Here is a 72,089-nt window from a genome sequence, read left to right as displayed (position 1 = left end):
CTGGCTGCCTTGCCCTTTTCTAAGGCTTGTGCTCATCTATGATAAGATAATAAATTTGTGTTATTGTAGTTTTAAAAAGTCAGTTGCTGGTTCTCCATTATATCTTTTCCTATAAGACTGGGTTATTTAGATGCTATAGCTATATAGCTCTTCCCAGATTCTGTGAGGACTAGAAAATGATGACCAGAAGCTGTCTACTAAAAAAAATAGTAATATCATTATTAGTGGAGAATAGCATTTTTCTAAAGGCTATCCAACTAATGCTTAATAATCTCTGTAGAGATTATGCCAATCCATAAATGAGAATCTCAGGAATATTACCTCCCACAAAACTATTTCTTGGATGTATTGGTTGAACATAGTTTTTGGAAGAAAGTGGGCAAAAATCAGTAAATCTATATTCCATAAATGTAAATTATGTCTCAGTTAGCTCTGTTATCCTATCAAATGATAGAAAAGTGTTGAAATGTAAAAAAAGGGGTAAAATATCTTTTACTGGAGGGCCATGGATGCCATCTAGGCTTGCCAATATACATGATTTTGGTTCCCTGTCATGAGACATATGTCAGATGCATTTAAAATTAATTGTACACAGACACAGATACAAATAGAAATAATGACTCGGGGTCACACAAAGTGTCATGAACAATGAATTACAATATGATTACCTTAGGTATACAAAAAAGCTATTATAAGCACAGGTACTAAAGTTACTGGTACATTTCCAGGTGTGCAAATCCCAAAGACTATACCATATTTTTAAACAGAACTGTAAATAAAAACTAAACAGTAATGATATGATGAAAGATTTTTAAGTTCATAAATCAAAAACATATTCAATTATGTGAAATATTTTACTATCCTGTGTAATAAAAGGCTAATATGCAAATCGACCGAAGGGCGGAATGACCGGTTGCTATGACGTGCACTGACCACCAGAGGGCAGACACTCAATGCAGAAGCTGCTCCCTGGTGGTCAGTGTGCTCCCATAGGGGGAGCGCCGCTCAGCCAGAAGCCCTGAGACAGGCTCATGGCTGGCAAGTGCAGCGGTGGTGGTGGGAGCCTCTCCCACCTCTGTGGCAGTTGGACATCCCCCAAGGGCTCCCAGACTGTGAGAGGGCACAGGTCGGGCTGAGGGACCCCCCAACTGCATCGATTTCATGCACTGGGCCTCTAGTTTTTATTATAATAGCAATGTCTGACATTTGCTGAACATGAAATAAGTGGTAGGCACCATTTTCAATACCTTAATATGTATTATCCCAATTAATTGTCAGGCAACCCTCAGAGCTAAGTGTTATTTATGCCCATTTTATGGGAGTTAACTTCCCATAATCATACATCTGGGCATCTACAAACCAAAAATTTATTGTTTCAGGAATGATCCTTGTTTCAGGCCTTTCTTTTCTTTTGCAACTAACCTGTGCTGATTTTTCTAGCAAGACTCAAAGATATTGATAACAGACAGATAGTTACTGTTAAAGTGATCACAGAGGTTAGAGACTTGATGTGTAGTCCTTTTCAATAATATTTGTATTTTAACAGGGTCCTTTATTGTTTGATGCAACTGTTATAGAAATAGTTCTTATTCAAATCCATTGAGGTTTTTGAGAACATAACTTCTATAACTATCCCCCAAATGAATAAATGTATTGCCCAGGACTCTGATTACAAGGGACAAAATCAACATTTAAACCTCACAATTTCCTTGAAGAGAGAAAACTGACTAAATAACTTTCTAAACAGATCTTTAAAAGCTCTGGTTGGCAAGTGGTCACCCAGGAGCCCACAGCTGGATAATAGGACTGTGACCAGGAAGAGGATTGAGACAAAGCTGACAGCCCCTATTCATCCTCTACAGCAAGCATGTCAAACTCAAAGGCTAACACGGGCCAAATAAAGAAGGTTGAAGTTTATGTGGGCCGCAAAAAAACAAAAGCTTCAATTTTCATAGAAACGTAGGTTTATTTCGATGGAGACATGCTGAATACAAAAGGCTGAAATAAACGAGTCATCGTTAACATAAAGTAATAGAACATTTTAATAAAAATTAATATTTTTTCTTGAACATTAACTTACCAGACACTGAATAGCTGCACAAAATAATAAGCGTAACACAAATTAACCTATTTTTCTTGTTCTCCAAAAGTGAAATATTTCCTGTTGTGCACAGCAAACAAGTAAGACCAAGACTAACGACATGGCAATCGGCTGCTAAAATATTCTCTGCTTGTATTAGTGGAGAGAAATGGTGCGCCGGTGCATAAGGCACGGAAGGGAAATGAATGCAACGTGATTATAGTAATCAGTCATTAGCGAACGTTGTAGTTTGTTATTAATAATTATGTTTAACAGGATATTGTAAAAAGTAAGTTACAATATTTTTATTAAAGCGTTTCTTACATACCGTTATATTGGCTGGGCTGCAAACATATTCGTTGTGGGCCGCAAGCAGCCTGTGGGCCATGGGTTTCACATGCTTGCTCTAAAGGATGCTCCTTACATTATTTCTCACTCGCATTAACATGGCTTAAGGTGGCTGCAATGTTTGCATGTGTGGGTGAGCAAAACTTCTTAAAAATTTGCATAAATTTTATCTCAAATGTCTTCCAGTCCTAAGTTATGATCCCAACACAAGATGAAGCTTTTTAACTTTAAGATATTTAAAATGGCCACTCTGACGTCGGGATAGGGATAGAGTGCAGTTCCTCAAACATGGATGCAATGTTCAATTCTAACGTTCCCTATAACCATGACAAGTTGGGTAAGCAGCAATGTCTCCAACCAGAGAGGCTATTTTGAGGTTCAGAAGAACTTAGGCACTTATTAAGTTCCATTTCTCCTTCCTTCACAGAGCAAAACAAACAAAATGAATTAGATTCACACACACACACACACACACACACACACACACACACACACACCTTCTCCAACTAGCTTAGAGCAGTCAATGCAGCCCTTTAAGGGTGGACTTCTTCCTTGCTGTGGCTGAGATATTGCTGAAAACTGTGATGCATTTGACAAGGCCAAGGTCACCGGGGGTGATACAGAAAAAAGATTACTTCTTTCCTATTCTACTCCTTCAAATTCAGCCCAAAGTTCCTTTTCCCTCTTGATACTTCTCTACTGCCTTCCAAATTCAGACTCTTATTCACAGGCTCCTTCTTTTATTCATGAACATTAAAACCAAGCCATTGTTACCCTAAAACCTATCTGAGTATTCTCTAAGGGCATTCTCTAAGAGTATTCTCTGAGCAATGATGCAGGGAGGGGCAGTGAGCAATTGCCTACAACTCCTTTTGTCTATTATCTGCGGCACCTTCTTCAGCAGAACAACCCTCTCAGACTCTTCTTTTGTGGCAGTTTCAGTAAAGGAAGGATGACAAAGCAGCTTGCTTTGTAAAGAGAAGAAAGAGAGGGTGTGGTTCATTCCTGTTAGAAATCTCATTTCAAGAGCAGACTGGGTTATCCTGGTTAGAGATCAGGATTCCATCACTGGAGAGCCAGCACCAACTAACCTCACAGATGCTTCTTGACGTTAAAGGCCTTTTGTGCTGTCACCGAAATGCTGACCCCTGGTTGTACTCCAAAGCACGGCACACAATGCTGTCTGCAAACCAAACAGGATCAGCCTATGTCTTCAGCCCTTTGGAAAACATCTGCAAAGCTGCTGCAACACAAATTAACTTCTTTGAAATTTAAGTAATTGGTCAATAAAGTTTATTCTGGATAAATATTGATTTGCCATCCAGTTTCGTCAATCTTCACACTGCAGTTTTTCAGCCAGCTTTCTAGTTCTCAGATCTGAGTAAAATTACTATTTATCCAGAGCTTTCATAATGACATTTGCAGACTCTTTCTGTTCTTGGCTTTGTTCCTCTCCTTGGGTGGCCATATCCAAAACTGAAAGGGTAAGCGGAAAAAGTGTAGCAGGGAAAACACTGGAAATCTCTTAGAGGGGTTAAATTTTAATTCCAGTCTCACCTATTTCTAGCCATTTTATACAGGGTGGGGCAAACATAGGTTTACAGTTGTTTGTATGGAAAATAATACAATAGTTAATAAAAAATAACACAAGAATATGCTCTGTGTTTTACATACTCACAACTGTAAGCCTACTTTTGCCAACCCTGAAATGCAGGGTTGTCTTTCTGTCCTGGAAAATGGTCAGAGTACTTGTCTTGTGTACTTCACAGTTTTATAGAGAAAATGTATGGTTTAAACAGAAATGCCAGTCATCCTTAATAAAATGTGTTTCCTGGAAACAAAAAATCACACACACACACACACACACACACACACACACACACGGATGCAGCATAAGAAATGTATTTAAATGTATTATACCATGTGCATTATATTATATGGTCTATATATAATTTTTATTTAAAAATCAGGATTTATTTTTTAAAAAGCCATAGGTATAAAACTAGACCACCTTCTTACACCATCCACAAGAATAAACTCAAAGTGAATTAAAGACTGAAACGTTAGACTCAAAACCATAACAGTCCTAGAAAATAACATAGGCAATAAAACTGCAGACATTTCTCATAGCAATATTTTTTCTGATATATCTCCTCAGGCAAGGGAGACAAAAGAAGAAATAAACAAATGGGACTACATCGAACTAAAAAGTTTTTGCACAGCAAAGAAAGCCATTAACAAAATGAAAAAAAAAACCCACACTAAATAGAAGACCATATTCACCAATGATACATCCAAAATTTCTAAGAACCTATACAACTCAACACCACCACCCAAACAATCCAATTTAAAAATGAGCTAAAGATTTGAATAGACACTTCTCAAAAGAGGACATACGAACGGCCAATAGACATATGAAAAGATGCTCAACATCACTAATCATCAGAGAAATGCAAATAAAAACTACAATGAGGTATCCCCTCGCACTTGCCAGAACGGCTGCTATCAATAAATCAACAAACAAGTACCGGTGAGACTGTGGAGCAAAGGGAACCCTTATGCGCTTTTGGTGAGAAAGCAGATTAGAACAGCCACTGTGGAAAACGTTATAGAGTTACCTCAAAAAATTAAAAAAGGAACTGCCTTATGAGCCAACTATTCCACTTCTGAGAATATATACAAAAAGACCTGAAACACTGATTCAGAAGAATATATTCACCCCTTTGTTCCTTGCAGCATTAGTTATAGTAGCCAATATTTGGAAGCAGCCCAAGTGCCCATCAGTAGATGAGTGCATAAAAAAATAAGTTGTGCATTTACACAATGGAATACTACTCAGATGTAAAAAGAAGGAAATCTTACCCTTTGAGACAGCACAGATAGACCTGAGAGCATTATGCTAAGTGAAATAAGTCAGTCAGAGAAAGACAAGCAACATATAATTTCACTTACATGTGGGCTCTAATATATATATATATACACACACACATATATATATGCAAATAGACTGAACAGCCGAACAACCAAACAACCGAACAACCGATTGCTATGATGTGCTCTGACCACCAGGGGGTGGATGCGGAACATGGTGGGCATTGGCTGCAGCCGAATGGTGGAGCAGGTGAGCAAGGGTGCCAGACCAAGGCAAGGTGATGGTGTTGTCATCGGGGCAAGCCTTTGGTGGTTACTGAAAATTCTTTGCTGCCATGAGCCGCAATCCTGCCTGGTGCTTGTACCTGCTGCCGGCGCCAGCCCCACTCACACCTGCTGCCGGCTTCAGAGCTGCCGCTCCCAACCACTGCTGGTGCCAGCCCCACTCACACCCACAGCTGGTACCAGAGCCACTGTTTGCACCCATTGCTGGCACCAGCCCCACTCACACCCACAGCTGGTACCAGAGCCACCGTTTGCACCCACTGCTGGTACCAGCCCCACTCACACCCACAGCTGGTACCAGAACCACCGCTTGTACCCATTGCTGGTGCCAGCCCCACTCACACCCACAACTGGTGCTGGAGCCGCCACCACACCCACTGCTGGTGATGGTCCTGCTCACACCCACTGCCGGCACCTGGCACCAGTCCCAATCGTTCGGCGTCGTCAGCAGGTGCAAGTGGTGGCTGCCGGCCCTGATCACCCCAGAGGGATTCTCCAACTCCCCCTGCTCCTGAGGGGCGATCGAGGCAGCAGCAGCCTCTCGCACCCACTGATGGTGCCAGCCCCACTCCACACCTGCTGCTGGCGCTGGCCCCAATCACTCCGCACAGTCAGTGGGTACGAGCAGGGCCAGCACAGTCAGTGCATGGGAGCAGTGGCAGCGGGAGTAGGGCTGCCAGCAGAGAGGGAATGGTGGGGGTGCGGTGGGAGGGGGCAGGCAGAGGCACAGAGGATGGGCCGAGATGGCCCCTGTGCGTGCCACAGCCTCACGGCCCACAGTTCCTTTCCAGGTGCACAAATTCATGCTAATGAGACCAGACAGCCGAATGTCCTTCCTGACATCCTTCTGGAAAAAGTCATGGTGGCTGAGAGGGCTGAGGGCAGATCACCATGGCAGCCAGCAGCAGCAGCAGTGGCAGGGTGATGGGGGCGGCACCTTTCCCTGATTGCCTGGTTGCCTTCCACAGAGGAAGGCCAGACTGTGGCTTAGGTCCTCTGCACCAGGCCTCTAGTCTATAATAATAAAAGTGTAATATGCTAATTAGACAGGACAGCCAAACGACCTTCCAGATGAAGCCAGGCCTGCAAGGGCCAAGGCAAACTACCATGGCTGCAAGGGCCAGGGCAAGCTGCCACAGCTGCGAGGGCCAAGCCCCTTGAACGAATTTCATGCATTGGGCCTCTAGTGAATAAAATAAACAAAAATAACAAAATAGAAACAGACACTTAGATACAGAGAATAGACCAAAAGCTGTCAGAGGGGAGAGGGCTTGCAGGGCTGGGTGAAATAGGTGATGGAATTAAGCAAACACAAAAAAACTCAGACACAGAAAACAGGGGACCTGGGGCCACGACAGGAGGGGCCAAGAAGGGGTGCAGGGGATGGGCTGAGACTTGCCCCTGTGCCCACCACAGCCTCATGGCCCACACTTCCTTTCAAGGTGCATGGATTCATGCACTTGGTCCCTAGTTTTTTAGTGTCCAAATATTCCTCAATTTTATTTTATTGTTTATTGGTTTCAGAGAGGAAGGGAGAGGGAGAGAAAGATAGAAATATCAGTGATGAGAGAGAATCATGGATCGGCTGCCTTCTGCATGCTCCACGCTGGGGATTGAGCCCGAAACCTGGGCATTTGCCCTGACCGGTAATTGAATCATTACCTCCTGGTTCATAGATCAATACTCAATCAATAAACCACTAAGGCCAGGCAAATATTCCTCATGTTTAAAAAGCAATGTGTAGGAGAGAGAAACTAAGATGGCGGCATAGATAAACACCAGGAAATTGCCGCCTCCCACAACAATTGAAAAATACCGCAAAGGACAGAGTGGACATCATCCAGAACAACAGGAAGGCTGGCTGAGTGTAAATTCTACAACTAGAAGGAAAGAAAAGCACACTGAGAGCCAGAGGAGCTGGGGAGGTGAAGTGCAGAGGTACGGCGGCTTGTGCGCGCGGAAAGGGGGTGGTACCTGAGGATGTGGCTGTTTTTTTGAATCACAAGCTCCTGACTGCTCTGAACTCAGGTTCCGGGAAGTCTCTGGGGACCCAGGACTCATACGGGAGAAGCTGGACTGTCGGGCAGCGGGCGAACTTGAGGGCGGCTTTCCCTCAGAGGTGCTTGCAGCAATTATCAGGTCACTGAGACGCGCGACTCCTTAGGGCTGGGCGGAGAATCAGCCATAGCTGCTTGCCCCGCCCTTTGATTCCCTGAGACCCCGCCCCACCCAGGCTGCGGCAGAGGCTTTTGCATGTGAATGTACCTAACTGCAGCCGAGCCAGGCAGACCCGGAACTTCCAAGAGAAGGCCCAAGGCCCCGCAGCGGCTTGCATTGCTTCACAGCTGAGCCTCTTCATGGCTCCTGCTGTGTGGCCTCAGGCAGAGGCTGAATTAGCACCTCCTTAGATCCAGGAGCCATTGTACCCAGTGGTCAGAGGGGGACCATCCAGATTGCAACTTCTCAGATCCATAAGGGACACACTCAGGGAGCAGACTCAGTGAGCACCCAAGCCCCACTGAAGCAAGTCTTGCCCCAGAAGGGTGTCTTCAGCACAGAAGTTCTCCCACTTCAGACACAGCTGATTCTCACAGCCAATTGGCCTGGAGGTCAATTCCTCCCAGTGATCCTACAACAACCAAGGCACCAAGAGTGCACCAAGAGTGTCCACTCAGGTAACTGGGGAGGCTGAGCCACTGGGCCCTACAGGACACCTGGCGTGCAGGGCCACTCTATCAACACAGGGAAGCAGCCAAAATGCGGAGACAAAGAAACAGGTCACAAATGGCAGAAATGGAGGAAAGCAAACGACTGGATATAGAGTTCAAGGCCACGTTTATAAGGTTTTTCAAGAATTTTATGGAAACCGCCGATAAATTTAATGAATCCCTCAATAAGTATAGTGAGACCATGGAGGACATGAAAAAGGACCAACTAGAAATTAAGCACACACTGACTGAAATAAAGAATAATATACAGAGATCCAACAGCAGACAAGAGGATCCCAAGAATCAAGTCAAAGATTTGAAATACAAAGAAACAAAAAATACCCAACCGAAAAAGAAAAAAGAAAAGAGATTCCAAAAAATATGAAGATAGTGTAAGGAACCTCTGGGACAACTTCAAGCGTACCAACATCAGAATTATAGGGGTACCAGAAGGAGAGAGAGGGCAAGATATTGAAAACCTTTTTGAAGAAATAATGACAGAAAACTTCCCCTACCTGGTGAAAGAAATGGACTTACAAGTCCAGGAAGCGCAGAGAACCCCAAACAAAAGGAATCCAAAGAGGACCACACCAAGACACATCATAATTAAAATGCCAAGAGCAAAAGATAAAGAGAGAATCTTAAAAGCAGCAAGAGAAAGACAGTCAGTTACCTACAAGGGAGTACCCGTACGACTGTCAGCTGATTTCCCAACACTAACCATGCAGGCCAGAAGAGAGTGGCAAAAAATATTCAAAGTGATGAATAGCAAGAACCTGCAACCAAGATTACTTTATCCAGCAAAGCTATCATTCAGAATAGAAGGTCAGATAAAGAGCTTCACAGATAAGAAAAAGCTAAAGGAGTTCATCACCACCAAACCAGCATTATATGAAATGCTGAAAGGTATTCTTTAAGAAGAGGAAGAAGAAAAAGGAACTCTTACCATTTGCCACAGCATGGATGGAACTGGAGAGCGGATAAATACCACAGGATCTCACTCATTTGTGGAATATAATGAACAACATAAACTGATGAACAAGGACTGATCCAGAGACGGAGAGGCATTGATTGGACTGTCGGGCCTTGGAGGGAAGGTAGGGGAGGGTAGGGGTAAGGGGGAAAGATCAACCAAAGGACTTATATGCAAGCATATAGGCCTAACCAATGGACACGGACAACGGGGGGGTGAGGGCATGAGCGGGGGGGGGGGGGGTAGAGGGTAACATGGGGACAAGGACACATATGTAATATCTTAATCAATAAAAAATATATTAAAAAAATAAATAAAAAGCAATGTGTAAAATAACAAAGGACAGCACACACAAGATGCACGTGCCCATAAACATGCCCCTCAGCAAGCAGTAGAGTTGGATGCACTGAAACCCTAGCCAGGCCCTATGGCCAGACAAAGAATTAGAAATTCCTTTTATGGGTCCCAAAGAAACCTGACTGAGCATCACATCCCAAAATTTTAATATGGGGGGGAAAGAAACAGAAAGTCCGTGTATGTGACTCACCATTTCAAAGTCTGGTCCCCAGAAACGCTCAATGCTGACCAAGGTAAAAGAAAATGCTGGGTATGAAAGTGCTTAGTAAACTGTAGAGTCTGGCATAAATGTGACATATTATTCCCAAGTGGAGCCAGACACTTCAGAGAACACCAGCCTTGGTTTAAAGTTTGGTAGTGAGGAGGTGATAATAATGGGCAGTTCAGCAGTTTCTAAATTGACTGCAGATTTTAATTATTAAATTGACTGCAGATTTTAATTATTATTAAATAGAGGCCCAGTGCATGAATTCATGCACCAGTGGGGTCCCTTGGCCTGGCCTGCAGGATCAGGCTGAAATCGACTCTCCAACATCCCCCGAGGGGTCCCAGATTGCGAGAGGGTGCAATCAGGGTCAGGGAGAGATGCAGGAAGTTGGCCAGCCGGGGAGGGCTCCAGGGCGTGTCCAGCCTATCTCACTCAGTCCTGATCCCCCAGCAGCAAGCTAACCAACCTACCTGTCAGAGCGTCTTCCCCCTGGTGGTCAGTGCATGTCATAGCGACTGGTTGGCGGGTCAACTATCTGCCCCCTCGTGGTCAGTGCACATCATAGAGAGCAGTTGAGTGGCCTTAGCATGTTATTAGCATATTACGCTTTGATTGGTTGAAGGACAACCGGATGACTGGACACTTAGCATATTAGGCTTTTATTATATAGGATTTCCAAATGATCTGTTCCCTCTTTGTGTTCAGTGTGAATAATAAAATTGCAGCAACCAGAATACAACACAAAAAAGCTCAAGTAAAATGAAACAGAAAGACATGTTCCATGGATAAATAAATATGGTAATTTATAAAGTGGAATAAACTCACCATTGAAAAAGAAAGAATTATGATGCAAATCAAACAACATGGATGAATCTTTAAAACATTATAAGAAACTGAAAAAGCCAGACACAAGAGAGAACATACTGTATGATTCCATTTATATGAAGATCAAGAACAGTCACAACTAATCTATAGTGACAGAAATTACCAGAGTTGTAGGGAATAGGGGACAGATTAGACTGGAGGTAGAGAGAAGAAACTTGTCAGAAGTGAAGAGAATATCACCATCTTTACTGGATAGTGTGTAAACATGTATATACACATGTTAAACCTCATCCAATTCTACAATTGAGATCTGTCTTCCCTAAGCCTGAGATTCTCAGAGGTTCGCCCTAGGGGAGGGGTTGATTGGGCAGGAGGCCTTGGAGAGGGTCAGGTGAAGGAGAACAGGACTCTTTTCCAGCTCTGCTACAAACTACTCAGGGAACACTGAAACATGTTTTTTTCTTGATTCATCTAATCAAATTGAATAATTATCTGGAAACACATTTTTTAACCTGACTTTATTATCCCAGAGGAAACTTATCTTGGCAACTTCCTAAACTATCCAGGGAACCCACTTGCAGAATATTCATGGCCAGATAAGTTATTCCCAAAGTCACCTCACCAATAATGTAAATTACTGCACAGAAGTGCTTAACAGCCTGAAATCTAAACTCTAGTCAGTGGGCAGGCCTTCAATAGCCACAGTGTTATATAACATCCCCCATTGAAGTGGTTGGATCTTAGGCCAACATAAAAGTCAAAGATGAAACAAATTGAATTATTCCTGAATAATATATCATAATTGGACTTACAGAAACACCATTTCCTTTCCTTTTGGTCACTGCACTAAGATTCCCATTTATCTGTTCCTCTAGACCCATGGTCGGCAAACCACGGCTCGTGAGCCACATGTGGCTCTTTGGCCCCTTGAGTGTGAGTCTTCCACAAAATATCACCACACTCAAGGGGCCAAAGAGCTGCATGTGGCTCGTGAGCTGTGGTTTGCCAAGCCGCAAGTTTGCCGACCACTGCTCTAGACAAAAACAGTGGAACAGTTGACAGTGGTTACATCTGGGGAGAGGAACACAGGAAGCCATCTCTTTCTTACCCACCTCTGTGTTTGTTTTTAAAATTAGTATGTTGTTTTTATAACCACAATAAAAGGACCAAGGATATAATAAATACTTCTAGGATGAGGCAGAGATGACTAGATAATTATTACAGTCAACACCCATTTTGTTGTCTATATTTTGTAAAAAACATAAACCTGGACAGATTTGTCCAAAGATAATGTTATAAAAACCATTTAGAACAACAGCAACAAACAACATTGACAGCAGTTTCTTTTCTTCTCAATTAATTTCTGAGACAAGTTGTTATGTGAGTAGTATGAAATTTAAGGTTTTTATAGAAAAAAAATCAACCGATGTCCATAGGATTTTCTTGCTATTTTGACATTCTAGTTATATAATGTAGCAGATAGCATCAGGCAGTTGAATTGCCAGGCTTGTTCACTATTCCTACAAAGATCAACAACATAACAATGAGTGAATCCTTTAAGCCTTTACTTTAAAATATAATATTGAAATAAAAAAGATTCAATTTTGAGTAAGACTCAATTGAGAAGGTGCCTCCCTGAAACCCAGCAGAAGTTTTGGTACTTGGGCTTTTACTAGTATAGCTTTGAACTTTCCACCAAATTAGGAGCACAGACTCCAATGTATTAATGAGTAAATTTAGCATCACAGTATGCCAAGATCTCTGTGCATGTTGAACTTCAAAATGCAACATGAGCAAAAGCTAAAAATAATCACAAATAACTCAGATCACATCATATATGTCAGACTAGAAAGAAAGATATTTTATCTTGAATGAGAAAGAGTACTTAACACAAAAGGTTGTTATATGGGATCGAGCCAAACAAAAGCATTTTAGAACACATGCCCTGTACTCAGGCATCTGAGATTGCTTCTTTAATAATGTCAAATTATATAATACTAGACGCCCGGTGCACAAAATTCCTGCACTTTGCAGGGTGGGGGGGTGTTCCTCAGCCCAGACTGTGCCCTCTTGTAGTCTGGGAGCCCTTGGGGGATGTCCGATGGGGAGCGGGCCTACGCTGGCAGTCGGACATTCTTAGCACACCAGGGGGCAGCTCCTGCATTGAATATCTGCCCCCTGTGGTCAGTGTGTGTTATAGCAACCAGTAGTTCCACCGTTAGGTCAATTTGCATATTGACCTTTTATTATATAGGCTTAATAAATGTTCCTTCCTCACCACCACTTGTTACTTCCAGAGAAGTAACATTGAGTTATGTGGGCAAACAGCTCTCCATGGACTGCCTGCTATGGGTCAGCACTCTGTGATACGCAGAAGATACAAGGCACAACTACAGATCTCTAGTGCTTGAGTAAAGAATGCTACAACAGAAAAACATTAGAGAACCCAGGACAGTGCGGAATTCTGTAACGCAGAGCACAAGAACTCTTGGAGCTGTATAACTGCCTGTGACATAGGCTTCCAGGGAACAAAGGGAGCACTCATTTCTTCGTTCCCACTTTTTTCTGCTCAATCTAGAGGCTGAGGGGAGGGGTTGGCAGGGGAAGTGGAACAGGAATAAGGAGGTCCTAAAGACATTCTAGGAACCATATCATAAATACAGGGGTTTGGAAATGAATGCTTTTGTAAAGGTACTTGACAAGGAATTCAAGGGCAACACACAGCAGTCAAATTTATTTTGGGCGCAGGTAACTTTGGAGGTTAAGTGAGAATGAATTAGAATTAGAGGAGACTGTGACTGGCAGCTGTGAGCCCAACTGGGAGAAAGACAATGGCTGATGGTCGTAGAGCTGGGGCGAAAGGAATTGATTCCAAGAGCGAGTTGCAGGCCTTGGCCTTCCTTGTATGTGCGGAATGGGGGGAGGGATGGAGTCATCTGTGAGTGAAGAATGGCATGGTGCGTTAGAGCAGAGGCTCTGGTTTTCCCATTGTTAGTGTGTGGCCCTCACCAAACTTCTCAAACCTCTGTTCCTTGGTTTATTCATTTCTAGTGTAAATAATGACAAGGCCCGCCTTATAGAGAGCTTATGAAGATTCAAGGTGATAATGCACATAAGCAACTCAACTATTACCTGGTGTTCATTAGTCACTAGGACATAGGCTCACTTGCTGCAACAGGAGCCTTAAACTAAGGTGGCTTCAGTAAGGTAGAGTGCATGTTTCTGATACCCAGGTGTAAGCAGTCCTTGCAAGGCAAGCTAGATGGCCGAGGACCCTTTGATCTCGTTGTTCTACCATCATTAAGATGACACACTTATCCTAATGGCCCAAGATATCTCCATCCCAGCCATTGGGAACAAGGAAAAGAAAGATAGGAAGGAATGGCATGTATAGCTAACATGCAGGAGTTGTGTCATTATACTAGTAGAAAAGGGGAGAACGCATACCAGGAGGAGAGTTGGCAGCTAGCAATATTCAATGTATGTCAATGTTATTTAAGACATAGAACAACTGCTTGAAGGAGAAAAGAAAAGTAGGAAGAAAGCATTTCTTGTGGGTGAGACTTGGTGAACTTAAGACCAAATATTTCCAATGTTTTATTGAAGGAGAAGGATTCAGACAAAACTGTATTACATAAGAATAATGAGAACCCAAAGGGTTTGATCTCCATGTAATTGGATATTGCAAAAATTAAAGTAGTTAAAACAAAGCTACAGGAACCCCCAAATATTATTCATAAACCATTTTCAAAGAGAGGGGGGAATATATCCTAATATTGAAAAAAAAAAAAGTGAGTAAGGGAGTTTCTATAGATACTCCTCTTATGATGCAATGCATGATAACATCAGGGAAATATTAATGATTTTATTCTTCTCATGAAATGTTTTCAAAAAGTCATGAACATTTATGCCAGTGTATGAACGCTTGACTTGTTTTTAGGTAACTCATGACATATGTGATATCTCATCTGAGTCACAGATTCTAAGCAAGTGTGCCGGCCATTGCATGGTTACAAAGGTTTGCTGCCCCCCTGTGGCTGTCACCTATGACTGCAGGGACCATTGGTCATCCAATACCTTATACATGCCTTCAAACCCCAAACTTTGATCCAATCTTTATCTCTCATCCAATATAGTGGACTAACAGTTAGCTTTCTGTGTTTATGGTTATTATTGCTTTTAAACCTGGCCCTAATTTAAGTCTATAGAAAGTTTCTTTTTCATATCCCTGAGTAACGGAATCAAGTTTCTATCTCAAAATGTAACTTACTTTCATCCCTGCAGACTGTATGGGTTATTTTTACCTCTTTATGGTTTAGCCAAAAGCAAAATCAACAATCCTCACTGCCTGCTGTTTCACAAGAGGGGAGAGATGATTTTCTGGACAGAGCACTTCCCCAAGCAAGAATGTCCTGTAGGTGAGCCCAGATAAGCAACAGCAGCTGCATAGGCCCTTAAGTAGGTCTCCCAGGTACACCCGCTCCGACCCCTGCAGAGCAGTTGACACAAGTTCAGCATCCAGTCTCCTGATGCAGGACAGATAACCCAGGGCTGATCCTCAGGTGGGTCATTATACCTACTTTCTAACTTCAAATCAGTCCTTTTGTTATAAAGAACCATAGACTACAAGTCCAAATGGCCCCTGGCTGCGTTTTTTGTTATCAGTACAAGCGCGTAATACAATTGCTTTTCCAATTTCCAGTGAGGTGGGAGTGCATTGAGAAGTCCTCCACCACTCCCTGCCTACTGCACATCCATCCAGTCAGGTGGTCAGTGGAGCTTTCTGGGGCTCAGAGAGCAGCAACTTGGCCATTTCCTATTCATAGATAGATTAATGTGGTGAAGGTTTTAATGTAAACTTGAACAATGGAACAAAGATATTATTAGCAAAATAATGTAAGGGTTATTATTCTACAGGAAATAGAATCCAAATCCTATTAATGGGCAGAACGGAAATCAATCTCATGGTCGCACGGTGTGTTTATTCCTCAATACTTTAGGAAAAAACAACCACCACCCACAGGATCAGAGCTCCTCCCCCCCCCCCCCGCCCCCCTCAATTACTCACACACAGAGGTTTGTTTTTTTCCAGAAGACAAAGCCATTGACTTTTAGTGGGTGCCTTGAGGCTTTGGAACTAAACAAACACACAAGCCCAGCTGGTGTGGCTCAGCATTTGAGCATGGACCCAGGAACCAAGAGGGCACCGGTTTGATTCCTGGTCAGGGCACATGCCAGGGCTGTGGGCTCAATCCACAGTGGGGGTGCATGCAGGAGGCAGCCTGTTGATGATGTTCCTCTCTCATCTCATGGATGTTTCTATCTCTCTATCCATTTCCCTTCCTCTCTCTCTAAAAATCAGTAAAAACATATAAAAATAAATAAAAATTAAAACACACACACAAACTAGTAAAGTTTTTTCATTAATCCATAAAGAAGTGAGGGCATTAGGAGAGAGAAGCACATATTACTTTTTTTTATTTTTAAGTTATATTTCTTTAGAGTTTCTACCAATTCTTGAATCAAAATTGTTGGTTTTCTGGTTTTGTTTTGTTTTGGTTTGGTTTTGGTTGTGTGTGTGTGTCTGTGTGTGTGTGTGTATGTGTGTGTGTTTTCAGAAAAGTTAATTCATCGTAGCTATCTTTTCAAATGTGTTGGTATAAATACAGGGTGTCCCGAAAAAATGTATACATATTTTAACAACTGATTTTCTGTTACATTTTGAAAATTTCAAACTACTAAAAAGTAAGAAGTGAAAAGTGGTTTTTTTACTATCTCTACTACATTGTTTTCATTTGCCTTTCTAACCTAAGTTTTTATGAGTTTCTTTTTAAAAATGACTTCTTTGTGGTTATTTTACTGTCTTCCTTTGTTCTCTGCTTTTAGCACCTTTTAGTGACTGATTTCTTGCTCGGTGCTTTGTAGGTTCAGGATGTCTACTTCAGGGGATGTATTGATATTTTTCTTTTGGCCTAATATGTAATCAATATGTGTGTGTTAATCCTTCATAGTCAACTTACTTTTAACTGGAGCCAATTTTTAGCAAACTTATATATTTACAATTCAAAAGAAAGTAGAAAAATAGATACACATTTTCAAAGCAATATCAAGAAAAATAGAGCCTGAACTTCAAAAAAAGATGTTGATGGATCATTAAATTATGGAGTTCAGTGGGTTCCAAACCTGAGCCTTCATCATTCTTCCACCTTCATTCCTAAGTCACTGTTATGGGCTGAATTGTATCCTCCAAAAATTTGTCAATTGAAGTTTCAACACCCAGTACCTTAGAATGTAACCCTATTTGGACATAAGGTCCTTAAAGTGGTGATTCATTACAGTGTGGGTTCCAAATCCAATAGAATGGATGTCCCTTTAAGGAGAGGAAGAGACACCACCGTGCATGCACAGGGAAAAAGGCCATGAGAGGACACAGTGAGAAGACGATGGTCATCTGCAAGACGAGGGGAGGGTCCTCAGGAGAAACCACACATGCTGGAGCCTTGATCTTAGACTTCCAGCCTGCAGAGCTGGGAGAAAGGGGTTTCTGTTGTGCCACCCAGTTGCAATGTGGCAGCCCTAGCTAATTAGGTCAATCACTCACAGACCACAGTTCCCACCACGCCCTTCACTGTGGGCCAACGGCATTTACATTTACTATTTATCAGCCACACTTGCACTGTCGCTTTCCTTAGGGCAAAGAAGTATTTCTTAGGATCCTTGCTTTAATCTTATGTAAAAAAATGCCCCAGTTAGATCACTTCACTCATTATGGGACTTGTCTGTTCCCAAAAGACATTAACTCATTCCTGTAATGTGTTCATTCTCTTCTCTCTGCTGGAAGTTTACCACACCCACAGCTGAACAAACAGGGCAGGAGCGCGTCCAAGGCCACGCATTCAGCTCTCCTGACTACTGTTTCAATGTCCTTTTCCACTCACTACACTACCCAGTTCCCAACTTCAAGGGTTTGTGTAGGGAACTTACTCTTCTCTTCGTCCCTACAAATAGAATCGGATGATAGTCCAAGGACTACTTTGTGAAAATAAACATCCTGAAGCCCATCACAAGGTCTGATACCTTTTCATCTAGAAGGATTCAGCGTTACTTTATAGTAAATAATACAATGTAGGAAGAGGATATTCTGCATTTCTGAAAATACAATGGTGTCTACAGGTCATTCCTTTTCTGGTAAAAAAAAAAAAAGAATTTTTTAGTTCTGGCATATTTAAAGATGTTGCTAAGACAGAGAGAATATTGAAAGTTTAAAACTGAAATTCACTTGCTATGGAAACTGCTTGAGGCTTGTACTATCTTTAAATGTCTTTGACTGAAAGTCATTATATAGTTATGTAATAAGTCATTGCATTATAAATCAATGGAACTCGTAGCTTTCCTTTGAAGGGATTGAAATGAGAATGGGATTGATAGTGAACGGGAGAAAGTATTTGATTTTTTCTGTTTAAAAAAACACTTTTGTTATTTTTTCCATCTTCCAGGTTCATTAAAGATAATGTAAATACGTTTTAAAAAAAGAAAGAAAATGCCCATCTACATGTCGCCACACCCAGCAATGACCAATATTGCTAATTTGGTGTATATACTTTTAATCATTTTTGTATAGATATAAATATTATTTTTTAATGAGAATTATTTTTAAATTAGTGTTTTAGGTTTGTTTTTTTAGAAGAAAGCCTTAAGACAAGGATTTGAGTGTACATAATAAACTTCAGTGGTGATGCCAGGAAACACAGGTAGGAGAGGAGAGATGTGAGAGAGGGAAGGAAAGCTGCCAATAAGAGGGTAAACCCCTGGGGAGTTACTCCTGTGAGTAACTGACGCTGATCTCAATGAGGAACTCTGGGAGTCAGTATGGAACATGGGTCTCAACCTTATTTCAACCAAGGGGTGAATGACCTAGGTCCTTTGTACGCGAGCTCCATCAATTACTGGGCAAGGGGCATCATTCTTCATCACTTCTGGCCTGGTAAGCACATGGACGAAGCTCAGGCAAACAGAAGTAGATGCTAGTAATTGAAAGTACAGCAAGCATACGCTGCAATAGTGAGGGTGAAGGCATTTGGCTGTGGCACACACAGCATCCACCACAACTGGAATGCTGTTTGATAACCTGCCTCACTCATTTATGTGCAGAAAGCAGCCCATTGTCTTCACTAGCAGAGAAGGGCAAACAAGGATCCCAGAATGCTGGTGAACCTTGAACCCATGGCAAGGGCCAGAGTTTTGCACCGATTGTCTAGTCCTGGAAATGGGGGCTCAAGCTATTTCCTGATCAAATAGTCTCAGAGTAAATCCTTCTAATATTTACTGACCTTTAAGATAGTCTGTCTGTTACCGCAATTACCTAATAGCTAGATGTGTATCCAAAATTGAATAAAAGGCAGGCGAGGCCTGGAAGTCCTTCCCCTTGATTTGGGCTTACCCGCCTGGCTCCCCAGTATTTCCAAATTATCTCTTGTCTCATCACTTTCATTTGTGTGTGGCCCCTCCTCCAGATCCTGAACCCTGAACCACGCAGGAGGTACACATTTATGTACTTTGAATTTTTTTCAAGATATGAAGTGGTCTCAGTATAATACTAATTGTCACTTCTTTTGGTTGCAAACTAATCTATTGAATGACTACATCAATCTCTATTTATGGGCACTTTGGGTTTCCATTTTTTCATTATAATATAAAAATTGTGATAAACATTGTATTGAAATATTTTGTGCAACTATAGCAATATCATTATTATAAATAATTCAAATGTGAATTACTGCATCAAAGAATATGCAGAATTTTATGGCTTTTGATTTGCATCGCAAAGCTGCTCTCTGGAAAGATTGTACTAATTTACACAATTAACAATGTATGTTATTTCTATTGTTTCCTGCCCAATATTGAGCCAAAGGAACATGGTTGCCCCAAAGAGCCATGAGGGTGATGCTGCCTTCTCAGGGAGCTTGGATGTCAGAGCATCAAACCAAAGGCGATTATTCTTGAGACTTATGATCTAATGAAATTTGCCTTGTCTGGTTTAGACTTACTTGGATCTGTAACCCTTTTTTCCTTCTTCTTTCTCCCTTTTTGAATAGGAATGTTTACCTGATGCCTGTCCACTATTGTATTTTGAAAGCACATAACTTGTCTGGTTTCACATGGGTAGAGTTGTGAACTGTGCTCAGCATGGCCAGGTTCAGTGAGCCTGAGGAGGGGCGGTGAAGGATTAAAGACAGACAAGAGAATACAGCTGGGGCTATGTGTATCTCTTGTGCCTGGATGAGGACACAGAGCCAAAGCTTTATTTTATAGTCAGAGCACACAAAGCAAAACAAGGGAAGTGGTCAACATGTTTACAATGTTCTTTCAAGTTTCACCTTGTTTTGGCAGCACTTGCTGCACCTCCCACAGCCCATTTGCTACCTAGGAACAAGGGAGGACTATAAGGTCAAGCTTAATTATGCTAGGAGGGCTCTGCCCTCCAAGCTGGGACTTGTTTGTGGCCCTGCCACAGGTCAGTCTGAGGCTTGACCCCATGGCTGCTCCCTCAAAGTTGGAGAAGAATTTTGCCTCAAGATGAATCATATCTTGAATCTCATTCACATCTGATTTAAATGACATTTAGGTGAGACTTTGGGCTTTACACTTCGGAGTTGATACTAGAATGAGTTAAAACGTTGGGGTCCATTAGAATGGAATGGATGTATTTTGCATGAGAGAAGAACATGAACTTGGGGAAAGGGGGGCATTGGTCAATGCTATAGACTGAATTGTGTCCCTCTAAAATTTATATGATGAAGCTTTAACCACCAATGTGATGATAATTAGAGATGGAGTTTTGGGAGGTAATTAGGTTTAGATGAGGTCATGAGTTGGAAGAGACACAAGAGGTATCTTCTCTGCTCTCTTCTTTATTTTCTCTTTTCTTCTTCTTCTTCTTCTTCTTCTTCTTCTTCTTCTTCTTCTTCTTCTTCTTCTTCTTCTTCTTCTTCTTCTTTTCTTCTTCTTCTTCTTCTTCTTCTTCTCCTTCTTCTTCTTCTTCTTCTTCTTCTTCTTTCTCTCTCTCTCTCTCTCTCTCTCTCTCTCTCTCTCTCTCTCTCTCTCTCTCTCTCTCTCTCCATGCCCTACAATGTAAGGACACAGCAAGAAGACAGTCATCTGCAATCTTGGAAGGTAGCTCTCACCAGGACTCTAACATGCTGGCACCCTGGCCTTGGACTTCCCAGCCTACAGAACAATGAGAAATAACGTTCTGTTGTTTAAGCCACCCAGTCTACAGACTGTGGTGTTCTACCATGGCAGCCTGAGCAGACTAATACACCTGGTTTAATTCCAGGCTTGAGATCTGATGCCTCCTAACCATGTACTGGCTAGTGCAGGTAGACCAGATGAGAACTACATTAGAGAAACAGGGTAGTGGAACTGGTAGTAATACAGGGAGTTAGTTTATTGACTAATGCAAAGCAGGAGACAGCACAGAGCGAGGAAAATATATTTCTCCCTTTCAATTCTCTTCCATAGACTAAGGTGTGATCTCCCCTTACGATCCTCTGGGAAGTTAAGAATACCAAGGAAACATGCCCTTTGAACAACCTGCTGGGTCTGTTTCCAGCTCACTGTGTTTCCTATCTGTTTTGCCTCACTGCTCTTTTATCCTCTATCTTACCACACATGTGTCTGTACCTCTTTAGGCAGCAACACCTAATTGTTGCCTCAGGTGCTGTTTTCTAAGGGACCCAGAATAAGAAACATATATTTATAAAGACACTATATTTTATTATGATAAGAATAAAGTCCAATAAACTTCTAGAAAGCAAAAATAATATGTGTAAAAATTATTGAATTGGGTTATTTTATGTTTGAGATGGCTATCCAGATACCTTTAAACTATAAGCACTTAAGTTTCCAATTATACCCTTGTATAAAAGCATGATCTGAATAATAACATGCTCAATTAGATTCATGACTTTTAGAGAAGTATACCCAAATAATATGAATTAATAACAAAGTATAAATTTAGTGGGAGACCTCAAGTATAGAGTCTTAAACAGATTTAATATTTTTACTGACATAGATTTATTTAAAAAACTAAATTGAATGTGAAAATAATAGAACATTAAGAAAAATAAATAATATTGTAAACAATAAATTGAAATTCCAAAAGATCTCATTCTATAATGTAAAGTATCTCCATCTTACAGTGAATACTGAAATATGTTACCAACATTAATTATAACAAAGATAAATCTGAAGCCCTGAATTTTGGTTCAGAAAATTAAAGGTATAAGAACCGTGTAGAAAAAAACTGTTTTTACCAAAGGTTAATACTAGGGATTTTAGTTGATCACAAAATTCATGTGAACACCTTTAAAAATACAACCCAATCTTATGCTGTATTAAGGTGCACTTCATTCCAATAACCCAAAAGGAATGCTTCATTATTTCCTATTTTGTAAGGCTTCTTAGGAATATTATATGCAGCTTTGGGAGCCAATGTGATTTGGAACACTGTTAAAATAGTCAACATATTTAGGGAAATAAAGTCTGAAAAATTAAGAATCTGATAAACGTCACAAAAAGTAAATCATTGAAAGGAGTAGGATTACTTAATCTAAAGAACCAAAGACACCTGGGTTATTTTATAGGAATATTTATCTTCCAATAGTTGAAGGACTATTATTTGTCTTCAAATAGTTGAAGGACTATTATTTATCTTCAAATAGTTGAAGGACTCTTATTAGAAAAAAATATATAGACTTGCAGATTTCAAATAATTCTAAGAGAAATTTCCAATGGCGATACCCAAACTTAAGTAGTGATGACCTCCCCATAATTAGAAGTTTCCAAATAGAGGCTGGATGACCATTTGGTGAGATGTTACTACCATGCATTGTGGGTGGAATGGTGGCACAATGCCCTCTATGATCCTCTTCAACCCTGTTACCTGCTGGAAGATCCTCAAAACATCCTTCTTTAATGGTGTAATTTTGAACATTTTAGGTCATAGAAACAACCTGTAAAATATCATTTAAAACACATTACCATTGAAACTCACCTCAGAAAATTAGTTTTTAAGTAATAAAAAGCTGCACTCATCTTCAAAGCCTAAGGCAACTAGACACCTATATTACACTATGAACAAAATGTATTCTTGTGTTAAATGTAATGGGCAACTAAGAAGCTTTAATATCCAGGAAAAGAAGATGCAGGGTGCTGATATAACTAGAACTGAAATATGATTCAGGGGGAAAGATATGGCTGGGGGTTTTATTATTGTTTGTTTGTTTGTTTGTTTGTTTGTTTGTTTGTTTTTATCAAAGCTGGGGCTGTTACAGTGAGGGTGGGAATTCCTAGGGGCAAAAGGGTAGCACAAGGATCTCTCACCCCAAACCGCTGAGAATGACAAAGCAAAGGAGTACCCAAAGTCTTTAAAGAAAACCTGTCAGCAAAGCCAGGAGTTGACTCAGAAGAATTATGCAATAAAAAGACAACACGAACAGGTATGAGAAATGAGGTGTGGAGCCAAGAATCTGGCCAGGGAGATAAAAACAGGGTCTGGTAACAGCAGAGAATTGTGTTCCCTTGATACCCATTTAGATGAAGTTTTCTGGACATGAGGATGGACATTCATAGCATGAAAAACAAAAAGTAAATATAAAAGAAAAGAAAGAAAGAATTTGTTTTATAACCTGTTACCAGAGACTTCTTCTGAATGAGATTATAATATTTTTTTTTTCTTTTTTGGAGGTGGGTAGGCAGTGATGTTTATATATCCTTTATTTTATAGGAAATTATAATTGAAAATAATTTTGTTGTGTTTAATGCTCTCACTGGCAATAGGAAGTACTAACAAATCTGGGCCAACCTCTTCAATCGTTTTCCTTTTCATTTCACCAGTCTGTGAAATTTTAAAATCTGGAAACAACTGGCTCAGAAAATCCATTTATGTTTGCAATTTAATTTTGTGAGGTAGTCAAGGTACTATGTTAAGTTTGGACTTAAAAAAGGTTTAAGAGTCAATTCATCTGGCAAACGCAGCCAATAACGGTACAAATTATTTTCTTCATGCCTTACAATTTTATTCATGTTGAAATATTCAAAAATTTAAAATAACATTAAAATATTATAAAAACTACTTAGGGTTTTTTAAAATTTTGTTTTACTGTGTTTATTAACTGCTTTGATAAATGCTAGGTAACTAGCTGTTTTTTTTCTTTCTGTGAGTAGTACATATTCGTTTATAAAATGCAAGTAAGGAAGAAAAAAATAAGTTAATAATTTTTAATATTTAAATTTAGCAGACTTCAAATATTAAGCATCATTACTCAGAAATATTTCTAAGTGCATACAAGAACTTCTTAATATTTCAACCTCAAATAAAATAAGCCTTAGAATAAAATTATAGTTGAATTATGCAACTATGACTGAGTCCTGCTGGGTACTTATTCCAGCCATTATATCAGTTCTTTTGAGGATTAAAATAAATCATAAATATGAACTCTATACATATTTACACTTGCAAAATTTAAGAGGCAATGTGTTAGCCATTAGGCCACAGACAAACATTATTTTTCTGAGCCTGAATCCAAATAGCATTATGAGGAAAATGATACAATGTATGATAACTGTGAGTTATTTTTATCATTTAAAATTATATCAGTCATGTCACAATACTAAAATGAAATCAAGCATAATTTAATTTAATAATATTCCTAAGCAAATAATTCAAATGCCTATCAAAATCTTCTAGTGTTTTACATCATCTTCAATTTTCACTGTGTGCAAATATGCTATAAAACATTGCCAGTTGATAAAATACTAGTTAATATATTGCCTACTCTCCTGTCTATCTACCCACCAATATTATATATGTACATATCAAACATGAAGAAATCAAACATGACATGCAACATTCACATAGAACATAGAAATGCCATTTCTGCAAGAACTAATTAGAAGCTCCAAAATAATGTGTCATTTTCTTACACTAACATGTTTCAAATTGAGAAAGCAGCATATGAACTGTAACTCTTAATTTGTGAACTGCCTTTGGGAATTAAATAAATTCTGGGTGACATAGGTGTTTTAAAATAACTTTGCATTTATTATTTTAAGTAATATTGAAGAAAATCTTCACACTCACTCACCACTGTACTTTCAGCCTGATAAGGCAAGTGTCACCCAATAAGTGCTCGTTTATTATATAACATTTACATTAAATCATTCTGTTTTTCACATAATTTTTCCCTAGTCTGCTGCCTAAATCTGAGAAAAAAAAATGGAACTTTCTCCCTGCATTATTTCCTTTGGCAGGCAGCCATTGCCAACAGCAGTGGGTTAAAAACATGCTCTGTGACTCTTAGAGCATTACTGGTGTTAGGCAGCCCAAATAGAATAAACATAAAGAAAATCACCTGAAGGCTTATTATAATCAAACTGGAGGCCTGGTGCATGCAATTTGTGCACAGGGTCCGGGGGTGGGTCCCTTAGCCTGGCCTGCATCCTCTGGCAATCTGGGACCCCTCGGAGGATGTCCGGCCACCAGCAGTCAGACATCCCTCTCACAATCCAGGACGCTGCATGCACCAGTGATCATACTTTTCATACAGATGAAAGGCATCTTGCTGTTGTATGGGCAGCTACATTTTTTTTTGTCCTGATTATAAAAAGTATTGCATGACATGATCGTCCTGAGGCAGTAGTACCATTTTCCCCATCTTATGGGTGGAAAAACTGAAGCAGAGAGAAGTTAAGTAATTGGCTTTGTCACACAGTTATAAGTGTCAGAATCAGGGCTGACCACAAAAGGTGCAAGCCAGAGTCCATGCATGTCATTGTGCATCATGCTGTTTTTTCAGTGTTCGAGTAGCCTTGCCAGGTTTTAATTTTTAAACCTCAGAGACTGTTCCAAGTATCTAAGAATGCATGTTCATCCCCATGTAGAAAAAACAAGATGTGGACAGTTTGGAGATTCTTCTGATGAATTAGGATTAAGCAGCCACAGATCTCTTTTTCAAATACTGCAGAAGCCACCTTCCTTGTTTAACTGTGTGTGGGATGTAGAAGTTTATAAGCTATGGCATAGTCACTTGCAATTCGGGACCCCGTAGGGGATGTTCGATTGCTGGTTCAGGCCAGATCCCCATGGAGTCTGCCTCCTGATGGTCAGTGCACATCATATTGACTGGTCGACCAGTCATTCCGGTCATTGCATCATAATGGTCGCTTAGTCTTTTATATATATAGATTGCTAAATCTAGTGACAAAGAGGAAAAAACTTTAAAGGAGCCAGAATAAGAAATAAATTATTTCAGTGTAACAAAGAATAACTGCTGGTTTGTATCAGACACTGTGCAAGATAAAAGAAAATCAAATGGCAATCTTTAAAGAGATTAAGGGGTGAGAGAAGTACTCAATCTATAATTCTATATGCAGTCAAACATCTTTCGAAAATGAAGGCAAACAGAAAACTATAACAGACCTGCACTATAAGTGATGTTGAAGGAAGATCTTTATGCAAAAGAATGACACTAAGAAAAACAAACATATCTACAAAAGAGACAGCGTCGCACGATAAGCGATGTTGAAAGTGGTAAATATTTGGGAAAATATAAAAATATATAGATTTTATTCATTATTAAACTCTTTAAAACACGCAGCACACCTTCTTTATTGTTCCTACATGGCTACACTATGTACTTTACACGTGTTCACTTGTGTGTATGTGAGCATAATGCTTATTCTCTTGGTCTCTTGCAGTAACCTCCATGGCTCCCAATGTTCCTTGCTGCCAATGTCTCAGAAGTCCCTGTTATGGCATCTTTTGGAAGCTCAAGGGGTGCCCTGTAGAGAGAATTGTGGTTGCTGCTGATCAGGGTTCACTTTGTGTAAAAGAATGTGAAGCTTGTGACTGAGCATCCAATGACTTATCTGAATTAATTAATAGGGAATCCATGCAATGAGAAATATATATATGCTTGTTCAAAGTAAAAACAGTAACAATAGCAATGTATTGTAGAGTTTATAATCTATGCAAATTTAAATATATGGCCACATTGTTAAAAATTGGATGGATATTAAAGTATAATGCTGTAAGATTCATAGTTAGAATATGAAGTTATATAATATTATTTGAAGGTAGACTATGAAAGTTAAAAGTTTCATATTATAAACCCTAGAGTAATCACTAAAAAAATAAAACAAGGAAATGTAGATAATATACCTATCTACACTAGTAGTGGAGATAAATGTAATCATAAAAAACACCCATTTCAAAAGAAGGTAGGAAATAAAGGAAAAGAGACAAAAACAAATGGGGCAAATAGAAACTACCCAGTAACATGAGCGCTTCAATTCTACCTTACAGGTAATCACCTTAATTTTGAACGTTCAGAAAACACTAACTAAAAGGCAGAGGACATCGGACTGGATGAAAAGGCTGGACTCAAGTGTATGCTATCTACTAGAGATTCGCCTTCAATGTGAGACATCGGTTGAAGACAAGGGGAAAAGTTATGTAATGCAAACATTAATTATAAGAAATTTGGAGCTGCTGTTCATATGATAAAAGGTAGATTTCATAACAAGAAGTACTACAATGAATAGAGAAAGAAATCTCATAATGTTAGAGGGGTCAAATCACAAAGAAGGGATAAAAATGCTAAATATGTGCATGACCTAGTTCCAAAACAAATAAAGTAAACAGTGAAAGAATTATAGAAGAAATACACAAAATAATAAAATTTTGTTAAAGCCATAACTATGTTTGGAAATGGCAATATGTTGGTGGAACAAGAAGGCAGAGAAATCCATGGAAATATATGAGATGTGAAAAATAGCAAGAACCAAATTGGCCTAATTTACATGAACACTCTGCCCAATAACTGCAGAATATTTTTTTTTCCAAATTCGCCAACATACATCATATATTGATCCATAAAACAAATCCCAATAAATTTAAAAGGAACAAAATCATACCAAGTATGTTCTATAACCATGTGTAATTAAATTAAGTAATAAAATGGAACATTATCTGGAAATTCCCCACACATTTGGAATTAAACAATACTTTTCTAAATAAGAAATCACAAGTATACAAAAAATTTTAAATGAATGAAAATAAAAACTCAGCACAATTTAATTTGAAGTTATAGCTATTGACTAAAAGCAATAATCTAAGTGTGACATGAAGAAGATGCTAAAAAAAAAAAGAGCAAATTAAACCCAAGGTAATTAGAAGGGGGGAAAAATAAGAAAATAAACCAGTAAAATATTTATCAGAAAAATTATAGATAAAATCAATCCAAATGAAGGTTAAAACCTTTAGCTAGGCTAATCAAGAAAAAGGAGAAAGAGAGAGAGAGAGAGAGAGAGAGAGAGAGAGAGAGAGAGAGAGAGAGAGAGAGAGAAGAAGAAGAAGAAGAAGAAGAAGAAGAAGGAGAAGGAGAAGGAGAAGGAGAAGGAGAAGGAGAAGGAGAAGGAGAAGGAGAAGGAGAAGGAGAAGGAGAAGGAGAAGGAGAAGGAGAAGGAGAAGGAGAAGGAGAAGGAGAAGGAGAAGGAGAAGGAGAAGGAGAAGGAGAAGGAGAAGGAGAAGGAGAAGGAGAAGGAGAAGGAGAAGGAGAGGAGAAGAAGTAGAAGAGAGAAGAGAAGGGAAGGGAAGGGAAGGGAAGGGAAGGGAAGGGAAGGGAAGGGAAGGGAAGGGAAGGGAAGGGAAGGGAAGGGAAAGGAAGGGAAGGGAAGGAAAGAGAAGAGATGATGATGATAGATAGATAGATAGATAGATAGATAGATAGATAGATAGATAGAGACAGAAGCATAAAGAAAGAACACAAATTACCAATATCAAGGATGAAATGAGAAGACATCATTAGATTTCCTACAGACATTAAAAGGTTGTCAAGTGAATGCTATATACAAATTTATAACCATTAATATAATAACGTAGATGGAATGGCATGTGCCCATCCTTTACCAACCACCTTAAGATTATGTATGTCTTGATTGGCCCAACTTTTCTTATATGACTACTTCTGTCATTGGAGGTTTAGTTCTCTAAAACCCTATGGATTATTAATACAAAGGTGATACTAAATAGGAAAAGAAAATATATGTCTACTCTACCACATGGTCCATGTTTAACCTTACTATTTCATATTTGACATTTGTATCATTGGTTAGTCCCTCTCTACAAATCAGTTTCTCTATATTTAAAAGCTATATCCTTCCTACCTAGGAAGAAAATTAGCCAATGAAATGCCTTGCCTAGGTCAAGCTCCATGATCTTTCCAGTGTCCTTTAAAATTTTCCAGTTCTTGACACAAACTCATAAGTGATGAAAGTTAAAAAAAACTGCAAATCTAGCTCCATCAAATTCTAGAGTCAGTTTTGAATTTGGCCACTGGAAAGTTAAGAAATTTAAAACTTTTAGCATGAAGTCTCCACACCTGATTTTTGCTTTTGGATCTTGGGTCCAGGTACATCTTTCCTGGGTATTTTCTTTGTCCCTGCCATCATGACCTGACACTGCACTCAGGTCATTGTAGGCTAGGATAATGGCTCTGCCCAATATTTCCAGTACAACTCAACCCTGGGCTCTATCATTGAGCCCTATCAGCTGAGACTTGACTCCTCTTAAGTGGCTCATTCGCTCAATTACTGAGCCTTATTCTCCTGAGATAGTCTGGGATTTTTTTACTTTTCCTCAAAGTACAGTTATTATATATCACCAAGAAATAGCTGAAGGCTCTTCCTAAAAGAGCTTAGAATTATTAAATGACCTACCTCCCTGAAAACATTATTTTTGAAAATAAGTTGGGTTAGGATATAAGAAATATGAAGTATCTTTTATACACAGTAAAATCCACACGTTTAATGCCATTTTTTAAAACGACCTAAAAATGTCTTACAGCAGATAATTATCACCATATTAATACATGAATATGCCTGGCTTTGGCTGTGTGAGCAGTTGAAAGCACTATTTTATTTAATCTTTATACAACTCTGCGAAGTAAATACTAAAACTTTCTTTTCATAAATGTGGAAATTAAGTAACTTGCACAAATACATAGCTTGCTGAAACTCAAACTCTGTGGCATCATTAAACTTGTGGATTCAGTAGTTATTTTTAAAACTATTACATAAATATAAGCAACAAACAAACAAACAAGAAAGAGTCTACCATAAATTTGAATTCTGTTTACCAAATGAAGAGCATTACTACATGCTATGGACTGAATGTAACCCCGAAATTTCTATGTTGAAACCCTAATCCCCAAGTTGGTGGTATTAGGCGATGGAGCTTTGGGCGGTGATTAGGTTGTGAGGGCAGAACCCTCATGGGTATCAGTGCCCTTATAAACGGGACTCCACAGAGACCACCTTGCTCTTATGGCATGTGAGGACAGAGGGAAAGACAGCCACGTATGAATCAGAAAAGCAGTCCTCAGACACTAAACTTTGAACTTCCCAGACACCGGAACTCTGAGAAATAAATTTCTGTTGTTCATAAGCCACCCAGGGTATGGTATTTTGCTATAGCAGTCCAAATGGTCTAAGGCAGTGATGGCGGACCTATGACATGCGTGTCAGAGGTGACACGAGAACTCATTTTTTTGGTTGATTTTTCTTTGTTAAATGGCATTTAAATATATAAAATAAATATCAAAAATATAAATCTTTGTTTTACTATGGTTACAAATATTAAAAAATTTCTATATGTGACACGGCACCAGAGTTAAGTTAGGGTTTTTCAAAATGCTGACACGCGGAGTTCAGAAGGTTCGCCAACACTGGTCTACGACATCTAATCTCATGGATTCATTAGCTATGTGTCAACCCTTACCACATTACATAATGCTATGTGAATGCAAAGGTCTTATGGAATCACGGCAGTATATAGATTCTGCCCAATAAGGTGCAGACGGTGCTGCTTGCAAATGTTAATTGGGTCTGCTCCAATTCAAACACATATCATTGAAGATACCTAAAAATCTCTATGAATGCAGGACATTACAGGAAATTAAAAAATCCATTAATAGAAGTTCAACACTTTATGGCCTATAACATACAATGTACTCACAAATTAAGCATAAATTTGTACAGTACACAATTAATAAATAGTGACAATTATATTGAGCTTTTCTTTTCTTTTTTTTAAATATATTTTATTGGTTTTTTACAGAGAGGAAGGGAGAGAGATAGAGAGTTAGAAACATCGATGAGAGAGAATCATCAATCAGCTGCCTCCTGCACATCTCCTACTGGGGATATGCCCGCAACCCAGGTACATGCCCTTGACCGGAATCGAACCTGGGACCTCTCAGTCCGCAGGCCGACGCTCTATCCACTGAGCCAAACCGGTTTCGGCATGAGCTTTTCATTTTAGACCAGTTCTTGGCATAGAGTAGGCATTCAATAAATCTGATGAAGGATGAAAACATTGAATGTATGGCAAAGTAATGTACTGTGGCATTAAAAACCAGCTCCATATTACAAGATACTGTTGTAGTTTGTAGACAAAAGTGGAGGGTTGTGCCTGTCTTCAGGCTCTGCCCCACAGTCCTTTCTGCTGACTCTAGTTGTGGGTTGTGTCCTTTAACCTATTTGTCTGTTTCAGTTTTTCACATTGCACTTAATCAGGGGTGGGGAACATCCAGCCCATGGGCCACAGGAGGCCCATAAAATCATTTGGTCTGTCCCTGCCAGGGCATTAGGGGGGAGTTAATTAAATGTTTGATCAGCCCTAACCAGTTTGGCTCAGTGGATAGGGCGTTGGCCTGCGGACTGAAAGGTCCCAGGTTCGATTCCGGTCAAGGGAATGTACCTTGGTTGCGGGCACAACTCCAGTAGGAGGTGTGCAGGAGGCAGCTGATCAATATTTCTCTCTCATCGATGTTTCTAACTCTCTATCCCTCTCCCTTTCTTTCTGTAAAAAATCAATAAAATATATTTAAAAAAATAAATGTTTGATCAAATAGAGCAGGCTAATTTTTAAGTTGATAATTTTTTATGACCTGCCAATCCTATCTAATAAAAGACAAATAGGCTAATTAACCGTACCTCCGACACGCTTCCCATTGGCTAGTCAGGGTGCTATGCAAATTAACTGCCAACCAAGATGGCGGCCGGCAGCCACGCAGCTGAAGTGAACATGAGGCTTGCTTGCTCCAGTGACAGAGGAAGTCAAGGTTCCCCGCCTGCGCAGCCGGGCTCTGAGCTGCACTCTAAGCAACAATGTTGCAATTATAGAAGCTAAACAAAGCCAGAAACCTGCTTTCAGCAGCGGAGGCCTCAGAGCTGGAGCTGGCTCTCAGTTCCAGTGACAGCTATAGAAGGTAAATAAATCCCAGAATAAAAAAAAAAGAAAGGGGAGAGGTTGGGAGCTTCAGTCGCCCGCCAGCCTGAAAACGGTCCTCAGCCCCTCACCCAGACTGGCCAGGCACCCCAGTGGGGACCCCCCACCCTGAAGAGGGTGCAACCAGCTGCAGACAGCCATCAGCCCCTCACCCAGGCTGGCCAGGCACCCAAGCGGGACCCTCATCCTGATCCAGGACACCCTTCAGGGCAAACCAGTGGCCCCCTCCTGTGCACAAGGCCTCTATCCTATACAGTAAAAGGGTAATATGCAAACTGACCCTAACAGCAGAAAGACTGGGAATGACTGGTCACTATGACACACAATGACCACCAGGGGGCAGACGCTCAATGCAGGAGCTGTCCCCTGGTGGTCAGTGTGCTCCCACAGGGGGAGCTCTGCTCAGCCACAAGCCAGGCTGATGGCTGCCAGTACAGCGGTGGTGGTGGGAGCTGCTCCTGCCTCCTCAGCAGCACTAAGGATGTCCAACTGCAGCTTAGGTCTGCTCCCCGCTGGCAAGTGGACATCCCCCAAGGGCTGCCAGGCTGCCAGAAGGATGTCTGATTGCCATCTTAGGCCCAATCCCTCGGGGAGCAGGCCTAAGCCAGCAAGTGGTCATCTCCCAAGGGGTCCCAGACTGCAAGAGGGCACAGGCCGGGCTGAGGGACACCCCCCCCCCAAGTACACAAATTTTTGTGCACCAGGCCTCTAGTCCTATATAATAAAAGGCTAATATGCAAATTGACTGAACAGTGGAACAACCGGTTGCTATGACGTTCACTGACCACCCAGGAGCAGACTCTCAACACAGGGGCTGCCCCCTGGTGGTCAGTGCACTCCCACGGGGGAGCGCTGCTCAGCCAGAAGCCGGGCTCATGGCTGGCGAGTGCAGTGGTGGTGGCAGGAGCCTCTCTTGCCTCCAAGGCAGCACTAAGGACCCCTCAGGGGATGTCTGCCTCCCGGCTTAGACTCACTCCCAGCTGGTAGGCGGACATCCCCCAAGGGGTCCCAGACTGCAAGAGTGTGCAGACCGGGCTGAGGGACCTCCCCCCGCCCTTCCCAGTGCACAAATGTCCTGTCCTGGGCCTCTGGTGATGTTATAAATATCCAATGGCCCTTGGCAGAGAAAAGGTTCCCCACCCCTGCTCTAAATGGAACATTGTGTCATCAGTTTTTATGTGATCAGTTCGGAGAGCTTTCTCTGATATTGCTTAAATGTCAGTTTATACATTAGGCTCCCTACTTCATCACCTGGATTCAAAACTGAATCATCCACATCAGAGTGATCTTGAAAGTTGAACATCACTGTGGTGACAAACAATCTCTTCTTGGCCAAACTCTAGCAAGTCTGCTATCAGCTGAAGGCTATGCCCCCAGGATGTCAAGTTCAGCCCCTTTAAAATGCCTGCTTGAGGAATCTCAATGCTACCAAAAGAATTTGCGGTCTGTTCAAGCTAAACCTGACTATGGACTTCTGACCTCTTTTTCCTCCATTTATTTTAGAAAATTTGCAGTTGTAAATCATTTCTATATCCTTTTAAGGTATATCTCCTACAACTCAGGACTGTCTTTCTCAAAGACCTGGGGGCCATCCGCCTGAAAGGTCATCATAAAGATCAAGATGGATAGGGCCCCTGTCCCTCAATCTTTGTGCCAAGGTTGGAGCCTAACTTTGATAATTATCAGTTAGCAAACACAGCTGCCCTCACCACAAATGTCTTCAGGACTTTTCCTTTAGCACATCCCAACATTTAAAAGCTCCCCACCTTTTGACTCAGTAGAAATGAGCTCAGTTTGTACTGAAGTCTCTATTGCAGTAGCCTGAATAGAATCTGTGTTGTCATCTTTAATAAACATCTCGCTTCACTCTTACAGTGGCCAGATCTCTCTCTCTCATATATAACCTTGCTGTGTTGCCAGAACATTCATCTATGATGATACTTTTTACCTGAAAAGTGCTTTTTAAAATCTTCTCAACAATAGACATTACTCACACTTTATACCTAAATGAGCAAAACCAAATTCCAGAGAAGGAATTCAAAGTCACATAGTAAAAAACAGTATGATTTTAATTTCTATTTCCCAATCTAAGGTCATTATTCTTCCCACTATGCAATGATTTCAGTTCTCCTACTCAATAGAAATAAGAGACTACATTTTTTTAGAGTGGAAAAGAAAAAAAAACACTTTACTGAAAACTAAGATTTATGAAAATATATAGTTTGGTGTTCTCACTCATGTTCAGAATATAACAATGAACATCAAAATTGAAAGAGCTATTAGGACAGTCACAGAGTCAACGTTTTAATGACCAATCCTCTACATTTACCCAAGCTTTAACATATTAAAAAAAAATCTTTCCCAAATGGTCCAGTAATTTTTGCTACCCAGCTTATGCCAAAGTCTGCAGGTAAGAAGCAGCAATCCTCTGCATAAAGCTTGGTGTCATAACATCACCATGGCAACAATATCCCTGCAGAAAGGAGATGCAAATTTTGTCCTGAAAATTAATCAGCTACAGAGACAACTCATTTACTATCTCTGGCAGGTAGTGCAAATCCACATAAGATCCCTGACAATTTTCCAGCACTCGTTTCCACTAAATAAGAGCACAGATATTCTTAAGAAAACATTTTTTTCCTAACCCAAATCACAAACCTTCTACTTTTAGGGCATTTCATGGGAAGCACTAGTTTATCACATATACTAAAAACTTTTTAAAACTGCATATAGGAGTCAAAGTAAAACATAAAGTGTGAGCAATAAGGGATGAAAGCGAGTGAAGCTATATTTTATTAGACAACATAATCTATAAAACAAAAGGATTCTTAGTGATAAAAAAAATTATCACTAGATAATATAGTGACCCAATTCTAAAATTAATTGAGATGTATTATAGAATTGAAAAAATAAATCAATGTGATGATTTGGGGAGCCAGGTTTCTGACAATGGAAGAACACACACATGCCACACAAAAATATATGTATACACATTTATACTTGCCCATATAGACATGCATATACACACTTTATGCATAATTTAGAAATTATTAGGGAAAAGAGAAGCACAAATATAAAGTACTTGGGGTCAAAAAGGGTTATAGCAAAGATACAATCATGTTTAGGAGATAATAAGAGAATATAATATTTTGAATTACTATGCCAATGACTTTAAAAACCTGGACAAATTTTAAGTTTTCTGGAAAATTACTTATCAAACATAACTTAATAAATTAAAAATAGGGATTTACTTGAAACCAGAAATTTAATTAATAATTAAGTTTAGGGCCGACTTGCAATTTATTCCAAATGTTCAAATGTTTCTACAAACTTTTCCAGAGAACAAAAAATGAGCAAATTGTCACTAAATTGTTTTATGAGAATAGCAAATCTTGACCTAAAATCAGTCAAGAACAGTATGAGAATTAAAATTTTAAGTAATCCCTCTCATAAAACAATGCATATATCCTAAATAAAATGTCAAGACAAATTTAAATATATAAAAACATAGTTCATAATAATCAAGTCAAATGTATATTAAAAATGTTAGAATGGTTTAATGTTAGAAAATCAATTAGTATAATTTTCTACATTAAGTTAGAAGAAGAAAACCATACAGATATCTCAACAAATGAGTTAAAGCAGTCAATAAAATTTAACATCTATTCATGGTAAAATGTAAATCTAGAAGGAAACTTAACCTGATAAAAACAAATCTATACAAACCTATAGTAAACATTGCAGACTATATATATATAAAAGCCTAATATGCTAATTGCCCCTCCGGCTGTTCGACCAATCACAATGACATGCACTGACCACCAGGGGGCAAAGGTTCTGACTGGTAGGTTAGCTTGCTGCTGTGGTCTGGCTGATCAAGACTGGGCAAGACAGGCCAGACACGCCCTGGAGCCCGTGGTCCCTCCCCAGCCCCAATCGTGCACCCCATGGTGGGGTCCCTCAGCCTAGCCTGCACCCTATCTCAAATCCAGGACCCCTCGGGGGATGTCAGAGAGCCGTTTTTGGCCCAATCCCCTCCGGCCAGGCCAAGGGATCCCACCGGTGCACAAATCCGTGCACCGGGCCTCTAGTCAATGATAAAAACAAAAATCCATAGTTCTTTAAAATTGAGAATGATATAAGTATGCTGGCAAATTTGCTGGTTTCAAAAATAGGTGAATTGATACCATGAATGGCAAACCTGGACTCTCTCATTGCTGGTTCTTGTCCTATGAAGTTTGAAGAATAAAATTTTCAGACTACAAGATTTTAAGAAGAAGTGTGGAAGTTTATTGCAAGTGTATACAAATTCCCTCCGGGGAGAGGCCCCCAAAGGGGAACCTTCTCAGGAGGGGACCCCAAATTGGGAAAAACCTGCTCTCTCCTCCAAAATTTGAAAAGAAACCTAGTCTAGTGAGTCTCTTTGTGTACAGGTTTATAAATGCTGGCTGCTTTCTTGTCTGTTCATCCCACTTTCTAATTGAATCCTTCCTTATTTTACTTCCCCAGTGCTTTTCCTAATTGGCCACTTTCCCCCTTTTCCCTGCATGGTATCAGTTTCAAAGCTCAGCCAGTACCCCCTCTTCTTCTTCTCCCTCTTATCTTGTAAACAATCTGGCGGCTTGGCGCTGTCTCTGCCCATCACATGGCTTTCCTCTCCCGTGGCCCCCACTTTTCCTACCCGCCTCTCCTGTATTTAAAATCCTTTCAGAATGAACAAATAATGGAATGGTATAACATACATGTGATATTTTTATGGAGAAAATGATAAAAAATTTTTGAAACTATTAAAGACAAATAGTGGATAATTATATCATGCTTATAGATAGAAAGATAATAGTTAAAGATACTGATCCTTATCAAATTGCTTTATAAACGTGATTCCAAAAAAAATTCTAACAAGACTTTTTCATGGAAAATTATAAGCTAATTTAAAAATGTATTCAGAACAGCGAAAAATATTCCCCCCAAAATGATCTCTAACAAAGTGGCATGGAAAATCAGTGCAGAAAGGGTGGGCTACTCAATGAATGGTGCTGGGGAGGAATCCGTATTTAAAAAGTGAAATTGTATCCCTACCTCATACTATACACAAAAGCCAATTCCAATTATATTAATACAGAAATACAAGATTAAACTTTCAGAAAAGACTACTACCTCCCACTCCTGCTGTCCCCTAATGCTGGCTGCATTCTACTTTGGGTGCTGCCTGACACCTTTTTTCTAACAAGGCAGCGGAAACCCATCAGCATTCACCTTGGCCAATGAAAAACCTGTGAATGGAGTCAGGACTAAGAAGGAGGATCAAGTTAACTCAAGGCGGCAGGGCAGGTGCTGTTTAAGATTAAGATGCTTATACCACTTAGCAAACTAAGGAAAACACTGTGATTCAGAGCTTCGCAAAGAGGCAGACCAGCTTCTGATTTGGTGGGCAGCCAGGCAATAACACAGACACACCAGCCGACCTGGAAATGGAGAAAGCAGATGCTGCCGTGTGCTCCAGCAGCCGGCTGGGGGGCTGCTTTTCTCCAGAACTGTGCTCCGGTGCAGGGCAATGTATTCTAAATCACAAAACTGTGATTTGGCTTCAACACTCACGGACAGCTACGGTAGCTTTCCTTTAGTCTTTTATTTTCCTCTCATTCATTCATTTTAATTGTACATAAAATTACTGATGTATACAGAGATGCTCTGCATTTTATTTTCCAAAGAAATGATGATATGCAAAGTTGGGCATGAAAGGAGTAACTCAGCTCTTAGAAATTCTGATATCACCATTTGTTAATTAGTTCCTCACATATAAACCCTCTTTAGATTATCCTAATTTGAGTGTGACATCTGTTTTCTTGAATTCTGATTCATACATCTATTTTTCCCAGGCGTGGGCACCAAATCACAATGTTTGGTGGCAAAATCAATGATAGTCCACTGGTCAGTGCAATTTGTCTTGGCTGAGGTGTGGAATTCCGAACCATCGGAGAAACGACCAGAATTAGGTAGCTGCCAGCCTCACAGCCCAGGCAATATAAGCCCTTAGGGGTATTACCTCTTTTGGTAGAAATTAGGATGACAGGTAATGAAGTGAGGTCTGGGGAACCACAGTTCTACACACAGAATATGTTTGCATAAAACTTACCTGTGACCCACATATAGCAGAATGGAAGCAAGCAAATTAAGCACCTATTTATTCCACAGTCAGATTTATTATCGTCTTGCATAAACTTGAAAGATTATACAAATAAACTTTCTAATCTGTTGATGTATACACTATTAATGAGAAATTTATTCATGATGTAAAATTACAAAATATTTATATATTCTAAAATGAATATGTGAAAACTAGCCAAAACTTTAAAGAATAAGATGCTATATTTCTCTGGTCTAAAGGTCCCTTTACCTTCAGACATTAAGATGTGAGTAGCTCCGTGATTATAAGGTCAGGCGCAAGGACACCAGACCATGGAGGTTTTAGTTCCCTAGATCCTTCAGCTTTTCCAAGTTTAATATCCTTGAGCAGCTCAAGATCCTTAAGCATGCTAATCACAGCTGAAAGGATTTGTTTTGCTCTGTGCTGCTTTTCTGTGCTGTCAGATAATTAGCGGTATTTAAATTCTATTGTTTTAAAGCTCTCTGCTCTAATCCAGCCTGTGTTTATTTAAATTTGTTTATAATATTAATGACAGAAAACATTTCACAACTCAGCTCCCACCACCTTCCCAATGTTATCTCCTAGTTTCCCCCACCTAACAGCCTTTTCCCAGCATCTCTCTGTTTCTGGTACAGCCATACATTGATACACCTGTGGCAGGCGATATTTTGCTCACCTTTCTTAAGTATGCAGCTCATGTCTCCTTGTCTGGAATCTCCTTCTTTCTCACTGAACCCTTTTTAGCAGCTGCCCCTTGATATTTTCATTGCCCTCTTTTTCACACTGAATTGCCTTATGGCTTTGGCATATATCCAGGAACCAGAAGTCTCTTCCTTCTTCCCCACATTTTCCTGAGCAAGTGTCTGTCCTTCCCTGAAATATTATATTAGCTTTTAAGCCAACTTGCTTGGTATGTTGTGAGCAACTGTTGTGTGTAGATACCCAGGTGAGCTCCAGCACTACAAAGATTGACAGGGTGACGGAGTAAAGAGGGTGGTAGACTGTGGGAAACTGATATAGGGTTAAGCCTCGGACTGACCTGTTGGCAAAGTCACAAGTCCCAGCTTAGAGGGCACAGTCCTCTTAGCATAATTAGGCTTGACCTTATAACACTCCCTAGATCTTATCTGGGAAGCTAAGGGGCTGAGGAAGTGCAGGAAGTATAACCATGGTGTAAACAAGTGAAACTCACAAGAACAAAAACAAGTGAAACTCACAAGAACAGTGTAACTTTGGTAACCACTACCTTGTTTACCTCTCACTATAAAAAGCTTGGTGAGGCCTGAGCACAGTAGAAGTCCTTCCTCTTGAGTTGGACTCACCCGCCTGGTCCCCCAATATTCCCAAATTATCTCCTGTCTTTTCTTTTTCATTTGTTGTGCGGCTCCTCTTCCAGACCCAAACCCTGAACCACGCAGGACGTGGAGGGAAACACGACAGTAGACAACAGACATTTGGGCGAAGAGTCCAGTCCCAAGGTCCATCCTGGAGACACGTGTAAAAGGCACAGCGGGCCCAGGAGAGATAAGGATGTTTCCTGCTGGTCCCAGTCTGCATTGTTTCACTGCAAAGCCCCATACGTAGAGTTTCTGTTTATTTGGGAAAAAAAGATTTAACAAAGGACCTCAGGGAAAATCATGTGTTTTCTGGGGCAATCTCCATGCAGGCCTCTCATCTTGAGCAGAGTCGTAAGATCCATAGCCCCTTTGCGAACGTAAGAGCCCCTCTGCACCACATCACATCCCCTGTGACAGGCCTCACTGAACCAGGCCTCTCTCCCTCCTGGCACGTGGATGTTTTAAAATTGTGAATGTTTTAAAACACGACTGCTTGATGGTTTTCTATAATGCTGGACTGTAGAAGCCACAAGGCCAGGGCTGTGCTTATTTTTCCTGTCTTTGGCACTTAACCGGATGCTTGCCACATTAAAATGCTCAGAATATATGTCTAAAACATGAGCCAATAAATAACAACACTATTACCAGCTAAATAGCTACATACATGTGGATACACTGCCTTGTTTAATCCTTATCAAATACTCTGTTTTCCATATGAGATAACGGAGCCTTTGGGAGCTGGGAAATGGAAGTTTTAAGATTAGAAACCTGTTCTGTCTGGCCTTGCTACAGGCATACCCTCACCTATACCATCCTATATAATAAAAGGGTAATATGCAAATTGACCCTAACGGCGGAACAACCAGGAACGACCAATCACTATGATGCACACTGACCACCAGGGGGCAGATACTCAATGCAGGAATTGCCCCCTGGTGATCAGTGAGCTCCCAAAGGGAGAGCTCTGCTCAGCCACAAGCTGAGCTGACAGCTGCGAGCACAGCGGCGGTGGCGGGAGCCTCTCCCACCTCCTCAGCAGTGCTAAGGATGTCCGACTGACTGCTTAGGCCTACTCCCCAGAAGGAATTAGGTAGCTGGCAGCCTCAGGGAGTGGGCCTAAGCAGTCTGTTGGACATCCCCTAAGGGGTCCCGGACTGTGAGAGAATGCAGGCCAGACTAAGGGACCCCCCCCCTCGCCCCAGTGCACAAATTTTTGTGCACCGGGGAGCTGCCCTCTGGTGGTCAGTGTGCTCCCACAGCCAACCTCCCATGGCTGGCCAACCTCCCATGGTCCCTCCCCTCAGCTGGCCAGCCCCATCAGCCCCTATTGGGGCAGTCGGCCAACCTCCCATGGCCCCGATGGGTCCTGATCGCTGGCCAGAACAAGGGACCCCACCCATGCACAAATTCATGCACTGGGCCTCTAGCCTTATAATAATATCCATGCTCTTCACAGAAAACTGCGAGATGGTTGATACTTTCCAGAAACAGCAGGGGATGGAAGCAGGAGAATCATTTTTAGCAAGTCCCTCTGACACCAAATGTTGAATTTTTGCTATTTTTTATCTATCATGACATATCGGAAACCACTTAAATATAAAAATAAGAACAGTCTTAAGTCAATTATGGCATATCTGTAGATACAATACTATTGATCTAGTCATAAATGTCATGTTTCATAAGAATATAAAAAAATGTTCAAGGCACATCATTAAGTATAAAAGACAAATTATAAAATAGGTCATATATATAACTCAACTTTGTTAAAATATATATTGCTACATGTTTTAACAAATGCTTCACACAGGCACACACACACACATTTTAGAAGGATTGCACCAAAATGTTAATGGTGGTGCTATGAGTAGTAAAATTATGGTTGATTTTAATTTTATTTCTATTTTTAATTTTATTACTTTCTATAATTATCATACACTACTTTTAAATTCTTTCAAATATAGTTTATGGTAAATATATGGATAAAAAACTAAATCAAAATATTAATAGTGATTTTTCTCTGTATGGTAAATTAATGGTTTTATTTATTTATTAATAGTATTTCCGGGTTTTTTTTAAATTAAAGAAGCAATAAAGATTTATGAAACTGAAATCAATTAAAGTTCTCCTTCAATATGATTTGACAGCACTCAAGTTCTAAGTAGAATTCTCTTCCATTCTCTCCCACTCCTCCATGTAACTCTGCTACCCAAATTGATGTTTTTAGCAGCTACTTACAACATATGTTCTCAGTTGTATTAATTTTAAGGTTCCAGTAATTTGTCTAACATATGGACCAAAAAATGAACCCTAAAATAAACGAAGGTTTGCCTCCATAATGCTGCTAACATCCCCGATTCCCTGAGGAAGCGCTAGGTTTATTTTCACAGCCAATTTTTGCCTTTTGGCTGCCCTGGGTTCTGGCTTCAGTCCCAGATTAGGTTTTGGCTCCTGCTAGGAGTCAATCAACTGCTGAAAATGCAGATACTTAGAAGCCAAAAGACTGGAAAAGAAGAGCTTGAAGAATGAGCTGGTGGCTCAGCTAGCCAATAAGCTGCCTCTGGTGAAGGAAAGCAGACCAGAGACGCCTGCCAGCCATCAAAAGGATTTCAGGGTGGACCACAGAGCATCTGTGACAAGCTGCAGGGATTTCAGGGGTGGACCTGTTTCAACCGACTAGTAAACCCTGACGATAACCTAGCTACAATTTTTCTCATTTGATTACGTTCCATGAGGGTCTTATTTTTATCCCCTATCTCATAGTGCTTTCCCTTTTCACACCTTTCCATAATAATTCTCACTATTAGCAAGGAATAAATTTCTCTCTGCCTTTTTTACTGCCCCAGCAGAACACAAGCTAACCTACTTACCCTAAAAGTCTATAGCCAGGGTAGAGTATAAACCTGAGTTTATACATCCTAAAAAGATGAGCAGGATGGTCCACAACCCTCCTACAAGCTCTATGGGAATCAAAGCTCCTAGGAAGCCTAAGAGCTTTACTAAAATATGAGGGTTGTCTCAGGTCAGCTTTCCTATGTGCATAGACGCAAAGTATTGGGCAATAGAAACAAAAGGAGCGTTGAGTAAACAATATATAAATGTGGAGTGTTGAGCAGTAAAGAGCAGAGACACAGCCTGACCCAGGAATCAGAGGAAATAGAAACTCCCGCAATCCCCATGTATAAATAAAATATATTTTATCCCCCTAATTTTTAAACTGTGCTTCATAATTACCTAGAATTCCAAGTTCAAATTTCATAGTCTCTCACTTCTGAGAGTATTGCACGGGAGTGTAGCTACTCTAGGGTATCCATTCCAGGTGCACCCCTCTTTTCCTACCCCCCAGGCTTCACCTACACTGCACAAAATGACTGAACCTGTTATAGAACAGAAAGAGTTCATCTACCTGGTACCAGCAGAGCCAAACACTAGACACCAAGATTTGCAGTGGGGAAGTTTGGTTATTTTCTTATAGATGGCGCCATTTAAGAGAATGAGAAGATAATAATCAAAAGCTCAAACTCCTCAATGAAACGTAGGTTACAGCTTATATAGGGCGAAAATTATAAGAAACTCTAGGTTAAGGGTTCCGATTGTGCTGGGAGCTGAATTGGTCAGAGGTGAGGTAAGGGTAATGAAGCGTTTCTTCAGGTCTTGAGGACAGTTCTGGGGTCTTTTCTGGTATTCCTGTCTGGTCTCATGAGAAAGTTGTGCCACCCGAGGGCTCAGGAACTGAAACATAACTTAGGTCAAGACCTTAGCATTAGCCTGCCGGAGGTCCAGACTGTGGGGGTCTAATTATTGGGGGTAAAGGCTAGTTCTCTGAGGAGTATCAAAAAAGAGGGATATGATTTTTAGAGATAGGATTTAAACCTGAATTTAATCAAAGTCATAGGGACCCTTGGTTTCAAAATGCACATAATGGATCCCCAATGGAATATATAAGCTCCACCTACCCCCTCCCTGGCCATCTTGGGCAGGTTGAGTCCCACCAACTTAGCCCTAGATACTCAGAAGTGGCCTGTTGGGGGAGCCAGGGCACTGCGGCCTCTAGGTGGGCACATTCTCCTGGCCCTGCTAACTCTTCACTCCTTGCAGAGGGGCTCAGTCAGGAAAGGGCTGGAGGGGGGTCCAGAGCAGGGGCCTCTCTTGTCGAAGTCCAAGGGCAGTGTCCATCGTTATGACCATCCTATAGCTAAGAAAAGTGAGGCAGAGAAAGTATGCCTCTCTCAACTGAAACTGTTAGTAGCAAACATCAAGGCAGATCGGCTGGGATGAGGTCTATAAGAAACCTGAGTAAAATGTCCAATTTATTGTACTTAAGAAGTCTAACAAGAGCCTTCCTGTCTCCGCACAGCTGTCCTAATTATGAGTCGGAGATACTAGTTGCCTTTCTCAGGATTTATATCATTCATTTAAATGGGGCAGACTAGTATTGAAATTGAATCCAATTCCACAAGCATTCATTGAGAAGCCATGCCACAGTCATTTAGACACTGATCATTATCTGCAGGGCCAGCTCGTTAATCTTGATTCATTTAGGTGCCAGCTCTGCAACATAAAAAAATAGACGCTGAGCTTAAATAAATGCAGTATGCAGTCGCCGTTATGAAGAGTAATGCTTTAACGGGCACCTATACACATTTTACTCTATTTGTTCATGATTTCCAGGAATTCCTCTCCAGTTCTTAAAGAGTGAATAGACTACCTAGAATGATATACAAAACCCACCTTCCCTTCCCCCAAAGATGAGAAAAGAGATACACAAAGTGGACGAAGGACAAAGAAATGAACTTGGAGGAGAAAAACAGAAAGCTGAGAGTGAGAAACGCTTTCTACTTTGTCAACAGCATCCCTGTCAGGACCTGTCATTTCTAAACCATAAAAATGTCAGCTGTCTCTTTGCTCCATCTGGTTAGAATGCCCTCGTCTGTTCCTTCAGGTGTCCTTAACGTTTTCTACTGATGGGGTGGTTTAGGCGTGTGGGAGTGACTGACTTCACCTCCAGCATGCTGAGCGAGCTTAACGGTCCATCCCGTGGGCTGGGGAAAACGAATTCTCCTTCACACGCAGTTGGATAATAACTGGGATCCCCAGAAACAAGAAGGGAGGGAAGCCTCCTGCCACAGTGCACCATGGACACTTATCACCTAAATGGCCACTGGTGGAGATGAGGCCATGAGAGGAAAATGTGGGCTTCGGGCACGGATTTGCATCATATTTTCTGGCAGCGCAGAGGCGTATTTTTCTAGATTCTCTTCTATATTTGATTCGGATAAGACATTGGAGTCAGAAATCTTCAGGTAAGACAAGTGTTACTTTAGTAAGAGAGACTCATACAGAATGAGGAAGACATTCTTAAAATAACAAATGAAATCTGCAGAATCCAGGAATGTTAAGCTACTTAAAAGATGCGAAGATCAGTGGCCTGCAGTATTTTTTCCAGGATAAAATATGTTGGAAGTGAATGACGTCAGTCCATGACATGGGCTGGATCACAAAGGACTAAATAAGTGAAAAGAGAAGTGGGATAACGCTGAACAAGGGGGCCAGGGCAAAGGCAAGGAAGCAGGAATGCGGGTGATACGTAACGCACTGAGATGGGTCTCCGACACTGGATGACTGCTGTCGCCAAGAGGGCCGCCTGTCTCCACACAGACCTCCCACCTCCCAATCTCCACACAGCCGCCGAACCCACTGCGGCTTCCTATCTACTCAGAACTCAGAGACTTGCCATGCCCTCCAATCTCGTGCAATGTGGCCCCCGGCTGTGTCTTCGGTTACATTTGCTGCCATTCATCCCTGAGTTCACGCCACTCACCCACTTTGACCAGCTTTCTATTCAGCAGATACCTCAGGTTTATTCCCACTTCAACAACTTGTCACTTATTCTCCCCCTGCCTGGAATGTTCTTTCCCTAAACTGTCAAATAACTCCCTCCCTCAATTACTCGAGTCCCTGTTCAAATGCCCCATAATCCAAGAAAAGTTCCTTAACTAACCTGTCCGAAATAGCCCATGTATTCATCTAAATTGCTCTCTCTCTCTCCTACTATCCCTCTTATTATTTCTTTACAATAAGGATTACTGACACCATGTTAGTTTGTTTACCGTCTGAATGCCCTACTGGCTTTAAAGTCCATGAGAGCAGGGCCTTTGTTTAGATGGCCTCCGTATGCCCAGTGCCTACAACACACCCCGCATGAAGAAAGCACTCAGAATCGTGTATACAACGGAGAAAGAAAGTGGGTTGAGTGGTTCATACTGGAGAACTGTGTGAGAGATAAGTGTGGCCAAAAGATGAGATAAAATCATCAAAAGTCTTGAAACAGGGTGTGTTTAGATATGGGGGCAACCTCTTTTCTGTAGCACAGAGTTCAAGCCCCAGGACCCAGCACAGTTCCTCACTCACAGTGAGATGTTCACAACACATTATCATGGTGACATGTCAGATGTTAAACCAAACAAATTCCTTTTCTGTCTGTGGAGGAGGGATTGTTTCAATACAGGGGTGCTACCTGATCCACAAGGTAGATTCAGGCTAGAAGAGGGAGATTGCTTCCTGAACACCCCCCCCCCCCCCCCCGCTTGGAGATTCTCATCATAATTGATGTTTATTTTGACATAAACTATGTGCTGGCTCCTGGGACAGGCCACTGCTCTGACCTGGTCAAGCATATAAAGTAATTTCCTGTATTTGGTGGCCTTTCTTTATTAGTCCCATGACTATCCCCCACTTTACCCTATATAATTTTTTTGCTTCTGCCAGGCAGGGATCCATTACAGCCCCCCTGATATATGCCTCATATATAAGTTTCTCTTAATACACTATTAATTATAAGACTGGAGTAACCAGCTTCCTTCTTAGATCTTTCCCTGCCCTCCTCTTACAGAGGTAGCTTTTCAGTGCCACAACCTTTCCCTTGGTCTGTGTGTACTAATAGGGCACAGAGAATGCAATCACCCAAATAATAGGATTACCAGTCCCTGAATTCCTCCTCATCGGTACAGAACTTGGGGGCTGCTATGGACTCAATTGTTGTCCCATAAAAATTCATATGTTGAAGCCCCAATGTAATTATATCTGGAGATAAGATCTTTGGGAGGAAGTTAAGGTAAAATGAGCTCATAAGGGTGGAGCCATAATGTGATAGGCATGTGGTCTTATAAGAAGGTGAAGAGTCAGCAAGAAGGTGGCCATCTGCCAGCCAGAAAAGGAGCCCCCCCCAGAAACCAAGTTATCCAGCACCTTGATCTTGGACGCCTCTGCCTCCTGAACTGTGAGAAATATATTTTTGTTGAAATTACTCAACCTGTGTTATTTTGTTACAGCAACCTAAGCTGACTAAGACAGGAGTCTTCTGATATTTCTGTTCCACAAAATGTTAGAGCTTATTTCCTGCTGAAGAACTCATCTGGGAACTGTATCCTGAGTGAAACAAACTATTCTGGTGATGGGTGGTAAATGGAACTGCTTCTCTTCAAGATACTGACACTAAGTCACACATCCATCCCTGAGGCAGCCAGCGCAAGGACCCCTTTACAAGTTCCTTCTGAAGATGTGTTATGGGGAATGAGGTCTAATTTCCCTTAGGACAAGCATCCAATCTTCAGAGCTGTATTGTGCTTTCTCACAGAGAAAGAAGGATGTCCTCAGCTGTTTATACCAGTGTTCTCAGACACTCCAGAAAAAGCATTCTAAATAGCTTCCATGATCAAAACAGTATTTCTGAGCCAGTGTGGTTATCTGCATTTGTTACGACAAAGAGTAACAATTTTGTAGTTATAAAAACTTTAAAATTTAATTTTAAAAGAAAAGCAGGTTGCACATATATACATAAATATATTATTATTATTACAAATTTAAAAACACATGAGAAAGAAGCATAACATCAAATCATGAACAATTGTCATAATAGATGATGTGAGCTCATGCTTACTGAATACTTTCTGGAGCCAGATGTTTTTGTTTATTTGTTTATGTATTGATTTTAGAGAGAGAGAGAAGAAAGGGAATAGAGAGATGGAGAGAAAGAGAAAGAGAGAGAGAGAGACTTGTTGTTCCACTTATTTATGCAGACATTGGTTGCTTATTATATGTGCCCTGACAGGATAGAACCCAAAATCTTGTTGTATCAGGAAAATACTCTAATCGTATCCTCTCCATTTTATGAATGAAGAAATTGAGGCACTGACAAGAAAATAACACTTCCAAGGTCATACAGCTAGTTGGTGGCACAGGTGGGATTTGAACATAATTTATTACACCCTAAAAACCTACATATTGGCAAAGATATGGTATGTTATTCCTTCTACTTTCCCTACTTTTTTGTATGATAAGCATGCTTTACTTTTACAAAAAAAAATGTTTAAGATTCTCCATATTTTTGTCATGTAGAAAAATAAAATAGTATTAAAGGATTAACATACCAAATTTGAGGCGACTACAAAACCTATCCTAAAATTACAACCTGTTTTTTTTAAAATATATATATATTTATTGATTTTAGAGAGAGGAAGGGAAAGGGATAGATAGAAGCATCAATTGGCTGCCTCTTGCATGCCGCCTACTGAGGATCGAGCCTGCAACCTGGGTCTGTGACCTGACCGGAAATCAAACCCGTGACCTCCTGGTTCATGGATGGGTTGACACTCAATCACTGAGCCACACTAGCTGGGCACAACCTGTTTTATAGAATTCTGTCTTGCATGAATAAATTTCCATTGCCCACTTCTTGCTGAGACTTTTTATAGAACAGGCAGCTGCATATTTCCTGATGGAATGACCCATACCTTGGAAAGATAGCCTGCTTGATTGCGTCTGTAATCTGAATCGTAGTTTTCAAAAGAATTAAACTAGAAGAAGAAAACTGCAGTGGCATGAAGTATGTGATTTGAAAAAGAAATTAATGGTGAACCCATTTTAACTTTTTAAAATCATTATTAAGATCTAATTTTTAAAATTCTTTTTTGGAGGGAATACATTATTTAAAACATGTGAATTTTTAAATGTTCTAATTTTCTGAAAGATACATTAACCCTTTAAGTAGGAAAAAATTAAACAAGATATGGCATTCATTAAAACTCAATAACTATAAGCACTTTTAGAAAGAAATCTAAAGAGTATACTGAAATCTGTATGTGATATATACTCTTAGAATCAGTGACTATAAGTTCTGTTTTACACAAGACCAGTTAGATACAGATCTAAGGAAGGCCATAATTTTGAGTGAGTTCTGGTAATACAGTCAAAGCAATTTTATTCATGGTTACTGTCTGTCTCAGTTGCACATTTTGCATTATCTTTTTAAAGAGGTGAAATTTTATATATAGAGAGAGAAGCATAATGAGAGAGAAACATCAATTGGAAGCCTCCTGCATACTCCTTAATGGGGATCGTGCCCTGGCATGTGTTCCAACTGGGCAAGAAGAGAATCAGTGTCTGCTCCTTGCATGGAACGGCACTCAGCCAACTGAGCCACACCGGTCAGGGCGAGGGGGTCTGATTTTTAAGGTTACTTTTGATCAACATTAGTTCATTAGAAAAATACAGTGATTGGAAATAGGATGGAAGTTTTAAATGTTTTTCCTTAAGTATTTATTCAGAGATGAAAAATATACATTTCATTTAATTGCTGCTAAAAGATCACTTATTATTTTAGTTGAATGAAAGCCTCCTGCTTATTGTCACTCAGCCACTTATCCCCTATTTTATGTATTCTCATGATTCATTTATTAGATTTAAATTAACATAAATATGTTATATATTTTTCTGCAAATTGTACATCCTTTATAAGCACACTAGAGGCTCGGTGCACAACATTCATGCACTGGGGGGTGGGGGACCCCTCAGCCCGGCCTGCACCCTCTAGCAGTCTGGGACCTCTCAGGGGATGTCCACCTGCCGACTTAGGCCCGCTCCCCATGAGCAGGACTAAGCCGGCAGGCGGACATCCCCTGAGGGGTCCTTAGTGCTGCCACAGAGGTGGGAGAGGCTCCTGCCACTGCTGTTGCACTTGCCAACCCTGAGCCTGGCTTCTGGCTGAGCAGCACTCTTCCTGTGGGAGCGCACTGACCACCAGGAGGCACCTCTTGCATTGAGTGTCTGCCCCCTGGTGGTCAGTGTGCATCATAGTGACTGGTCATTCCGCCGTTAGGTTGATTTGCATATTAGGGTTTTATTATATAGGATGCTTAATGACTAATTTTTAGCTTCTTTTTTGCTGTAAATTTCTCCAAAGTTGTAAAATTGCACGCTATCCACTTTAAGTAAGGGTGTAGAACAAAATGTTCCCAATTACCTGTTCTGAAGTATAGAATACCAACTTGGGTCAATTAGGATGGATTCCTCCCTCTCAGATGTTGATAGGATGCGCTTGTTCCATCAAATTAATTATAAACTAATAGTTTCAACCATGAAATGAAATTACAAATGTGACCATGTATAATCAGTGTTCATCTTTCTATCACACTTATTAAGGCATATTGAAACAACCTAAACAATTAAAATTTGGCTTTGTAAAAAACATCCTAAAGTGTACAATAGAAATGAAACTAATGCTGAATCTTGAGCCCTTCTTATTCTAGTATAAAAATGTTAATCTACAGAAGTATAATTTACTAGAAAAAAAGGGTTGTGAAGCACTCAGGGATTATTTTAGTAAATGATTGTTCTTGTTATATTTAATTATTAGTCGAATATATTTAGGAGAATTGTGTAACCTTTTTATTTTAAAATGTATTTTTTAAATGCAAGGGATTTTTTTCTCAAATTTTACTCTTGGTTGTTCATGTTTAAATATCTAGGGGCATTTAAACAAAAAGCATAAAAAAACATTACAATAAGGATTTTTAATTTAGTTCTAAGAGCAACAAGAAGTTCTTAAAGGTTTATCATGAGATTACCGAGTGATAATATTTATTTTCTTAAAAGACCATGGTGGTTATATGTGGGGAAAGAGGTTAAAGAGAAAAGAGAGAGACTGGTAGAAAGGTAGTTTCCCATCCTTTTCTGAGAAAAGATGGTGGTATGGAGTGGGGTGGGAGCTATAAGAACAGAGAGAGAGAGAGAGAGAGAGAGGCGGGGGGCGAGGGGTGCTATCAAATATATTTGGATGTAGAACAAACAGAATTTGCTGATGGGTTTGATGTGGGCCATAAAAGTCAGTGCAATGACTCTCAGGTTTATGTTTTGCTTTGTTTTGATTGAGCATCTGAATGGATAATGGCATCATTTGTTGAATTAAGAAACCTGGAGGAAGGGCATAACCGGGAGACATCAATAATTCTATTTCTACATATTAAATGTGAGTTGCTTATTAGGTCGAGCTATGGGATATAAAGGTTAGCAACGGATAGGACAGATCTGAACTGTAGATATAAATGTGGTCTTATCAAATCCATCAGACGAGAAGAACCCTCCTATGAAGTGATGGTGAATAAAGAACTTTTGACTCCATCCACTCCTTCGTTTGGGGTCAAGCAGAGGAAGAGGAGCCTATAAGGAAACCAAAGAGTGGAAGCCAGTGAAGTAGGAGGAAAAACTGGAGCATGAAGCATGGTGGGAGGCAAGAGATAAAAGCTTTTCCAAACCTCTGAGCCATGCCTTCTATTGGCCAATACTTGAAATTTGCTATGTGGAGTAAAAAAGTTTTAAATAAGAAAGTATAACAAATAATAATTTTGTAAAGGAAAAAAAAGAGAAATAATTTGAATATTTATTAAAAGGACATTTAATCCCTTTATGTATTAACCTGGTATTTTTATTTCCCAGAGGTTAGTTTGGGGGCTTGTGAACTTGAGACCAAGGAGAAGGAAGCTGAGAAAGCTGTGTCCAGATCTCTCAGCATTCCAGGATGTTGGAGAACAAACTTAGTTTTTCAAGATCTAAGTACAATAGCCATTTCAGGTCATAACTTGGCCAAAAATGCCAAGTTTATTATTCAGAAACATGAGAGATAAACTAAAATTCAAAACAAAAAAACAGAAAAGCATGAGAGAGCAGTGCTCCCGCTCTGTCTTCACCACTCCCACTCAATTAGCATAGATATTTGCATAAAGCAGCCAGATAGTAGACACTGTAATGATAGATACAAATTAAAAGTCAGAGGCTTAATTTTCTCTGTTGAAAATAGATTCCTCTCTCCTTTTCTTTCCTTTGAGCATTTACCTTAGAAAACATAAATATGAGTACTATGTTCTTTCTTTGAGGCAGATAAATCCCTCTGAAGACTAGACTGGCATTTTGTCAGCTTTAGGGCCTAGGAATGACTTTCTCAAGGACCTGGAGCCGTATGTGTGAAAGGTACACATCCATCAAGGGAGAGAGCACTCCTAGCTGTCAGCTTCCCTGGGAGGGTAGGAGACTAACCTCCTGTGCATCTTGCAAAACTACCTCCTGTCATAGAAATACGACATTTGGTTTTCCTCTTGAGAAAGATAATTCCACAGCACGGATGGTCACCCCGATAACCAAATATGGCTGGGATAAATTCTGTATGACAGAAGGTGTTGCCAAGACCCCTTACTTGAGGACCAGTTATTGTTTATTTTGAGAACAGGTACGTAATGGGTTGTATCTGCTTGGCTATATAAAAGGGGAAGATTTCTTTCAGTCTTTGAGAACTTAGTTGAACGTCTGTGACGCACATCACATCTCACCTAACTTTGTGGAGATAATTTCTGGGTTGGGAGAAAATTTTGTTTTGAAGTATATTTCTCCAACAATACCCATCTACCATTTAAATTAACCATCTGCCTTAATAAAAGTTAAAAACAAAAAGTATTTTATTTGTGAAAAGTGTTTTCTACCAAGTGATAAAGAAAAAAAATATTTTTAAAAAATCTCTTAGAGCCCTAACTGGTTTGGCTCAGTGGACAGAGTGTCGGCCTGCAGACTGAAGGGTCCCAGGTTCGATTCCAGTCAAGGGCATGTACCTTAGTTGTGGGCACATCCCCAGTTGGGGGTGTGCAGGAGGCAGCTGATTGATGTTTCTCTCTCATCGATGTTTCTAACTCTCTATCCCTCTCCCTTCCTCTCTGTGAAAAATCAATAAAATATATTTTTTAAAAATCTCTTAAAATAGTTACATTATGTACAAGGAAACTTGGTGGATCTTCAATGCATTGATTCTGACCAGAAAGCTTATCTTATTTTTTCCCCCAAATAATACATTATGTGACATGGAAAATATATAATGAGATGAATAAAGGCTTTTAAATTTAAAAAACTTAAATTAAAAAAAAATTCAATGTTATTCAACTTTTGGTCTGAAGGTTACTCAGAGTCTAGCTGGGAAAATACTATTGCATCTTTAATTAGTTTTCTCTAAATAAATAGTGATAACCAAGAATGTCTTAATTCTTGGATGAATAATTTGCAATTCTATCTACAGATTGCCCCATCATTTTTTCTTTCACTTGATATTTTAAGTGTTTTTCTAATTATGTCATGAAAGGAGGCCAAAACACTAAGTTGTGAGTAGTAATTGAAAATGTGTAATTTTCTATGTGTCTACATTATGGAAAAAGAATATTTTTTAAATAAAGTGACCACCTTGGACAAGAGTCAGCAAGAAATGAAAAGAAATTTTAATTCCAAATCATGTCATATTCAAACCTTTGCCCATAAGTTATGGTGAAAAATTGGAGGAAATACAAAAAAAGAATTATCTGGGTCTTCCATTTGTCCTCCTGGTCCCAAAATGTATCAAGTCAACTTGAATTCCTATTCTAAGCAGGCACTTTCTTGTTAAATCAAGGATGGAGCCATATTTGAATCATGTGTGTGTCCTGACCTAGCGCCATAATTGCGATATATGGGTCCCTTGGATTGTTTTATTCTCGGGAACTACAAAAAGCAGTCTCTGAACCCATCTCTATTCACATCACAGTTGCACAGCTCTGCACATTTACATATGTTATGTCTATCAATATTTACTAATTAGGAAATAAACTGAGAATTTTAAAAATAGTTATTATTTACTTTAAAATAATAAACCAAGACATTTTAACATTAAAAAACTTAGTTTTTGAAAGTTACCTATATTTTCAAAGCTAGTGAAAATTTGGTGACATTGTTTCACAGTTTTGGGAACCCCTTGATGTTGAAGAAAACCACATTCTCATATCTGCTTCTGCATTCCACCTGTTTTAATATACTTTTTGGGTTGAGGTATATAAAGAAAATCTGGCCTCACACAGATATGTAGTTAGAAAAAAAATACTATTTTAATGGCCATGCATACAATTACAGATATTCTTCTTTAATTTTATACCAAAATCCACAGATGGTAGTGTTTTAGACTATTTCCAACATGAAATATAAAGCCGTACTCTTTTGTGTTAATATCCATTGGTCTATCTTATACTTGTAACAAACTGTTGACTCATATATGACTTTATAATATCATACATTGGTCATTTGTAGAATATTGATTTATGAAGCGGTGAAGATGATCCAAATTAATGCATTTTATTTTACAATGAAAAAAGTCATATTTATTATTTTGGCCAAAGACCTCAACAGAAAATTATCTAGGTTTTAGGAAGCTGTCAAGTTCATGTGACACATACCACAAGGTAGAGAAAAGTCTGGTAAACTAAAGAACTATAAAAATGCAATGTATCATTTTATTATGCTGAGGTATACTAATGCTAATCCTAGATGCAACCTTTTGTATTAATAGGGAAAAAATAAAAAGATCCTAATATATAACCTAATCTTGAAATAATATATTGTTTCCTACAACCTGATACCTCTTCTGTTATCAATTTAACTATCTTTTTATTTTGTTTGGATCTTTAACTATAGAAGGGAATTTGTAATTATAAAGTTATACAGGAGTTCATCTTAGTAATAAAGTTCAAAGGAACCCACCGTAGTTTTCTTCTAATTTCTATGATTTTTTTACACTGATACCATGGATACATTTGTTTATTATTATGTATGATATAGACTATGGATCCAATGACCACCAAGATGTCAAAGTAGCATTTATTTAAAAGCACATCTTTCCCCTGGAGATTTGAGTGGCTACATATAGGGAAAAAAATTATATATATACTAGTGGCCCGGCGCACGAAATTCGTGCACATTGAAAGGGAATTAATTAGAGGAAATATTTTAATATTGCTATTTGCCCTTTCTCTATAATAAAAGTGTGAGAGATAAAAGGAAATGAGTACAATGTATATGAAAATAATACATAATTTTATTAATAAATAAACAGTAATATATATATTAGAGGCCCGATGCACGAAATTTGTGCAAGGATAGGCTCTTGAAGCCCCAGCTTCATCGAGAAGGTCGTCTGGACAGTCGTCCTGTTGTTCAGTCTAATTAGCATATTAGCTCTTTATTATATAGGAGATACACACACACACACACACACACACACACACACACATACACACACATACTTTGGCCTGTTTCTGGATTTTATGTTTTCTTCATCAGTCTATTATTCCCCAGAACCATGATGTTTTGATCATAGAGGCTTTATAGTGTGTTTTAGTCCTTGGTAGGGTTAAGCCCCCTCATTGTTCCGTTTTATTTAAAACAGGACTTTCATAGATATTCTTGCAATTTTATTTTTTATACGAAGCTTAGAATTAATTTGTCTTGCTCCAGAAATACTTGTGTTATTTCAGTTGGGATAGCAGAAAATACACTGTTAACTTGGGGGAACTGACGTCTACATGTCATTGGCTCATCCCGTCCATAAAGAAGGGATGTCTTCAATTTGCTCATGTCCATTGTGTGTCTTTCAAGACAGCTGTAAAGTTCCCCCCATGTGGGTTTGGCATATTCTTATTAGGTCTATTCCTAGGCATATTGTCATCCTTGTTGCTATTCTAAAATAATGTTAAAATTTTATCTGTTAGGACTAACCCTACTTTGAATATCAAAAGTCATCTATTCCTTTCTCTTGGTAGTAAAATAGTTTTATTTCAGTAAAATAATTTTAATCTTCCCCCAGGGCAGATGGATATCCAAGACTGACTTGACACAAAAGCCTTATATTGCACTTAACAAGGCAAAATAGACCCTCTTTCTACCTTCTCAGTGAGCTCAGTTTTGAGACCTTTTAGATAATTTCTGTGCTACAGCGACATCTAGTGGCCCACTGTGGTATAATCATTGGTAGAGAAGGGTGAGAACTAGGGACTAACTACATAGTTGCTTTGCTCATATTTGAATGTTAGATGATTTTACATATAATTAACATTTACACAATATATAGTAATAATATCTCTAATTAATGGATCTTGATATAAAAATCATTTCTCTGAACAATGAAAATTTCCTTTTGAAATAAGAATTTATAAATTCTTACCATTTTAGATAGCCTACTATCTCACAATAAATCCATTTTATTTATTAGCTCCAAACCCACTGTATATAGTTTGCAAACATTCTGGAAATAAAGGTAAATAGGATAGTTCTGGTTTTGGAGGCAAACTTGAAGTTATGTTCCTGTTCCATCACTGTTCTCTTAGGGAAATTACTTAAATTTTCTGAATCTTTTTAAGACCAGGGTTTGGGCCAAAACCGGTTTGGCTCAGTGGATAGAGCGTCGGCCTGCGGACTGAAAGGTCCCAGGTTCGATTCCGGTCAAGGGCATGTACCTGGGTTGCGGGCATATCCCCAGTGGGGGATGTGCAGGAGGCGGCTGATCGATGTTCTCTCTCATCGATGTTTCTGACTCTCTATCTCTCTCCCTTCCTCTCTGTGACAATCAATAAAATATAAAAAAAAACAAACAAAAAAAAACCAAACAGGGTTTGGAGAAAAATTGAGGGGAAAGTTTTCTGTTTCATATTGAGTCTTTAGAGAGAATAGGAAAATGCAATTATCAAAAATAAGATACAAGTGAGATCAAAAATTCAGGACAATGGAGCCAGAGGTGATGAGCAGAAATGCCAGCCATCCAGGACTCTCTCCCCCATCAAAAATAATCAGGCAGGTGGTATTGCTTACTATGCATAGAATGGGATTCCTATCAGTCAAAAGCAAATCTTAAAAAGGACAAAAAGAATTTAAGCAATATCTAAATCACGCATCCAAAGTACCTGTCATATAGTAGATGCTACAGAAATGTTGGCTCTTTGTTCATATTAACTTAATTTTTCCTAATAAATAAAATTTAATTTTGGGAATTGTCGTAAATGTTTCCCTCCACATCCCGCGTGGTTCAGGGTTCAATATCTGGAAGAGGAGCCGCACACAAATGAAACAGAAAAGACAAGAGATAATTTGGAAATATTGGGGGACCAGGAGGGTAAGTCCAACTCAGGAGGAAGGACTTCCACCCGTGCTCAGTCCGCACCGACCTTTTATAGTCTGAGGTAAACAATGCCGTGGTTACCATAGTTACAGTTCTTGTGAGTTTCACCTGTTTTGATCATGTTTACACTCCCTGCACTTCCCTCAGCCCATTAGCTTCCCAGGTAAGATCTGGGGAGTGTTATAAGGTCAAGCCTAATTATGCTAAGAGGACTGAGCCCTCTAAGCTGGGACTTGTGACTTTGCCAGCAGGTCAGTCAGTCCGAGGTTCAACCCTATATCAGTTTCCCACAGGGAATCATTTGTCTGAAGTAGAAAATTCATGTAAAAATTAAAATATCAAAGAACAAATTTTGGAAGATGGTGGAAGATCGCTGATGAAGCATGCCAATACTGACTTATCATTATAGAGTATGCACACACATACACATCACTTAAAGTTTACACTGGAATAGAGTGAAAGTATATTAATTTTTGACAGTAGAAATACTGTCAATAATAAGAGAGACTGACTAATGCAAAACACATATTATTTTATTTTTGAGATGATCCAGTATTCTTATTTGATTGCAAAATTATGTCTATAATTGTTAAATTACAGTTTATATATGCACTAGCAAAAATAACCTAATTATAAAAGGAAGGCTGGCTATTTTATTTTTTATGGATCCTAAGATGCCAGGGTGACACCTGGTGGACAAACAGTGGTAACATGTCTAGCAAAACAACATTTCTACCTGACTCCCACTTCTTTAAAAGTTGTGAAAATATTACAAATTTCAAAAGGAGGCGGTGCCTCAACTGGGCATAAAACACACGCTTGGTCCTAAACACAAACTTTTCAGGGTGGATTCTCATAATTTAATGATTGGTCTAGAGATCCCACAAATACTGCCTATTTCTAGGAGGAGGTATGGCTGTGAAGGAAAAATGTTTGCATTTATCAAAGGGTAGTTTTTCAAAGAGAGTATAATCCTATAAATGATCCTGTACCAAATATTTTACTTAACTCACTAATTAATGAGGGGACCAGTACATATTTATAACCAGTTCAAAGAAGTCAAGGAACACATGGATATAGAAACATAAGAAATTCTAAAATGAAATGGGTCAACAACCAATTGCATTTCACCAGATATAGCTAATTTGCATTTTATGGACAAAATCATTTGCATTATTTTTAATCTTCTATAACTTATTGAATTGTAAAATAATAAAAAATATTGAAAGCAGAAAGGGGGCCCATTTCAAATACTTTCATTAATTTTTTCTGATACTCCTCAATCAATCAATGATTAATCATTAAATACCTGTTAGACTCAGGGTCAGACTAACTGAATGGTAAGGAAAGGAAAGTTACATATGCTGAAGGAATTTAAATACTCTTGATAAAATGAGGCCAATGCCTAAAACAGATCTTTTGGAATTTCAACACGTCCTTTGTAATTCCTTTCCTACTTCCTTCCATCCATAAGTCTTTATGGAGCACCTACTTGATGTGTGCTAAACATTTTCTAGGCACTGGATGTTCAATGTGAAAAAGAGACAAGTTGCCTTCCCCTATGGTGTTTTCCTGCTAGCGAGGAATGTAGACAATTAATAGGTAATAAAAAATACAGGTCAATATTCTTCTTTATACTTTGACACTACGATTCATCAAATTTTTCAAAACCAACAACCTTTGTTTTCATGCCACAGAAGTTCTTCAACTACATTGTACTTCAAAGCAGTATAATATGCAAGTTCTAGTGGTATTTGATGGTATTCAAGTCTTTTTACTCCACCTTTTGCTGGCCAGATTGATGTAAGCAAGTTACTTAGCCCAACTATGCCTCAGTTTACCTTTCTGCTTGGTGGATACTACTCCTGTGGAGAATGGATTGGAACTTGGAGAAAACCGGAGGCAGATCCAGGTCAGAAAGCTGGCACAGTGGTCCAGGTAAGAGCAGACAGTGATACTGGTGGAGTAGCTTGGATGGATCAGACTAACCACAGATTCAGCTGTAAGACTTGAACTACATTATTTGAGAAAACTCATTGGAGAACAATCAAAAGCAAGTGAAACTGGAAGGGTCTCTGATCTGGAGAATCAGGAATTGCACCTGGTGAGATTGGAAAATTTGTAGCTTCTTCACTGAGGACAATCCCCGCTTGGTACAGCAGCTTAAGGCAGCAAGACAAAGACGAGCTGCTCTGAAGCAAAATATGCCAGAGTTCAGGGCTTGGAGAGCAAACAGAGCTACAGAAGAAAGCTTGGAAGGGAAGAGCCATATAGGGAACGAATCCCAAAATATGCAACCAACATTGGCCTGCAATGTTGGCTAGCCATTAAACAACATTTGCAAGGGAAACTAGGGAGGAACTAGTTTAAAACAAACAAAAACCCAGAGCTTAGCACTACAGATCTGAGGCAAATATCAGCTATTGACTACAGAGGAGACAGAGTATGAAGTTTTTAGTCCAGCCAAGTTAAAGTGTTAACTAGAATAAAGGTCACTCTTCCATGTGTCTACTACGTATCATTCATAATATCAGGTATTCAATCAAAACTCGGTAGATTTGCAATGAGACAGAAATGGGTGACCTGTACTCAAGAACAAAAGGAGTCAAATAAATTCACATCCAGATTACCTAAATGATACTATTAGCAGAGTAGTTATTTTTTTTTTTTGCTTAAACTAACACATATAAATAAAAGGAAACTGTACAAAAAGTGATCCTCTTGGCTGTAACCGTTTTTTCAGACTTTCCTTGTTTTTGATAACCTTGCCAATTTTGAGGAGTACTGGTCAAATATGTTATAGGATGCCTCTCTGTTAGAATTTGTCTGATGTTTTTATCATGATTAGACAGAACTTGTGGGTTGTTGTTGTTTTAAGGATAGTTGACCATACACTATATTAGTTTCAGGTGTACAACATAGTGATTTGACATTTATATACCTTACAATATTATCACCACAATAAGTCTAGTAACCATCTGTCACCATGCAAAGTGATCATAATATTATTAACTATATTCTCCTTCAACTTTTTCATCCATCCCCACCCCTCTCTGGCAACCATCAGACTGTTCTCTGTTTCTATGGGTCTGTTTTTGTTTTGTTTTATTCTTAGATTCCACATGTAAGTGGAATCATATGGTATTTGTCTTCCTTTGTCTTATTTCACTTAGAATAATACCCATGTTAGCTGTCACAAATAGCAAGATTTTGCTATTTTTTATGGCAAATTTTCTATTATATGTATACATCTTCTTCATCTATCGATTGCTTTCATATCTTGGCTATTGTAAATAATGCTGCAATAAACATAGGGTTGCATATTTTTTTCAAATTAGTGTTTTTGTTTTCTTTGAATAAATACCAAGAAGTGGATTGCTGGGTCATATGGTAGTTCTATTTTTAGTTTTTAAAGGACTCTTCATACTGTTTTCCATAGTGGCTATCAGAATTTACACTCCCACCCACAGTGCATGAGGCTTTCTTTTCTTCACATCCTAGCCAACACTTGTTGACTTCTTGATAATAGCCATTCTGACAGTTGTGAAAGGATATCTCATTGTGGTTTTTAGTTGCATCTCCTTGATGATTAGTGATTTTGAACATCTTTTTATTTATCTGTTGGCCATCTGTATGTCTTCTTTGGAGAAATGTCTACTAATGTCCTTTGCCCATTATTTTTTTTAGCAGATTGGTGTTTTTTATTATTTTTTATTGAGTAGTATTTTGGATATTATTGAGTTATATTTTGGATATTAACCCCTTATGAACATATCATTTGCAAATATATCCTTCCATTCAGTAAATTGCCTTTTTATTTGTTGATGATTTCCTTTTCTGTACAGAAGCTTTTTATTTTTATGTCCCATTTGTTTATTTTCAGTTTTGTTTCCCTTGCCCAAAGGACATATCCAAAAATATATTACTAAGACTAATTTCAAAGAGTTTACTACCTATTTTTTCTTCTAGGAGTTTTATGTCTTCAGGTCTTACATGTAAGTATTTAATCCATTTTGAGTTTCTTTTTTTTTTATAAACCCTCCCTTATATGGTCAATTAATCTATGACAAAGGATGCAAGAATATACAAGAGAAATGACAGTCTCTTCAATAAGTGATGTTGGGAAAACTGGACAGATATAGGCCAAAAAATGAACTAAGAGCTTTTGGTTTTGAGGTGAAAGATAACAGAGGTAAAGTGCCATATTCATTATATCATAACATGATTGATGACTGCTGGTGCTGACTTTGATAACCTGGCTGACATAGTGTTTGTGAAGCTATTGCTTTCTTCCTCCTTTCCATGTGTTACTTCACACTTATGGAGTAGGGGGCTACTTCTACTTCACTGAGTAGGGGCGTAGCCACATAATTTATTTGGAATTCTTTTGTATGAAAGGCTTGCCTCTTCTCCCCCATTTACAAATTTATGTAATAATTTATTTATATCAGTATGCATTCATTGATATGTATTTTATACTTTGAGTTATAACCCAATACTATTTGTTTTATCTTGTTACTTAAAAGTTCTGGCTTCTTCCATTGACAGTTTTTTCCATTGACAGTTAACCATATTTTGTCATCCTAAACATTGCCTGTTCTTCACCTAGGTTTCCAGGACTGCTACGCAAATTACCACGAAGTTGATGGGTTAGATAGAACAACAGAAATTTATCCTCTCACCATTCTGGAGGCCAGAAGTCCAAAATCAGTTTCATTGAAGCCAAAAGCACCGTGTTGGCCACGCTGGGCTCCTGCTTGAGGCAGAGAACCCATTCCTCGCCTCTTCCAGCTTCAGGTGGATGCCAGCAACCCTTAGTTGTGGCCAGCTGCCTCCCTCCCATCTCTGCCAACCTGCCCACACTGCCCCTGCTTCTCCGTGTCAGTGCCAAAGTTCTCTCTGCCTCCCTCTTATAAGGTTACATGTGAATGTATTTAGGAGTCAACTGGGTTATCAAAGAGTCTTCCTTACCAAATAACTCAGCCAGGGCCATTTTCCTTACAGAGTAACATTTCCAGGTTCCAGGACTTGGAAATGGATATCTTTGGGGGCCACTAGTCAGCTTGACACGGCTCCTGTGCCCCTTCGTCACAACCTTATTAATGTAGTGCTTGCTTATATTTTTAAGCACTTTGGTACACTCTGACACTACAAGATGCTCCAGGCTCATCTTATATATTCCTGTGCAGTGCTAGAATCAGGTATTTCTCTGAAAAGCCCTGGTCCCTCCTTCAGAAAAATGGTATTAGCAACCATGATCTTGATGGTAGATAGGCTTGTTGCTACTGGGGTGTTGTTTCTTTTAGGCACTCAAAATTATGGGCAAAGAAGTATATATCTGTATACTAAACTGTGCATACTCACATCCAAAAATATTTCTGTATTTAGCCATGTGTATCTATATTAGGTTAAACCTGAGTTCTTACTGATGTAATCCATTACCACATGAATCATGCTAGCCTTCTCCTCTTGATTACCTCTAAATTTCCACAATAGTGAGAAACCTGGTTCTCACTATCCACCATCTATTTGTTAAATTGTTTAATGCCAAAAATCATATATGGCAGTATAAGAATTATCAACCTATACCCCCATGGGAAACAAAATTTATCAACTCGAGTACAGTGCTATGTGCAGCTCCCTTTTCCTTCATTCTTAATACTCCATTTCCAAAGTTATTTAGTTCAGCATTCTTCCCCTAACCTCTCAGTGAGGTAGTTTCATACATCTGTAATACAGGTAGATTCTTTTGTCACAATCTGAATTTTTTCCTATGAATCCAAGACATCCTAAAAAATTCTATATAAACTGTATGCAATATTATACCTTTTATTGTAAAGTTTTATGAGTTTTTACAAATGCATAATGTTCCATATCTACCATTACAACATTATTAAAAAACTAGAGGCCTGATGCACAAATCCGTGCAAGGGGCTCAGCCCCCACCGCCACTGCGGCCACCTCGGCCCTTGCAGCCCTGGCTTTGTCCGGAAGGTCGTCCAGAAGGACATCCGGTCTAATTAGCATATTATACTTTTATTATTATAGATAGTTTTGTCATTCTAAACATATCCTGTTTTTCACCTATTTATCTCTTACCCCACCCAGACCCCTTCCTACTGCTGATCTTTTTCTGTCTCTATAGTTTTGCCTTTTCCGGAATATCTAGTTATAATTATATGGTATGTTGCCTTTTAGATTGGTTTATTTCAGTTACAATATGCATTTAAAGTTCCTTCATGTCTTTTCCTGGCATGGTATTTCATTTCTTCTCATTGCTGAATGAAAGTCTAGTGCAGGGATGTATCACTGTTTATCCATTCACCTATTGAAGGGCATCTCAGTTGCTTTCAGTTTTTGGTGATTATTACTACCGCTGCCAAAAACATTGGCATGCAGATTTTTGCATAAATAAACATTTTAAAATCAACTGAGCAAATAACTAAGATCAAAATTGCTGGATTGTATGGTAAGACCATGTTTAGTTTTGTAGCAAACTGCCAACTATGAACAAGAGTTCTTCTTTTAAATCCTTACTCAGGGGAGATGGGGAGACAGAGAGAGAGAGAGAGAGACCTCAGTTGGTTTCCTCCCCTACATGCCTGCCTGACCGGGATAGATCCCACAACCTGGGTATGTGCGCTGATTGGAATCTAACATGCCACCAGTCGGTGTACAGGACGATGCTCCACCCAACTGAGTCACACTGGCTAGGACTGAATGAGAGTTCTTAATCCACATCCTCATCAACATTTGGTGCTGTCAGCATGGTGGCTTTTAGTTGTTCTAACAGGTGTGTAGTGGTGTCTCATTGTTGCTTTATGTTGCAATTCCCTAATGACATGTACGGTGAACATCTTTTCATACACTTATTGCCATTGTATATCTTTAGTGAGATGTCTGCTCAAATCCTTTTTTAAAATGCAGAGAACTTTTACCAAGTATGAAGCTACCTACATTGACATATCATAATCACCCAAAGTCCATAGTTTACCATAGTTTCAATCTTAGTTTGTACATTCTTGGTGTTGAACATATGTGGTTTTAGACAAATGTATCATGACTTATGTCCATAATTATAATATCATATAGAGTATGTATTTTCACTGCCCTAAAAATCCTCTGTGCTCTTCTTACTCACCTCTCCATCTACTTATGGCAAACACTGATATTTTTATTGTTTTGCCTTTTATAGAAAATCATACAGTTGGAATCAGATAGCACATAGCCTTTTCAGATAGGCTTTGTTCACTTAGTAATAATCACTTAAAGTTCCTACATGTCTTTCATGGCTTGGTAGCTCATTTCTTTTTAGCACTGAATAATATGGCTGTTTGACATAAGAATTATTTTGAGATGAAGGCAATTACGAAGCAGTAAATACAGGAAACGCTCTCTTTATGCTTCCTTTTTCTGCCTAAAGGCAGGATATAAATTTTACTTTACTGAAGATAAATCTAGACCAGTGATTTTCAACCTTTTTCATCTCATGACACATATAAATTAATTACTAAAATTCTGCAGCACACCAAAAACTATATTATATGTTTTGCTGACATGACAAAATATAGGAATAATTTTTATTGATTTATAAAAAAAATAATAAGTGCAATTACTTACCTTTTTTCTCCAAGGTGACTTTTACAAAATCAGCTACTTGTATATAAGAATTTCTGGTACTGCCCTGGCTGGTTTGGCTTGATGGATAGAGCATCAACCTACAGAGTAAATGGTCCCATATTCAATTCTGGTTAAGGGTTAAGGACACATGCCTGGGTTGCGGGCTCAATCCCCAGTGTGGGGGGGAGGGGCTAGCAGGAGGAAGCCAATCAATAATTCTCTCTCATCATTGATGTTTCTATCTCTCTCTCCCTCTCCCTTCCTCTCTGAAATCAATTTCATATATATATATATATATATATATATATATATATATATGATTATATAATTTCTGGTACCAAAAATTAACCAATCAGACACAAACTTATTATGTAACATGACCAATAAGATGCAACACTATTGCCCTAGCCAGTATGGCTCAGTGGATAGAGCGTCGGCCTGCAGACTGAAGGGTCCCAGGTTCAATTCTGCCCAAGGGCACATGCCAGGTTGTGGGCACGATCCCCAGTGGGGGGGGGGGAGGGGGGCGTGCAGGAGGCAGCCAATCGATGATTCTCTCTCATCATTGATTTTTCTCTCTCTCTCTCCCTCTACCTTCCTCTCTGAAACAATAAATACATAAAAAAAAAGATGCAACACTGTTATATGACCTATATATTTATGGTTCAAGACAGGGCATTCACACTGGGTGTCTATTGTTGTGTTGGTAGTTGTCATTATTTTATTTAAGGGAAAAGAGGTCAGTATCTCTGACTAAACAGTCAGGTATCGCATGTTGTAAAAATTCTTGTGACAAACAGGTTAAAAGTTGTTGATCTGAACACTTAGCCCAGAGATGTCACCAGAGGAGTCAGTAGAAAACCATTAATCTATTAATTTCACCCCATATATTTACTTTCTCACAGGTTAAACCACTAAAACTATTTTCTTTGTCTTGTCACTCCTCTAAAAATCATTGTTTCTTTAGTTAAGATGCTATACAAGCCAGAGTTCCACACCACCTCTTTGAGTTATTCACTTTTGAGTTTCTCCCATGTAAATATGAGATATCCTATATATTAAAGAGTTAATATGCAAATGGTCATCATGCCCTCACGCCATAATGGCTTAGACACTCAACACTGGGGAGAGAGGAATGGGGATCAGCCAGGCACAAATGAGCTCATGAGAGAGGAATGGGGACCAGTCAGGCTGTGGCCGGGAGAGGGACAAGCCACCTGCCCCATGGTTCCAGATGCCAGTGGCTGTGCCTGCGCCTGTGGCCCAGGAGGGGGACAAGCTGCACACCCTGTGGTCCCTGGCGCTAGCCCCTATCGCTGCGACCCGGGAAAGGGACAAGCTGCCTGCCCCGCAATCCCGGGTGCCTGCGGCTGCGGCCTGGGGAAGCCACCCACCCATGGTCCCCTGAGGCTGTGGCCAGGCTGGGCGAAGCCAGTCCGGGTCCTGGGTGCCTGTGCCTGGCTAGAGGGAGGGAAGCCCAGATCCCGGATGCCTGCAACTGGCCAGAGGAGGGAATCCTTGGTCCCAGGTGCAGGGCGAGGCAGAGGTGGTTAGAGGCGATCAGGCCAGCAGGGGAGCAGTTAGGGGTGATCAGGCTGGTAGGGGAGCAGGTAGGGGTTATCAGGCAGGCAGGCAGAGATGGTTAGGGGCGATCAGGCAGGCAGAGGTGGTTAGGGGCAATCAGGCAGGCAGGCGAGTGGTTAGGAGCCAGTGGTCCTGGATTGCAAGAGACAGTCGGACATCCCCCAAGGGGTCCCGGATGGCAGAGTGTGCAGGCCAGTCTGAGGGACCCTGCCCGCATGCACAAATTTTGTGCACTGGGCCTCTAGGTTAATAAACTTGTTTGTTTTGCTCTTGTCAACTTGTTTTTTGTTGCAGAATCGCAGTGGATAATCTAAGATGAGTAGAGGAAAAGTTCTTACTCCCTTATTTCATTTAACTTAACAGAATATTGGTAATAGAGTTGTTCATATATTCTTCTATTTTTTATTCAATATCCATGATATCAGTAGAGATATCTCCTCTTTCATTATTGATATTAACTAGAGGCCCGGTGCACAAAAATTTGTGCACTCGGGGGGAAAGGGGGTCCCTCAGCCTGGCCTGTGCCCTCTTGCAGTCTGGGACCCCTTGGGAGATAACGCCCTGCTGGCTTAGGCCTGCTCCCGGGTGGCAGAGGGCAGGCCCAATCCCTAGGTGCAGCCCCTGGTCGGGCTCAGAACAGGACTGATTGGGGAGTTGGGGCGCTGCCCCCTGTCATGCACAGAGCAGGGCAGATTGGGAGGTTGCGATGCCACCCTCAGTCACGCTCAGGGTAGGGCCGATTTGGGGGTTGGGGTGCCACCCCCTGTCACGCACAGAGCAGGGCCAATCAGGGGGTTGGGGAGCTCCCCTCTGTCACGCACAGAGCAGGGCCCATCAGGGGGGTTGGGGAGCTCCCCCCTGTCATGCACAGAGCAGGGCCGATAGGGGAGTTGGGGCACCGCCCCCTGTCACACACAGAGCAGGGCCAATCAGGGGGTTGGGGCACCGCCACTGTCACACTCAGGGCAGGGCCAATGGGGAGGTTATGGCTCTACCCCATCACACACAGAGCAGGCCCGTGGGGGGGGGGGGGGGTTGGGGCACCGTCCTCTATCACCCAGAGAGCAGGGCCGATCAGGGTGTTGGGGTGCCGCCACTCTCACACTCAGGGCAGGGCCGATGGGGAGGTTATGGCTCTAACCCTGTCACACACAGAGCAGGGCCCGTGGGGTGGGGGGGGGTGTTGGGGTGCCGCACCCTGTCACACACAGAGCCGCAGGGCGATCAGGGGGTTGGGGAGCTCCCCCGTATCAGGCACAGAGCAGGGCTGATCAGGAGGTTGGGGTGCCTTCCCCTGTCAGGAACAGAGCACGGCTGATAGGGAGGTTGTGGCCCTGCCCCCTGTCACACACAGAGCTGCAGGGCGATCAGGGGTTGGGGAGCTCCCCCCTATCAGGCACAGAGCAGGGCTGATCAGGGTGTTGAGGAGCTCCCCCTGTCACGAACAGAGCAGGGTGGAGGGAGGTTGTGGCCCTGCCCCCTGTCACACACAGAGCCGCAGGGCGATCAGGGGGTTTGGGCGCTGCCCCCTGTCACGCTGATCATGGTGCCGGGAGGCCTCTCGGCTCTGCTGATCCCGTTGCTGGGAGGCATATTACCCTTTTACTATATAGGATAGAGGCCTGGTGCATGGGTGGGGCTGGCTGGTTTGCCCTGAAGGGTGTCCTGGATCAGGGTGGGGGTCCCCACTGGGGTGCCTGGCCAGCCTGGGTGAGGGGATGATGGCTGTTTGCAGCTGGTCACACACCCTTCAGGGTGGGGGTCCCCACTGGGGTGCCTGGCCAGTCTGGGTGAGGGGCTGAGGGCTGAAGCTCCCAACCGCTCCTTTTTTTCTTTTTTTTTTTTTTTATTCTGGGCCAGCTTTAGCTCTGAGGCTCCAGCTCTTAGGCCTCCGCTGCTGAAAGCAGGTATCTGGTTTGTTTTGGTTCTACAATCGAAACAATGTATAACTCCAGCTCTGAGATCCCGGGCTCGCTGAAAGCAGGTTTCTGGGGTTTTGTTTAGCTTCTATATTCGTTACAATGTTTCAAACTGCCGGCTCAGAGGCCGGCAGCGGCAGGTGAGGAACGTTGGAGTCCTCCGTCACTGAAGCAAGCAAGCCTCAAGTTAGTTTCAAGCTGCCTGGCTGCCAGCAGTCATCTTGGCTGGCAGTTAATTTGCATATCGCCCTGATTAACCAATGGGAAGGGTAGCGGTTGTACGCCAAATACCATGTTTCTCTTTTATTAGATAGGATAATTTGCATCTTTTCTCATTTTTGTTATTGATCTTTTCAAAGTATAAGCTTTTGATTTGGTTACTGTTCTCTATTAAGTTACTGTTTTCAATTTATTTGATTGCTGCTTTAATTTTTATTATTTTGTTTCTACTTGGATAGGTTTATATTACTCTTTTTTTCTATATTTACTTAATGTGGAAACTTAATTTGATTTTATACCTATCTTATTTTCAAATACATGCATATTCAGTGCTATAAATTTTCCTCTAAGCACTGCTTTCACTGAATCCCCTAAATTTTTTCAAGTTTTATTTTCATTTAGTTTAAAATATTCTAATCTCTCTAAAATCTTTGATGCATGTTTTATTTATTTAGATATGTGTTGTTTATATGTGTATGTTTCCAAATAACTTGAGCTTGGTTCCACTGTGGTCTAAGAACATAATTTGGATGATTTCTATTATTTAAAAATTTGCACTGTGTTTTATGTCCTAGAACATAGCCTATTTCTGTAAATTTTCCATGTGAGTTTGAGAATAACATGTATGATGCTGTTGTTGGAGGAAGTATTTTATAAATGTCAATTAGCTGATGGTACTGTTTTGTTCAGCTATATCCTTACTGACCTTTTTTCTACTGTATTTACCTATCACTGAAAAATGGGGTGTTGAAGTTTACAATCATAGTTATGGAGTTGTCTATATTTCTTTGCAGTTCTATCAGGTTTTGCCTTATATATTTTGATGCTCTATTATTAGATGCAAACATTTAAAGTATTATATCTTCTTAGAGAACTGACCAATTTATCCTTATGTAATACCCTCTTTATCCCTGATAATTTTTCTTGTTCTTGATTCTGCTTTGTCTGAAATTAACATAAGTACTCCATCTTTCTTTTACTAGTGTTACTGTGGTATGTCCTTTCACATCCCTTATTTTTAACATTACCATCTTGCAGAAAACATAGAGTTGGGTCTTGTGTTTTATCTACTACTACAATGTGTCATTTAATTGGTACATTTAGAACATTCACATTTTAAGTGATTTTTGATATAATTGAATTAATATATGCTGTTTTTAAGGGTTTTCTATTCATCACATTTGTTCTTTGTTTCATTTTTTTTAATCTTCTCTCTCTTTCCCTTCTCTGGTTTTAACTGAGCATTTCACATGATGCCATTTTCTCTCCTCTTTCAGCAAATCAATTATATTTGATTTCCCCTGTGTTTAGTGGCTTCCCTAGAGTTTGAAATATACCTTTACAGCTAATCTAAGTTTACCTTTCAAATACCATGTTCCATTTCATAGGTAGTGCAGGTGCCTTTTAGTGGCTTATGTACCTAAGCTGTGACCTTCACAAAAGTTGCTGTTGTTTTTTTACCACAAAAGTTTATTAGTCTTTTTTTTCCCCCCTCCCTTTAGGTGAGACAGGAAAGTTAGGTTTCTGAAGATAAAACTCCAAAAAGTATGGAGACCCTAAACCTGAGGCTCTGGCAGTTCCTCACTCTCAAGTTATTCAACACTCAGATTCCAAACATTCAAATTTCCACTTAAATGCTCTTACCTGTTTATGGCTCCCGTGGCTTCTGCTCCATGTAAGCTGATCTCAGGTAAGATTCTGTCTTCACCTGTCTCTCCGGACTTGGAGTGGCAGTTGTCCTGGGACTGCAGTATCTCTACAAGAAAATAACTGATTCTTCAGTTTTATCAGCATTTTTTTTCCTATTGCAAGAATAGGGGCGATGATTTCCCAGCTCTTCATGTGTCAGAACTGAAACCCAAAGTCTTACATATTATTTAATCTATAAATTTCCCCTCACTCTTCCTCTTCCCTCATGATCTCTTTGTTGAAGAAAGTAGATTCTGATATTCTAAACTTTGCTGATTGCCTCTTTTATGGGGACTTTTCACATATTCTTCTGTTTCCTATATTCTCTGGAAAGCTAAAAGCTTGATCAGATGCAGCTGAGATTTATGACATGGCTATTTTATAAGGGTGTTGTATAGTTCCATTAGGAGACATATAATGTCTAGTTCTTTCTCATATTGTGTGGGTGACATTAATACTGGGCAATGGGCTTGCTGTTGTCAGCCCGATCCACCATTAGAAAGCTCCCCATCAGCAATTCACCTAATGGCTTTAATAGCCGTTGATGATCATGGCCTAAATCCATTATTTCATTAGGAGTTCAATGGTGATATTCCAATTCTAATATTGCTTCAATATTTATTCACTTTTAAAGGATCTTTCCAAAATTAACCATTTGGCACCCTTAAATACTATTTGTACAAGAAATGTGATGTAAATGCTTTATTGTATCACTTCACTTACTAGTTTTCAGAATAAAGTGTTGATTCCATAGTATCTTCAAAAGGTGACAAATGAGAGTTTTTGTATGTAGTATTAAGAACTGGTGGATTTTAACATATTTGATTTGTCTCAATCCATTCTCATTATCCCCCCCCCCCTTTTTTTTTTTTTTTTTTTTTTTGCTAATATTATCTCTTCTTTGGCAAGTGCAATCAACTTCAAATTGGCTCTGGTGTCCATTTGACATGAATCCAGCTGTCTCTAATAGCTTTCTTGTTTTTCAGTATAAGATATTTCAGACACATTTTATGCCTTTCCTGGTCCAGAATTGGTATTAGCCATTTCTCTAAGGATCCCTACACTCTCCAAGCCCTACACTCTTAATACAAGCAACACATACAAAACAGTTTGAAATATCAGTGATGATAGACTGCAGTTTGCTAATATTTTACACCAGTGGTTCTCAGCCTTGGCTGCACATTAGAATCACCTTGGAATCTTTTTTAAATCCTGATTTCTGCGCCTCATCCTCTGGAAATTCTGTTTCTTTGTTATGGCGTGAGGCCACAACATTAGTAACAAAGAAACAGAATTTCCAGAGGATGAGGCCCAGAAATCAGGATTTTAAAAAGATTCCCAGGTGATTCTAATGTGCAGCCAAGGTTAAGAACCACTGTTTTACACCATTCTGTTGGTTCTTGACCCTTAACTATATGTAGGATATTTTTCAGGATAAGCTATATCATTACTGCAGATAATTCTGTAAAATAAAATTAATGTCCTAATTATCTACTTGCTTTAAATAACATTCCATACAACAGTATTCTAGTGCATCACAATAATATTTATTGATCTCTGAACACTAACTTGGTATTCTTCCTTTTTGGCTATATTTATTTAAATACTATTGTTTGTACTTCTGCATTATCGGCTCTCCAGCCTATTTCAACTATCATCCTCTGTAACTGCACCTCCTCTCTCCTGACACTTTTAGATCTTATTCCCAACTCAATTTCACCCAAATACCCAACACTCATCCTAGACATCCTGGTCAATGAATGCATGGAACTTTTACTATTTAGTATTTCCTTATCCCACTTATCTTCTATTACTGTTCTATGAAGGAGGGTACATGGTCTGCTCTAAGTGTGTACACGGCAATAATTTTTCCTCCCTTTACCCTACATTTTATTTGACCTCTTCAGCAGTGCTTTTCAAACTTTATTCCACGTAGAAATCCCCTGTGGTCTTATTAAGATGCAATTCTGATTCAGTAGGTATGAGGTAGGGGCCAAGGTTCTGCATTTCTAACAAGCTCTCACTGTACAAATGCTACTGGTCCTAGTCCACACTTTGAGAAGCAAGGTTCTACTATGCTGGGGTTATATGCCCCTGTGAGGAGATGTTTTAAACACACACCTTTCTCTGTTCCTCTCTACCCTTATGCTTGAAGCTCTTTCCCCTCACTTCATCTAAAAGAAAAGGTTAAAAGACATCAGCTTGGATGACTGATACACGACCAGCTTTATGACAGTGAGAAATCTATTACATCGTGTAGTAATTTTAAACGATGTTTCAGA

The sequence above is a fragment of the Myotis myotis genome, unplaced genomic scaffold (genome assembly GCF_014108235.1).
Source record: "Myotis myotis isolate mMyoMyo1 unplaced genomic scaffold, mMyoMyo1.p scaffold_m19_p_1, whole genome shotgun sequence".
NCBI classification, from domain to species: domain Eukaryota; kingdom Metazoa; phylum Chordata; class Mammalia; order Chiroptera; family Vespertilionidae; genus Myotis; species Myotis myotis.
Note: the sequence above shows the minus strand (reverse complement) of the source record.